The sequence below is a fragment of the Nycticebus coucang genome, chromosome 6 (assembly GCF_027406575.1).
Source record: "Nycticebus coucang isolate mNycCou1 chromosome 6, mNycCou1.pri, whole genome shotgun sequence".
Lineage (NCBI taxonomy): Eukaryota > Metazoa > Chordata > Mammalia > Primates > Lorisidae > Nycticebus > Nycticebus coucang.
Window position 1 is genome coordinate 19,043,344 of NC_069785.1, and position 72,089 is coordinate 19,115,432.

Sequence of the window (72,089 nt, forward strand, 5' to 3'; positions counted from 1 at the left end):
GACAATTGGTCACTGCCACTGCTTAGGTTTTTTTTTAGATGACCTTATTCCTTCCGGGACAACCCAGAGTTTGTAAATTGAGACAGAAAGTTACGGATAATCTAGAAATGTTAGAAATATCATTACTGTTATGAAAACAGTTTGAAGACAAATAGTCTAAATAAAGTCTTGGACCACCAATACAGTAAAATTCTAACATACCCAGTATATAGTAAAACCTCAAAGTGCCCTCTGCTGGCAGGTAGTGTTAACTACCACTAGCCTGTTACCAAAATAAGGCAGACTTCATTGGTAGATACTAAGTTTTAAGCTGATGATCGTACATAGGGAGTTATGTATTAACTATTTTGTTCTCCAAATAGCAAAGGGAAATTGTGGTCCATAAGTTAAAATAGCACAAAGTTACACAGAATTACTGCAAGAAAACTTGCAGTAAAAAAGACATTTTTACTGCAAGTTTTCAAGTATTTGATATTACAAGCAAAATAGATCTATACACTATTTGAAAATGAAATAGGGAGGGAGACAAGATGGCGGACTGAAGCCAGCTTTCAACAAAGGCTCCCGTCCAGAAGGAGAGTTAAGGGACAGGAATTTAGTAAGTATCCTGGTGGACTTGAGCCTCACCAAGAGAGAAGGCTGAAGAACGCACATCAACACCGCTGAGGCAAGTTGTGATCACAAGGACGCAAACAAAAGGTACAAAATCCACCACCAAGCGGACGGGAGTCCCCCTCCCCCATGAGACCGGCTCTGGAGCCCCACAATTTAACAAGCGGGCAGAAATTAAAGGCCCTCCCACTACACTCCACGGGAAAGACCTTCTAAAAACTGGACCTACCTCCCCTACTGGGGTGCCGTGGCGTTCTCCTGCCGGACATAGGGCTGAATAAAACTTTGGGAATCCTTTGCCGGCAACCCTGAATCCCCGGCGCTCCCCTCCCGCCCACTGAGGTCTGGAGGCCTGTCCCCCAGGACTTCGGATCCTTGGGTGATTTCTCAAGGGGAGTGGACAGTCCCCGAGTTGCGACTGGTAGCATTGACTCTGAGGCCCGCGAGTGAGGAGAGGGCACCGGGCTGAGGGGGAGTCACGCCTCGCGGCACTTCCCTGCGGTGCAGTGCACCAACTCTCCCCGGGCATACGGGGCCCAAGACTGAATAAGACTCTGGCCTCCCCGCTGAGAGCTGAGAACCCCTACTCTCACTCGGGGTCTGAGGGCCTATCCCCCAGGAGTTCGGCTCCTTGGGTGATTTCTCGAGGGGAGTGCACAGTGCCTGAGCTGCGTCAGGTCAGCGCTGACTCTGGGATACGTGAGCCAGGAGAGGGCACTCCGCTGAGGGGAAATCAAGCCTTGGCGGCACTTCCCTGCGGTGCAGTGCAGGAGCCCTCCCCGGGCACAAGACTGAATAAGACTCTGGCCTCCCCGCTGAGAGCTGAGAGCCCCTACTCTCACTCGGGGTCTGAGGGCCTATCCCTCCGGAGTTCGGCTCCTTGGGTGATTTCTCGAGGGGAGTGCACAGTGCCTGAGCTGCGTCAGGTCAGCGCTGACTCTGGGACACGTGAGCAAGGAGAGGGCACTCCACTGAGGGGAAATCAAGCCTTGGCGGCACTTCCCTGCGGTGCAGTGCAGGAGCCCTCCCCGGACCGTAGTATTGCGTGAAACTGAATGAAACTCTAGCTTCCCCCCGCCCCACTCCCAATCCGGGTCTGAGGGCCCATCCCCCAAGAGTTCTGATTCTTGGGGGATCTCTTAAGGGGTGTGGACCCAGCACAAACTGCAGCCGCTCAGTGCTGACTCTGGGGCGCGGGACAGAGGAGAAAAGGGTCGCCTGAGTGCCCACACCAGAGCAGCAGTTCCCTGGAGGTAGATCAACAGCCGTTTTTTCTTTAACGGCAGAACGCTCACTTCTGGATATTCTGAGGCCACACCCCCTGTCTCCCTGGGCAACCAGAGGAGGCCACCGGTGTCACGGCTCACAAACCCAGAAGCCTCCAGGGCGGGGCCGACCCAGAGAGGTGTTCAGACGCAATTCTCCAGCAGCAAAGACGTTTGAACTCAAAACAGCCCGTCTCCTGTAGGCGATGACAGGAACAGAGACAGAACCTCACAAAGTTGTCTGTTCTGTTCTGTTCTGTTAGCAGCATCCATCAGGGACGGGGCTAAGCCTGAGTGAACACCTCCTTCCCATCACCTGCATCAAACACTCAAAGATGTCAGGCCCCATCTCCTCCTGCTAGATAGCGGCAGTCTGCGGGGGCCTGGCAGACTTCCTCGCGATTCAGGCAGGTGCAAACCCCTGGAGTGTCTGTTCACTGCAGGCAACTGGGTTAGCCATCTGCAGAGATACCAGTGACTGGGTCCGACGGAGGGGCAAAGTGGGGAAGGAGACGTCAACCTTCCCAGACTGCTCTGTTTGCGGGGTGGCTCCTCCTGATTCCACGCTGCACTGGGGTGAGCTGTCTCAGAGGAGTCACCAGGCCCCTGTGATCCAGTTCCCAGAGACCTCTTGAACCCTTCCACCTGAGACAAGTGCCGATTGAGACAGTTGATTCGGACCTTTTGAACTGGGCTAATAGACTGAGGACTTTTCAGGTGGTGCCCTGGGTGTGCGATTGTAGGAAGGTTTGATTCTCCTTTTCCAACTGGGGCCAGAGGTGGGCAGGCGGGGTGACTTAATTGCTGATTTTTTCACACAGCTGAGACTTCAAGCCAGAGTAGAAGTTGCAATAGGATCGAACAGAAACCAGCTGAAAACAAGACAGAACCACTTTGCTCCACCACACCAGACAGGGCCCCAGTTTCTCAGGCCACAACACTGTACGGGCCCTCGATAAAACCCCAGGGGAAAAACCAAAGGGAGTAAACCATGGGGCGGAATCAGCGGAAAAACTCTGGTAACATAAATAACCAGAATAGATCAACCCCCCCAAGAAAAGATACGGCAGATGTGATTGAAGATCCCATTCATAAACAACTGGCTGAGATGTCAGAAGTCGAATTCAGAATTTGGTTTGTAGACAAGATTAATAAAATGGAATTAGGAATTCGAGGAGAAATTCAAAAGTTGTCTCAAGAATTTAACGAATTTAAAGACAAAACCACCAAAGACTTAGACACACTGAAACAAGAACTTACAGCCCTCAAAGATATGAAAAATACAGTAGAATCCCTCAGTAACAGAATGGAGCAAGCAGAAGAAAGGATTTCTGACATTGAAGATAAAGTCTTCGAACGCTCCCAATCTCTCAAAGAGGAAGAGAAATGGAGAGCAAAAACGGATCACTCACTCAGAGAGCTCTCAGATAATTCGAAAAAACATAACATAAGGGTTATAGGAATTTCGGAGGCTGATGATGTGGCAGCCAAGGGCACAGAGGCCCTTCTACATGAAATTATGAAAGAAAATTTTCCAGACATGCCTAGAGAATCTGAAATTCAGATAGCAGACAGCTTCAGAACCCCAGCACGATTCAACCCCAAAAAGCCATCTCCCAGACATATCATAATTAGCTTCACTAAAGTTAACATGAAAGAGAAGATTCTCAAAGCAGCCCGGCGAAAGAAAACTATAACGTACAAAGGTAAGAATATTAGAATAACTGCAGATCTCTCTGCTGAAACTTTTCAAGCAAGAAGAGGCTGGTCATCAACTTTTAATCTCCTAAAGCAAAAAAACTTTCAACCCAGGATCTTGTATCCAGCTAAACTGAGTTTCATCTATGATGGAGAAATTAAATACTTCAATGACATTCATATGTTGAAAAAATTTGCCATAAGTAAACCAGCTCTTCAGGATGTTCTCAGACCTATCCTCCACAATGACCAACCCAATCCTATACCACAAAAGTAAACTCACTCAGAAACTTCGGATCAAACTCCAACTTCCACACTGGCGAAAGGATTAAAAATGTCCACTGGACCTTTGAAAAACTCGATACCCAAAATTCCACCAGACTTATCCTTACTCTCCATCAATGTGAATGGCTTAAACTGTCCTCTAAAGAGGCATAGGTTAGCTGACTGGATACAAAAACTTAAGCCAGATATTTGTTGCATACAAGAGTCACATCTCAACTTAAAAGACAAATACAGACTCAGGGTGAAAGGATGGTCATCCATATTTCAGGCAAATGGTAATCAGAAAAAAGCAGGTGTTGCAATTTTATTTGCAGATACAGTAGGCTTTAAACCATCAAAAGTAAGGAAGGACAAGAATGGTCACTTCATATTTGTTAAGGGTAATACTCAATATGACGAGATCTCAATTATTAATATCTATGCACCCAACCAGAATGCACCTCAATTTATAAGAGAAACTCTAACAGACATGAGTAACTTGATTTCCTCCAGCTCCATAATCGTTGGAGATTTCAACACTCCCTTGGCAGTGTTGGATCGATCCTCCAGAAAGAAGCTGAGCAAAGAAATCTTAGATTTAAACCTAACCATCCAGTATTTAGATTTAGCAGACATCTACAGAACATTTCATCCCAACAAAATTGAATACACATACTTCTCATCAGCCCACGGAACTTACTCCAAAATTGATCACATTTTAGGTCACAAGTCTAACCTCAGTAAATTTAAAGGAATAGAAATTATTCCATGCATCTTCTCGGACCATCATGGAATAAAACTTGAATTGAGTAACAACAGGAATCTGCATACCCATACAAAAACATGGAAGTTAAATAACCTTATGCTGAATGATAGCTGGGTCAGAGATGAGATTAAGAAAGAAATCACCAATTTTTTGGAACAAAATGACAATGAAGACACAAGCTATCAGAACCTCTGGGACACTGCAAAGGCAGTTCTAAGAGGGAAATTTATAGCACTGCAAGCCTTCCTCAAGAGAACGGAAAGAGAGGAAGTTAACAACTTAATGGGACATCTCACGCAACTGGAAAAGGAAGAACATTCCAACCCCAAACCCAGTAGAAGAAAAGAAATAACCAAAATTAGAGCAGAATTAAATGAAATTGAAAACAAAAGAATAATACAACAGATCAATAAATCAAAAAGCTGGTTTTTTGAAAAGGTCAATAAAATAGATAAACCTCTGGCCAACCTAATCAGGAAAAAAAGAGTAAAATCTCTAATATCATCAATCAGAAACAACAAAGACAAAATAACCACAGACTCATCAGAAATCCAAAAAATCCTTAATGAATATTACAAGAAACTTTATTCTCAGAAATATGAAAATCTGAAGGAAATAGACCGGTACTTGGAAGCACGCCACCTTCCAAGACTTAACCAGAATCAAGTGGAAATGTTGAACAGACCCATAACAAGTTCAGAAATAGCATCAACTATACAAAACCTCCCTAAAAAGAAAAGCCCGGGACCAGATGGTTTCACATCAGAATTCTACCAAACCTTTAAAGAGGAATTAGTACCTATATTACTCAACCTGTTCCAAAATGTAGAAAAAGAAGGAAGACTACCCAACACGTTCTATGAAGCAAATATCACCCTGATCCCCAAACCAGGAAAAGACCCAACAAGAAAAGAAAATTATAGACCAATATCACTAATGAATATAGATGCAAAAATATTCAACAAGATCCTAACAAACAGAATCCAGCAACACATCAAACAAATTATACATCATGACCAAGTTGGTTTTATCCCAGGGTCTCAAGGCTGGTTCAATATACGTAAATCTATAAATGTAATTCAGCACATAAACAAATTAAAAAACAAAGACCATATGATTCTCTCAATTGATGCAGAAAAAGCTTTTGATAATATCCAGCATCCCTTCATGATCAGAACACTCAAGAAAATTGGTCTAGAAGGGACTTTTCTTAAACTGATAGAGGCTATCTACAGCAAACCCACAGCCAATATCATATTGAATGGAGTTAAATTGGAATCATTTCCACTCAGATCAGGAACCAGACAAGGCTGCCCATTGTCTCCATTGCTTTTCAACATTGTAATGGAAGTTTTAGCCACTGCAATTAGGGAAGAAAAGGCGATCAAGGGTATCCATATAGGGTCAGAAGAGATCAAACTCTCGCTCTTCGCAGATGATATGATTGTGTATCTGGAAAACACTAGGGACTCTACTACAAAACTCCTAGAAGTGATCAAGGAATACAGCAGCGTCTCAGGTTACAAAATCAACATTCATAAATCGGTAGCCTTTATATACACCAACAACAGTCAAATTGAAAAAGCAGTTAAGGACTCTATCCCATTCACAGTAGTGCCAAAGAAGATGAAATATTTGGGAATTTACCTAACAAAAGACGTGAAAGATCTCTATAAAGAGAACTATGAAACTCTAAGAAAAGAAATAGCTGAAAATGTTAACAAATGGAAAAACATACCATGCTCATGGCTAGGAAGAATCAACATTATCAAAATGTCCATACTACCCAAAGCAATATATACTTTCAACGCACTCCCTATTAAAGCTCCACTGTCATATTTTAAAGATCTTGAAAAAACATTACTTCGTTTTATATGGAATCAGAAAAAACCTCGAATAGCCAAGACATTACTCAGAAATAAAAACAAAACAGGAGGAATCACACTACCAGACCTCAGACTTTACTACAAATCAATAGTGATCAAAACAGCATGGTATTGGCACAAAAACAGAGAAGTAGATATCTGGAATAGAATAGAGAACCAAGAGATGAATCCAGCTACTTACCGCTATTTGATTTTTGACAAGCCAATTAAAAACATTCAGTGGGGAAAAGATTCCCTATTTAACAAATGGTGCTGGGTGAACTGGCTGGCAACCTGCAGAAGACTGAAATTAGACCCACACCTTTCACCATTAACTAAGATAGACTCTCATTGGATTAAAGATTTAAACTTAAGACATGAAACTATAAAAATACTAGAGGAGAATGCAGGGAAAACCCTTGAAGAAATTGGTCTGGGTGAGTATTTCATGAGGAGAACCCCCCGGGCAATTGAAGCAGCTTCAAAAATACACTACTGGGACTTGATCAAACTAAAAAGCTTCTGCACAGCTAAGAACACAGTAAGCAGAGCAAGCAGACAGCCCTCAGAATGGGAGAAAATATTTGCAGGGTATAACTCTGACAAAGGTTTAATAACCAGAATCCACAGAGAACTCAAACGCATCAGCAAGAAAAAAACAAGGGATCCCATCGCAGGCTGGGCGAGGGATTTGAAGAGAAACTTCTCTGAAGAAGACAGGCGCACGGCCTTCAGACATATGAAAAAATGCTCATCATCTTTAATCATCAGAGAAATGCAAATCAAAACTACTTTGAGATATCATCTAACTCCAATGAGACTAGCCTATATCACAAAATCTCAAGACCAGAGATGTTGGCGTGGATGCGGAGAAAAGGGAACACTTCTGCACTGCTGGTGGGAATGCAAATTAATACATTCCTTTTGGAGGGATATATGGAGAACACTCAGAGATCTAAAAATAGATCTGCCATTCAATCCTGTAATTCCTCTGCTGGGCATATACCCAGAAGACCAAAAATCACAACATAACAAAGATATTTGTACCAGAATGTTTATTGCAGCCCAATTCATAATTGCTAAGTCATGGAAAAAGCCGAAGTGCCCATCGATCCACGAATGGATTAATAAATTGTGGTATATGTATACCATGGAATACTATGCAGCCTTAAAGAAAGATGGAGACTTTACCTCTTTCATGTTTACATGGATGGAGCTGGAACATATTCTTCTTAGTAAAGTATCCCAAGAATGGAAGAAAAAATATCCAATGTACACAGCCCTACTATGAAACTAATTTGGGACTCTCACATGAAAGCTATAACCCAACTACAACTTAACAATAGGGGGAAGTGGGAAAGGGGGGGTGGGTAGAGGGAGAGGAATCGGTGGGATCACACCTGTGGTGCATATTACAGGGGTATTTGCGAAACTTGGTAAATGTAGAATATAAATGTTTTGGCACAGTAACTGAGATAACGCCGGAAAGGCTATGTTAACCACTGGGATAAAAATGTGTCAAATGGTTTATGAAGTGAGTGTATGATGCCCCATAATCATATCATTGTATACACTTATGATTTAATAAAAAAAATTAAAAAAAAAAAAAAAAAAAAAAAAAAAGAAAATGAAATAGACTGGTCAAAATAATTATTGTATTAAAAACAACTATTTTAGGGCTTGGCATGGTGAGGCCTTCTCTGGAAGCTGAGGCAGGAGGATCACTCAAACCCAGGATTTGATGACTCCACTGCCCTCCATCTTGGCCAGCAGAGTGAGACTCTGTCTCAGATTAATAAATAAATATAAAAGATAAAAAAAATTAAAAAAGTTTTGGAAATTTTTTATTATGCATAAGTATATTTCTGTAATAAACATATGTCATTATGTCTATACTTCTAACATTGCATCTTTCTTTGATCAAAAACAAACTCATGACTGTCCTCTTTCAGTCATTATGTAAAATTTCTACCTGCCTAAGAAAGATGACCATAAATGGAACGATAAATAAGTTCTGTAGGATTATTAAAATTAAATTTGCATTTGATGTGGTAAATAAAGTAGTTTATGGGTAGGCACAGTAGGTGGCTCACGCCTGTAATCTCAGCATTCTGGGAGGCCAAGGCCCGAGGATCCCTTGAGCTCAGAAGTTCAAGACCAACCTAAGTAAAGCAAGATCCCTTGTCTACGAAAAATAGAAAAACTAGCTAAGTGTTGCAGTGGGTGCCTGTAGTCTCAACTACTCAGCTAGCTGAGACAGGAGGATCGCTTGAGCCCAGGAGTTTGAGGTTGCTGTGAGCTAGGCTGAGGCCATGTCATCCTAGCCCAGGAGACAGAGCAAGACTCTGTCTGAAAAAAAATAAAATAAATAAATAAAGATAAGTAAATAAAGTAGTAGATTATTACTGCTGTATAAACTTGAGTTTAAAATAGAGTTAAATAAAATTAAGTGGAGGAATAAAATAACATCTTGAAAATTCAAATCACTCAAGTTAATAATTTCTAAACTGCATATTTACTCCTCTGTCAGCATAGTCATATGAAGATATTTAAAATATCAGTATCAGCTTGGTGCCTGTAGCACAGTGGTTACAGCACCAGCCACATACACCATGGCTGTCAGGTTCAAGCCCAGGCTGGGTCAGCTTAACAACAATGTCAACTGCAACAAAAAATAGCTGGCATTGTGGCTGGTGCCACAACTTGGGAGGTTGAGGCAAGAGAATGGTTTAAGCCCAAGAGTTTGAGGTTGCTGTGAGCTGTGACACCACAGCACTCTACCAAGGGCAATAAATTTAAAAGCTCTAGTAATCTTGTGCTTATACATTGAGGTCGCTAAAACCTCACTACGACTTTGGATATAACTCAGTGGACCAGTGACATTTACTCTCTATGAGAAGAAGCTAAATGAAGCTATGAAATGATCTAGATCTTTATATAAAAGATCAATGAAGTCATTCTTTTCTAATATTAACTAGTATTTATTAATTTGCTATTTGTAAACTTTCTATATTAAACTATCAGCTAAGCCACTTCTATTTAATAATATTTTAGAGATTGAACTGATTGTAAGAAGATGATTGGGTAAAAACACAACCATACAAAATTACATTTTAAGAATTTCCAGGATAAAATTGGTGATATGTGGGACAAAAGCCTCCAACATGGTTATTGATTTAATAGACAAGTATAAACTACAAACACTTGACCCTCCTCATCCATCGGTTCCACATGCACCTAGTTCAACCAAGCACAGATTGAAATATTCAGGAAAAGAAAGTGGATGGTTCTGTGTGTGCTATCATTATTCCCTAAACAATACAGCATGACAGCTATTGGACCTCCCACGGATGCTGCCAGATGACTGTATTTACTGCTACATCCCTTCAGAACACTTGGATCTGTATTAAAAGTTCTAATGTTTCCTTTTATTTAATTACATACTTTGTTTCTTTTTTTTGGTTTTTGGCTGGGGCTAGGTTTGAACCCGCCACCTCCGGCATATGGGACCGGCACCCTACTCCTTGAGCCACAGGCGCCGCCCTGTTTCTTTTTTTTTTATTTTAAAAAAGGAAGTTTATCGGTCTTTAAATGGCTCAAATTGCAAATAAACAAATCAGTTAGTGGCATCAGCCTAAGACATGTGATGCATCTTTGTCAGTTGGTTTCATAGCACCTCAGTACCCAGGAGAGGAAAGGTCTCAAAGCAAAGTCACAATGTTAGTGGTTAGGACCCCTGGTTAAATAAGACTGCAGTGAGTATACACAGAGACGGCTGGGCCCGGTGGCCAGCGCCACCCTGCTAACTTCTGCATCTGGCAAAGCCTATGAGAAATACAAAGTGGAAGATGTACATCTCAAACCCTTTAGGACAAATATTTTACATGAGAAGCTGGATGTAATATCTGAAGAGCTGAATTCCTAAAAAGCCTATTTTTCTTAACTTTACGTACACACCTGTTACCTGGAATGCCTGAACACATCTAAGACCTGTTGAAATTTGGACTGAGAAAAAAGAAAGAAAACTCTTGAATTAACTGCCCTAGCCTCACTCCAAAGAGGAAAAGAAAAATCTGACAGTGGCGTGTTTCCCACTGAAATCATGTTCTCAAATAGCGTGTGCTACAGTTTTTTCATGGGAACACCACATGGTGGTGACGTAGCCTAAGTCTTGGTCTGTGTGCCAAACATATTTTCTACACTATACCTGGGTTTGACTGCTTGATGTTAAGAAAATGTAGCTACAGTATTCTTTATTATGAACATAAGCAGACAACAAATACTCCTAACTGCTGTAAAGCCAAAATAACCTGATGAGTACAAACGCAGAAGTGAACCGGCGGTAAGACGAGCACGAGTGTTTTCCCAAAGTGTACTAGTGCACAACGCATTAGCTCTGCTGACATTTCTTCCTATGTCCTGCTCCCAGGAGATTAAAAACTTAACACAGTTACATGCTTATCACTGGCAGAAAAGGATTTCCAGGGACCAGCATCTTAGAGAAAAAAGACTGTTTACTCAAACATAACTGGGGCTGAATCCTCGCAGTCTAAAATTATCTTACAAGTATATGCCAGCCCTTCATTTTAAATGACTTTATAGTTTATTAGAAGCAATCAAGGAGCTCTGGAATCCTAGTTTCAAGAACAAGAGTATGGCACACATTTTAATTTGGACAGACTCCTAGCAAACAGTTATTTCTCAACTGAACCTACTATACAAAAGTTATACTCCATGCTAGGCATATATTCTCTTGCCAGTACACAAGGGGCAGCAGACCCCTGGCACCACTGAGAACACACCCAGAATGATGTAATTGGGCATTTTTCAGTTTCTAAATTAAGGCATATTCAAAAATTTCCATGTACAAGTTTACACCACTTTTCTAAGTTAATCACCAGGTAATTAATGCAGATTCACAGATGAATTACTCTCAGTTTAACTGTATGCAACAACATGCCAATAACTTTTTCTTCTATATTTTGCATAACAGTGGTTTAAAAAAGTGGTACAGTTTAACTATCATGTTCACAACTGTCAGTTTTCAAGGCAGTAGAAGACCAAAACATTTTAAAATGATTTATAATTTAAGTTTTATAATAACACCAGAGGAAGGAGCCTTTCCTCCCATTCCCCACCCCCATCTCATGTCTTTATTTAATAGATCAAGAAAGACTGCCTGAGACACACAAGCTCACAATGCTACATTCAGGACCGTGATACATGTAGGCAATTATGAAATAAGCTGAACTCTGTTTCTTGGTGAAGCCACATTGATTTCTTTTTTAAGTAAATTTGGCTTTCGGTGCAGTTCCAATTCATGCTTTTAGTGATACGTAACAATTTCCAAAATGTTAAAGTAATTTCAGTCAATTGAGCCTTCAATGGCAATGCTTATAAATTATATTTATTAGTATGGTCAAGATAAGAAAGGAGTTTGGGCTTTGATTATAAAATGCAGCATCTTTCTCTGATTCTCTTGGCTAAACTTTTCCTCTTCTTTTTCCCATTCTTTTCTTTGCTGTCGTCCATTTTCCTGGCTCGAATTTCCCTCATTAAATCAAAAAATATCTTGTCAACATTAGCTCGCGTTTTAGCAGATGTTTCCACATAGTTAACATTCTACTGGTCAGCTCTGTTTTTTGCCTCTTCTACAGAAACCTGCCTTTTATCTTCTAAATCTGATTTGTTACCAACCAGTAGAAATGGAACATTCTCATCTTCTTTTACTCTTAAAATCTGCTCCCTGAAGTCAGCTGTGGCTGCAAAGGACTCCATTTCTGTAATGGAGAAGACGCAGAGGAAGCCCTCCCCACTTCGGAAGTAGTTGTCTCTAATTGCACATAGTCCTCCTGCCCAACTGTATCTAAGATATCGATCTGAACTTCCTCCCCATCCAGGACCACCTTCCTCCGATAGCTGTCTGCTTTGGTAGGCCCGTAGTCCTCCACAAACTCATCATACATGAACTGCAGAGTCAGAGCAGACTTGCCCACACCACCACTGCCCACCATGATGACTTTGTGCAAGGCCAAAGAATTCTGACCCTTGGGCTTATTTGTGGCCATCTTTTGTCACAGAGTTTTCACCAAAGGATTAAGAAGAAGAATCCGCACAGCGCGAACGCGGCGCTCCGGGTTCCAGCCCGGGCTCATTCTGCGGTAGCTCGTCCCGGGGAGGAACTCGGGATGTGCAATCCCGGCAGCCCGACCTGGTGCTTGAGCCTCAGCCCACTCCATACTTTGTTTCTATAGTAACCCTAAGGCATGTAATCAGTTACAGTGTCCCTAAGCCTTTTACATGGTAAATTCTTTTCAGTTAATAAACAGTAATAAAAATATAATCCTTGTTTAGAACTCTATCTTTTTCCTGAATGTCTCTTAATTAGTATGCAAGAGGATTAACTACAACTGCAGCCTCGCTGTGCGATTTTGTATAATTAGAAAAAAAAAATACAAATTCTAACCTAAACACCTAAGTCTTGTAGGAATGTACTGCCACCTTCAGGTTTTAATCAAAATGCACTATAGCTGTTACATTTCCAGAAGACAGACAGCCTCTGTTACTATAGTAGAAATATTATTTCCTGGTTTGGGAAGCAATGTCCTATCTAATTTAGATTATAGTATAGTTGTCTTTCAAGAAATGTCATTTCACCTGTCTTTTATACATTATCCTTTCAATAATGTGTGATTAAAAGTGAAAGCTGGGCGGCATCTGTGGCTCACAGGGGTGGAGAGCCGGTCCCATATTCCGGAGGTGGCAGGTTCAAACCCAGCCCCGGCCAAAAAAAAAAAAAGAAAGTGAAAGCTGGCTTGGCGCCCGTAGCACAGTGGTTATGGTGCCAGCCACATGCACCAAGGGTGGCAGGTTCAAACCCAGCCCGGCCCGCTAAACAACTGCAACAAAAAAAAATAGCCGGGCATTGTGGCGGGCACCTGTAGTCCCAGCTACTTGGGAGGCTAAGGCAAGAGAATCGCTTAAGCCCAAGAGTTGGAGGTTGCTGTGAGCTGTGACACCACAACACTCTACTGAGGGGGACATAGTGAGACTCAATCTCAAAAAAAAAAAAGAAAAGAAAAGAAAGTGAAAGCCCACATGTGTTTTATCAGTCATTATAATTGTAATAATAAACTGAAAGTTCCCAGAACAGTATCCAGAACATACTTAAATATTATTATGTTAAGTCTAGTTAAAAAAAAAAAACAAAAAACACTTAAAGCAAAACTGTTTAAATGCTCTCCAGCCAAAGGCCACTAGAAACAAGTTTGGATTTTTGCTTAGTGCAGTGAGGAAGAAACCACATCATAGGGCACTGTGAGGACTTTGAAAGGACTCACAGGTGTGGGCTTGTATTAGGAGATTTTTGGTAGGGTCAAGGAAATGTGCTTTGCTCTGTAAGATAAGATGCTATAAGGAAATGGGGGCAATATATAATTGAGTGCTTTAATAAATCTCTTCATTATGAAATGAAGTTCATGCTATAATCGGTAAAGAAGCAGAAACTGTCCACATTAGCCAGAATAGGAGAATGTGTCGCATTTTTGTGGTTTGCAAATGTGAAATGATCTAGATCTTTATAAAAAAGATTTTAGACAAAATTGGGGTGGCATGAAGGAGGTCTTGTTTTTGGTCTACTTTGTCATGGTCATAGAGTGGTCTTGTTTGATGCTGATGTACCATGAGATTGTTTAAGTTCAACAGAACTCCAAGGCTTCTCTGTGAGTGCCCAACAGGTCCTAGTCGTCCGGTGCTGCTTTTCTTTCTCCCACATACATTTACAATTCCATGAATACCTTTATTTTTCATTCTGGATGTCTGAAAACAACATTGTAAACATTTCTTATGATTTTCAAGATGGAAACCAACAGACTATGTAGCCCTAAGTGTTCATCGGCAATATTACAATAGTTTGAAACCCAGGCTCAAAATAATTTAGAAAAAGGGGAATTTATTAGAAGACTCATATAACATGAGAAAAACTGGAGTGCAGAAGTATGGTGGGCAGGAAACTTAATTGCCTATCATTTCCAAATGTTACTGTCCCAGTTTCAAACATCACAGGGAGACAGATATTCTTTCCACAGTTATAGTTTGAAGATCCAGGGGAAGGGTTTTAATTATGGGAGCTTAGTTCAATGTCCAGCCAGCCCACTCCACTAGGACCAAGAGTGGTGGAGCATTAGAGAAAGGGGTATTCTCATTAGAACCACATGATCAGATAGGGAAGAAGAATTTTCTGGAAAAAGTAGAATTGAAGTTCTGGATAAGCAAAAGAATTGAAGTCCAGGAGGAAAAAAAAAATCAATTCTGGTTTTTAGAAACATAACATTTCCTACAAAAAAACAAAGCAAGAAACAAGAGAAGCGGCTAGATTATCACAATCATTCCAGTAAAATGGCTTCCACTAGGGCTGCATCAGCGGAAGTAAGGAGGCTGATTTCAGAGTTAGAATATATAGAAGTAGATACTGACATAGATGAGAGAAGTGAGGAGTCAAAAAATATAAACAGCCCTAACATGGGACTTATTGTTTAACCAAGTACTATTCTAAGTACTTAACATACATTCATTAAATCCTCACCACAAGCTTATGAAGTATTATTTTCATTTTCAGATGGGGAAATTGAGGCACAAAGAGAGTAAGTTGTCCAAGGTTATGCAGCTGATAAGTGGCAGAGTTCACACCCAGTTAGTCTGACTCCAGGAATCTGTTTAGTGACCTGCCACAACTTTTCCAGCATCTGAATTTGGGCAGGTGGGAACACAATGGGAATGCATTTCCACCTGGAGAAGGAATGTGAAGAGGAGATTGTATTTGAATTTGGACATATTAGAAATGTGAAGCATAATGGATAGAAATGGCCAGTGGGAAATCTGAAATATGTAACTAGGGTGAGGATAGAGATTTGGATTGGGTGTGATAGGACGTACGTGGTAGCTGAAGCCAATGAAGTCAGTAAAATCACCTCAAGGGAGCAGAATGAGGGCTTAGCATAAAACCTGCAGGACAACAGAGAGAAGGCAAAAGAATGATCTTGAATGATGACCTCAAAAATTCATTAACCCAGAGTTTCTGATGATTAAGAGAAATAGGCATTTCCACATACTGTTAGTGGGAGTGCAAATTGGTACCATTTACTTGCAGGGAAATTTGGCAAATAAAATACAAAATCCCCTTACTGTTTGGCCTAGAAATTCTAGTTGAAATTTATGCTACAAATATACTCTTTCTCAGGGTTAAAGATGTGTACACAAGTGTGTTCATCTCAGCCTTGTTTGAAAAGAAGGAAGAAAAGGAAAGAGGGAAGGAAGGAAACAACCTAAATATTCACCAGTATTTGCTGGTGTCCCATAACACAGAATTCTATGCTATTATTCTATAAAAATGAGGACCATGCGGTCACTGCAAAGAATAAGGTAGATCTCTAGAAGCTCGTTTGGAAATATCACCAACATATGTTACGACAAAAAAAGAAAGAAAAAGAGAAGACGACAAGTACATATAACATTCCTTTATTATAAATAATAGGCCTACTGTCCTCTTTTCTATTTAACAACGAACATCAGACTTAGAATCTTACAGAGTCTTTTCAAATCTCAGAATGGAGGTTGAAAAAGAGAAAATCCAGAGACCCAGGAGAGGTCACAGGAAACTTCTTGTAGGCAGTGGCAGGAGCAGAAGCCCCGCCTTCTTGGGTCTCCTCCCCTCTTGGCAGCCTTGCACAAAGTAGGCATGGGCCGTGCCTGGGCAGAGAGTTTCCTTGGGCTGATGCACAGGGGAGAGGGGAGAGGAGAGCTCTAAAGGAATGAAGGGGTGAGTGGATACACCCTTGGGCTCCCCTTTCTATGAGAAGCCTGACACACCCAGTAGAACCTTTGGGCCTGAGAGAGGGTATGGCTCAAGTGCATGCAGGAAAGACCAAACTGGCCCTTGTGTAGTGGATAATCTCTTATTATAAGTACATATATAAATATACTTATAAAATGTCTTTTGTTGTTTTTTTGTTTTTGTTTTTTTTGAGACAGAGTCTCAGTTGCCCAGGGGTTCAATGCCCTGGGGTCATAGCTCACAGCAACCTCAAACTCTTGGGCCCAAGTGATTCTCTTGCCTCAGCCTCCCAAGTACCTGGGACTACAGGTGCCCACCACAATGCTGGGCTATTTTTAGAGACAGGGTCTCGCTGTAGCTCAGGATGGTCTCGAACTCCTGAGCTCAAGCAATTCACCTGGCTAGCACTCCAGCACTTTGGAGGCCACCGCATGAGCCACAGTGCCCAGCCCCTAACATATAAGTTAACGTCACAGAGTATAAGATTGCAATTAAAAACTGCCAGGGTCAGGGCAGCGCCTGTGGCTCAGTGAGTAGGGCACCGGCCCCATATACCAAGAGTGGTGGGTTCAAACCCGGCCCAGCCAAACTGCAACAAAAAAAATAGCTGGGCATTGTGGTGGGTACCTGTAGTCCCAGCTACTCAGGAGGCTGAGGCAAGAGAATCGCCTAAGCCCAAGAGCTGGAGGTTGTTGTGAGCTGTGAGGCCATGGAACTCTACCGAGGGCGACAAAATGAGACTCTTGTCTCAAAAAAAAAAAAATAAAAAAATAAAAAAAACCTGCTAGAGTCAATGAATAATTTAAACAGTGCCTGAAGTCTAAAAAAAAAAAAAAGTTTCCCTTAATAAGTGCAATTACCCATAGATGTACTTAAACATAATACACTGAAATCATACATTTATCTTTATACAAGTGCAAGCACTTTACTATCTCTGCCATTAACAATGCCACTTTCAAAATCATTCAATGATAAATGAAATATGATATTTCTCTCAACATCCCTGTAACAGCAGATGTCATTTAGACTCTGTTTAAAGGTCTGGTTTTCTCAGCAGTTTAACATAATTTGTAACCTTTATTAGCAGAGATAAAATGCTACTATGTGTCCTGTTTTTGAACTAGGATTATGGCTCTTCCTTTTCAAGAGAATGCAAGGTTACTCATGTCAAACCTGTATCAGAAACAGGAAAATGGGAGGGGGGGAGGAAAGAAAAAATGGATTTAAGACTATTACTACATAACTTCTCTTGACTTGCCTTTAATAAAATGTGTCTTTAAAGAGAACACATTACCTTCAAATTTAGCTGCAAAGAAGTTTTAGCTTTCTACAGCTAAACATACACATATTTTTGCCAAATGTGGTGGCTCATGCTTGTAATACTAACACTTTGGAAGGATAAGGTGAGTGGATTGCTTGAGCTTGGAGTTCGAGATCCCGTCTCCACTAAAAATACAAAAACTAGCTGGGTTTTGTGATGGACACCTGTGGTCCCAGCTACTCAGGAGGCTGAGACGGGGGGTTAACTTGACCCCAAGAGTTAGAGGTTGCTGCGAGGTACGATGCCACAGCACTCTACCCAGGACACAGAGTGAGACTGTAAAGAGCAGACATAATCAGAATTCTTCAGTATATGTTCACTTTATTTAGAACATGAAAAATATTACACAAGGACTTTCAGTTTATATGTTAAACACACTTCCTGGCACATGGCAGGAAATTACAAGTGTTGTTAACTGGCTGACCACGTGCCAGGGACCACACTGGTCCAATATCCTAGCTAGAGTAATAAAGGTGCATGCTCTAGAAAAAACTTTGATGGGGGCCGGGGGTAAGGCCTTCACAGCACATGTTAACACAAAAGAGATCTTGTCAGCAGAGCACCAAGAAAAATCAAAAGTAAGATTACAGCAACATGTCCCGCACAATACCAGGAAAGGGGTACCCTCACCGAGGATCAGCAAATCCCCCAAGTATCACTGAAACAAAGAAATCTGATTACAATTTTGCTTTCACAGATTTTTCTAGAATGAAACAATGAGGAGTCAAGTCTTCTCGGTCGTAATTCCCAATGTAAATTATTAAATTGATACTTGGCTGTACATTTCAATCCGCTATAAATTGGTCAGTCTAATTTCCCCAGAGGTGTCACGTTGGGGCATGTATTAGTTTGCCAGGGCTGTCGTAACAAAATACCACAGATCAGTGGCTAAATAAATTTATTTTCTCACAGTTGTGGAGGATAGAAGCCCAAAATCAAGATGTGAGTATGTTTGGTTTCTCCTGAGGCCCATCTGTTACAGGTGGCAGCCCTCTCACTGCATCCTTAATAACCTTTCTTCTGTGCACACACAACTGGTGTCTGTGTTCAAATTTCCTCTTCTTATGCAGACACCAGTGAGATGGCATTAGGACCCATCCTCATTTTAACTTAAATCACCTCTTCAAAGGCCCTGTCTCCAGATACAGTCACATCATGAGGTACTAGGGACCAAGGCTTCAACGTATGAATTTGGGGTATAAGGGTTTACAATTCACCCCATAACAAGACACACAGATAAAGTTCAAGTTCCTACCTCTATGAAATAGAGGGCAAGACCCTGACCCACAGTGATCAGTAGGGAACTGCCCACTAAATCCTACCTGACACATCAGCCACAACTCCTGTATTTCATCATAAAGACAGTATAAGGAACGTTCATTTTTTCTAACCCCATTCTGAGCTTTCATGTTCTCTTCCCATTCTGAGTTTTTGTGTTCTTTTAAAAATATATTCCCTCATCTTTAGCAACTAAAATAGTTTGCATTCCAATTTAGCAAGAGCTGCATAAATCTTGACTAATGTATTCATTCAAACTACATCCATTTTCTTAAGAGAAGTTCGTTTTAGTTCAATTTTATTGTACGGGATTTACATGTACTGAGTCAAAAAATAAAGTCTTACAAATAACAGCCAAATTCTCTATTTTTTTTTTTGGAGACAGAGACTCACTATGTCACCCTCTGTAGAGTGCTGTGGCATCACAGCTCACAGCAACCTCAAATTCTTGGGCTTAAGCGATTCTCTTGCCTCAGTCTCCCAAGTAGCTGGGACTAACCTGCTACAAGGCCCAGCTATTTTGGGGTTGCAGTTGTCATTGTTGTTTAGCAGGCCCAGGCTGGGCTCAAACCCACCAGCTTCAGTGTACGTGGCCAGCACCCTACTCACTGAGCTATGGGCACTGAGCCTCCCTATGCTTTTTAAATAATTAACAATGAGGTATCCATGTTTCTGTACATGGAGATGAGGAACATCATGTACATCAGAACAATTCTAACATGAAGACTGCAGAGAAAAGTACTTAGTGCTCAGTTTGCCATTATGAACAATGAAAAAGGGGGAACAGAGTAAAAAGTATGTCATTAATGTTTGCTAATTATTATTAGTCAAATTGGATTAATAATTGGTTACTTTTTAAATGGGAAATAGCAAGAAAGGGTGGATTGAACATCAAAAACTGGCAGCTCAGCGAGGAGTGGTGGCTCACACCTGTTATCCTAGCACTCTGGGAGGCCAAGGTGGGTGGACTGCCTGCGCTTACAGGTTTGAGAGCAGCCTGAGCCAGAGCAAGACCTCATCTCTAAAAATAGCCGAGCACTGTGGCAGACACCTGTAGTCCCAGCAACTCTGGAGACTGAGGCAAGAGAATCTCTTGACCCCAAGAGGTAGTGGGTGGCTGTGAACTATGATGCCACCCAGCACTCTACTAAGGGCAACATATTAAGACTCTGTCCGAAAAAAAGAGAAAAAACAAATATAGTGGAAGAGTATACATGACATAAATATTAAAGTTTTGAAAGTAAATATACTAAATAGGTTTTAAAATAAAGATTTTCTGTTTTAGAATTTCTAAAGTTATACAGTACATTTTTATTAGAAGCATAACAGATATGCATTTATAGACTTTTTTTTTTCTTTTTACAGACAGGGTCTCACTGTCACCAGGCTGGAGTGCAGTGGTACAGTCATAGCTAACTACAGCCTCTAACTCCTGGGCTCAAAGGATGCACCTGCCTTGGCCTCCCAAAGGCACTAAATCTGACCTGTATAATTCAGCTGTCTTAAACATCTTAACATACTCCAATAGAAGCTGAATTGTGATTTAGAGAAACAGAAACATTTGTGCAGCACTCCGTATCTATTGATGTAAACTGACTCAAATACTTCTTTGAAGTGGACAAGTTAAAATACTTAAAGAACTAAACACACATAAGTAATTTAAGACACTACGAGTGACACTCAAACACATCTTTTTATTATATACTAAATTTAAAAATACAAATCTTATTAAAAATGCTTATCAAACATTGTATACATAAGTACTTCAAATACTATTGGGTTATGACATTATGTACATTTGCTAAGGTTAATTAGAAACAAAGTAGCATAACTTTGCTGATAATGAATTTCAAAAGTCAAATGTTTTAAAATTTGGCAACTGTGAAGTAGTGATCTGCACAGGATGTTTGCAGAGGTAAAATAGTAAGAAAACAAACGGAATCATGCAGATTTTCCTGCCCTAAGTGTTAACAAGTAGATTTCTTCCTCACCCTCTTAAGTCTTACTGTAACAGAAATTAAAGTGCACAAGACCACCAGGAATCCTTGATTTGGTTGTACCCTAAATACAGACTACAGCCAATTGTGCTGCCATATTAAGGGTTTCCATTCTTTGTAATGTTCCTGAGGTTTGGGAAATGAATTTTGAATGTGGCTAAGGGAGGCCAACATTTACTAAATTGCACCAAATGGCCTTAAAATATAGAAATACTGAAGATAATAATATTAATTGGGGAATAGATTTAAGGGAATGATCCCTGTCTAGTAATACTTTGCCCTAGGAATAAAATTAGAATAAGGATCTAGTTTTACCTCTGGAAAACGATTACTAAAAACCTTTTTCAAAAGATCGGACCTGTACAGCAAACACCACAATATTGTCAGTTACTGTTCACTGTTTATATACTGCATCATAAATACCAGGTATAAATCCCTGCCCTTTAAAGGGTCACAAGAAATACAGGTAGAAGCAGGTTATCTTAACACTTATTTTACTAATGAACATTAAGTATAATTTGTAAAAATAGGTCACCACCATACAATCAAGGAAGAGGAGAAGGAAGCTGCTATTCTACAAAAGTGCTCCTTTTAGCTTTCAAGCCCAATAGTTTAATTTTGAGTAAAACAAGATTATAAGATAAGGCCATCAGTTCTAAATAAGCTGATAATGCCATATCATATATACATACTCACATTCATATGTTTAAATTTCAGTTCTGATTTAACACTAATGTACTGGTACAAACCATTTATAGGAAAACATTTTATCATATTTACAAACACATGATGAATAACAAACATGGAAAATTTTTTAAATTGCAGATACATGTAAATGTAGTCATAGTTCACTAAAGATAAGAAAAATTTGCATTACTTCTTTGAAAACTGAAGAAAAGTGTTTAAAAAGAAATCCCTACTATATACAGCATACGTATTGGTCATCAGACCTGGAGGCAAATAAACATAACAATCATGATTAAACTTTTATTACTGTTTCTTTTAATAATATATCAGTATGAGATCTACTTAGAGTACTACCTACAAATACATATGCTCTCATAATTCATTGAGAATATTAAGTTATTGAATACATTTTTACTCTCATGACACATCACACTTGGTAACACTAATAAGGTAGATTTAGTTAACACTTAAATCATGATTATGAATGTTTAATTGAATATTTTCCTTTCTGTAGCTGTGAAATGTAAAGCTTAGATTTGCTTCCATCAGGCCTCTTAAACCAAACTTCATCATGGTTAATTGTTGTAATTACAGCACTAAAAGGGGGGGGAAAAAGAGTGAATGAGTGAATTACAATATGCCTTCTCAATTCATTTTAGATTACTAGCTATAAAACCAAACTAATGTGGACTAGAACAGTACATTCAGCATTCATTTTACCAGAATGTTGCACTATTAGCAAGGCTATAAAAAATACCACATTCAGGGCGGCGCCTGTGGCTCAGTTGGTGGGGCGCCGGCCCCATGTGCCGAGGGTGGCGGGTTCAAACCCAGCCCCGGCCAAACTGCAACCAAAAAATAGCCGGGCGTTGTGGCGGGCGCCTGTGGTCCCAGCTACTCGGGAGGCTGAGGCAAGAGAATCGCTTAAGCCCAGGAGTTGGAGGTTGCTGTGAGCTGTGTGAGGCCACGGCACTCTACCGAGGGCCATAAAGTGAGACTCTGTCTCTACAAAAAAAAAAAAAATAAATAAAAAAAAAAAAAAAAAAAAAAAATACCACATTCAAGCAATACTTGGTAAATCATCTTTTTTTCTTTTTGCAGTATTTTTTTTTTTTTTTGGCCGGGGCTGGGTTTGAACCTGCCACCTAGCCACAGGTGCCACCCAATAAATCATCTTTTTTAACAGAGTTGGTAAAATTCATCATTCCAACTCCATCCCCACTCCATCCCCCCAAAAGAGAGTGGAGGTAAAAACACTACTCGTGTGGTGTCACATACCCTACTCAGGTCAGCCTTGGCTGCAGGGAATCTTTCAAATACTAATCCTTAATTTCCAGTGTCGAACCATCTATGGTACAAAAAATTTTTTTATACTGCTAGTCTTTACTTGGAAATTTTTTAAAATAGATTTGTGTTTTATCCTTTTATGCTATTTCATCTTTCCTCTCTTTTTAAATCATATTTAGGGGTTTTTTTGTTTTTGTTTTTAGAGTGCAGATAGAGTGGTATAATCATAGCTCACAGCAACCTCAAACTCCTGGGTTCAAGCAATCCTCCTGCCTCGCCGCCACCCCACACTCTCTACTGCAGTAGCTGGGACTATAGATGCCTACCACAACGCCAGCTAATTTTTTCTGGTTTGGGTAGAGATGGGGTCATTCTTGCTCAGGCTGGTCAAGGGATCCTCCCCCTCAGCCTCCCAGAGTGTTAGAATTACAGACATAAGCTACCACAATGGGGCCCACTTTTATGTTAAGTGGTAGTAAAATATTTCAAAAGCAATAAAATGAAGAGAAGAATCCAGGAATACCATATGTAACTTAGTAATCAGCTCAAAGAAGTTCAATGAGAAAGTTACTGTACACAATATTCCTGGAATTCTAAAAGTTTAAAGATGAAGGTTATTACTCTAGGAATTAAATTTTTTTTTTTTTTTTTTTTTTTATTGTTGGGGTTCATTGAGGGTACAATAAGCCAGTTACACTGATTGCAATTGTTAGGTAAAGTCCCTCTTGCAATCATTAAATCTTAAACTACTGAAAGAACAAAAGGTGATTAACAAATTTTCATTTCTTTTTTCGTTATACCTCTCAGCATGAAAGGCAAACAATATTTTCAAAAGGCCACAACCAGATAAAATGTATAAGGTTATATAAATAATTATATAAACTTCATTTAAGCCTAGACAGATTATTGAGATTTTTATTTATTTATTTATTTTTAAGAGAGAGTCTCACTGTCACCCTTAGTAGAGTGCCATGGCGTCACAGCTCACAGCAACCCCCAACTCTTCTTGGGCTTAAGCAATTCTCTTGCCTCAGCCTTCCGAGTAGTTGGGACTACAGGCACCCGCCACAACGCCTGGCTATTTTTTGTTGCAGTTGCCAACAAAACCCTCAGTATATGGGGCCAGCGCCCTACCCACTGAGCCACAGACGCCGCCCAATTATTGAGACTTTTAAAAGATAGTTTTCAGTTTTCAAACTACATTTAATTACTATTACTCTTAAGGTTTTCATTAATTTTTCATTTCTTTCCTAGTAAAATTGATACAAATTCTTTTTATCTGAAATACTGTTACACACCCAAAAAAGTTAAGGATTACTAAATCCATCAAAAATTCATAACAGTCTGGTTTGAAGATCATTATTATCAAGATCACAACAATTTGCCTACTATAAGAATTAACAAAAAGGATCAGTTAACTGGCTAAATAATCTCAACATCTCTACTTGTGTTAATGTGTGTTCACGAACTTAATATGAAGACTGGTATATAAATATTAGCACTATTGTACACCCATAACCAAGTCATAAGTCAAGTGAAAAAAGGATCTACAGGCCACTAAGGATGTATTATGATTATGAATGTACTATGAAGGGAGCAAATATTTTATTGACAATAATGTTGTAATCTATAATACTAAGCAACATTATAATAATAAAGGTTCTTTTTACCTTGTAGGACACTCATCTTTTTTATCAATACATATTGTTTGTCCGCGTATATACCATTCACCATCATAATATAGTCTTCCCTCTTCAGATCTAGCACTGTGCAGATGTTTTTCCAGTTTCACGGGTGCTAAAGGGATCAGTTCAAAAACTGTTATATTAATAAGACATTGTCAGAAGAACACCAATCCATGAACACATATTAAAAAAACACTAAAAATACTTCTTAAATAACCTAAAGCCAAATAAAAATAAAATAATTTGATCTCTTACATGTTTCTATATAATTCGCTAAGTTTTTAAGATAACTACTGAAAAAAACTACATAATGAACAAGAAATAATCAGTTTAACGAGAAAGTGACAGAAGGAGAAGCAGGTACAGTGTCAATTTCTACTACTAATTTTAAGCAGTAGTAAAAAAACCAATTAGTGTTTGTGTGTGTGTGTATATATATATATATATATATTTTTTTTTTTTTTTTTTTGTAGAGACAGAGTCTCACTTTATGGCCCTCGGTAGAGTGCTGTGGCCTCACACAGCTCACAGCAACCTCCAACTCCTGGGCTTAAGCGATCCTCCTGCCTCAGCCTCCTGAGTAGCTGGGACCACAGGTGCCCGCCACAACGCCCGGCTATTTTTTGGTTGCAGTTTGGCCAGGACGGGTTTGAACCCGCCACCCTCGGTATATGGGGCCGGCACCCTACGGACTGAGCCACAGGTGCCGCCCTTTTTTTTTTTAAGACAGTCTCACTATGTCACCCCAGGTAGAACGCCGTGGTGTCACAGCTCACAGCAACCTCAAACTCTTGGGCTTAAGCGATTCTCTATAGGTTCCCAAGTAGCTGGGACTACAGGCACAGCGCCTGGCTGTATTTCTTGCTGCTGCTGTTGTTGTTCTCGTTGTTCAGCAGGCCCTGCATGGGTTCAAACCCTCCAGCCTCAGTGCAGGTGGCAGGTGCCCTAACCACTGAGCTACAGGCACCAAGCCAATCAATTAGTATATTGACACTGAAAATTATATATTTTGTATTTTCTCCCCTATAGCCATCTGATACTTTAAATGAAGCACAGTTTAACATATATTTCTTTTTTTTTTTTTTTTTGTAGAGACAGAGTCTCACTTTATGGCCCTCGGTAGAGTGCCGTGGCCTCACACAGCTCACAGCAACCTCCAACTCCTGGGCTTAAGAGATTCTCTTGCCTCAGCCTCCCGAGTAGCTGGGACTACAGGCTCCCGCCACAACGCCTGGCTATTTTTTTTTTGGTTGCAGTTTGGCCGGGGCCGGGTTTGAACCCGCCACCCTCGGTATATGGGGCCGGCGCCCTACTCACTGAGCCACAGGCGCCGCCCAGTTTAACATATATTTCAAGGTTCCCCAGGACTTTAATTCTAATGTTCTAAGTAGAACTTCCATTTCTAAATCCCAGAAATGGTTTGACGTTAGTCAGATAAACGCATGCAGGGGAAAAAAATTCTTCCCGAAAACATACTGTCAAAAGTACACCATGAAGTAGGCACTTCATAATTAAAATGTCACCTCCTGAGAGCGGTCTTCCCAAACCACCCTACCTACTCCTCAGTTAACTGTATCACAACTAGATAGTTCCTTCATAGCAGTTATCATTTGTAACTATCTCCTTAATTATTAGTTTAAATATCTATGATTCCACCTCCCCTAAAGAGGTTCCAGGAGGTCCATCTCTCTCCCTCTTGTATTCCCAGACCACACAATAGAGACAAAAAATGCCTGTTATGTAGAAAGAGTTCAATAAGTATTCACTCATTCATCTATTCAACAAATATTGTCTGAGTACTTCCTATAGACAAGCAATGGTGCTAGGAAAAAAAAAAAAACATGACTGAAAGAGATAGGGTTCTAGCCTTTGTGGAGCTTACAATTCATCAGGAGACAAACAAGTGAACAATAAACTAAAAAGTACAAATTGAGGTAAGTGCTATGAATACAACTAATAGGAGACAATACTGAAGATAACAAGGGTGGGAGACCCATTCCTATAGGTAACGAGAGTCTTTAAAGGAGTCTATGACTCAAAAATGTTAAGAAACACTCCCTAGAGATTAAGGCAGTTGCTCTGGCACTTAATTCCCAAGGGCAGAAATTTTGTATAATACTGCTGCAATTTCCTGATAAACTTTAAAGGAATTCATGGATTAAAAATAAAAATGTAAATTGATTTCTTACAGATTACTTTACCTATTAGAATATGACTAGAAATTCTTTTTCTAAGTATAGTAGAAGCTGACCACTCAAGGGACTGTAACAAACTGGGCAACATATGAAGGTGGAACTACGCCTATTGTACTAGTAACTTCGTAAATGTCCAGTCTATGAAAATTAGCCCAACTTAAGGAAGTGGTCAATGTAGGGAAGTAGTCAACTATGGAGGTTCTACTGTATTTAATAGATGTTTGCTTTTTTTTTTTTAATCTAGCCTCATTATCCTCAGAAGGATTAGGAAATCCCATCTCTAGTGAAAAGAAGGCAGAAACAGAGAAAGTTATCCTAGGCACTAATGTCTATCATGACTTTGACAGTGATTTTAAACTTTCAAAAAAATAAAGGAAGTATATGTAATTTGACATGAATTTTACTATGGCATATCAAAATGTGCAAATGTTAGTGGTAGGTAAATCCCTTTCATGAACTCCACTGTCAGCATTGTAATCTCTCTCCTCAGAAAATGCACACACATAAGAAATTCTGCATACAATTTCAGAGGACTCACGGACCCTTTGAAGCCAATCCATGAATTCTACACAGCTCCTCTATAGAATTACTGGACCCATATTAAATTCAGAGTAAATACTTTTTGAGTTACTAGTCCATTATTAGCAGTAGCAACTGTGGTAGAACATAAAAGAATTACACTGCATCCAGAAATTTTGAAACTTTTACATAGAACAAATGACTCCAGAAGAATTCCTTATAATTACAGACTGTTCATTGATAAAATTAAACCATTGATGGGGGAGCTCTGTAGTATTTAGTGATTTAACAACCCTGATTCAACAGGTCTCCACAGACAATACTTCTCAACTCAGATTAAATGACTTACGTTCTGTTTTCACTCTGTGTGGACCCAGTGTAGCCATAGCCTTAATTTTAAAAAAAGGAAAAAGAAAGTTGTCTGAATTCACACTGAAAATTTATTTTGATATCTACTTAATATGCACAACGCTACTAATCAGCGCAATAACAAATACAGCAAAATACTAGCTGCTCTAATAAATTTTTAATGTCTAAGACCATAAAGAATATACATAAAGAATAATAATTTCTCCTAGAGATAATCTTTAACCCTCAACTAAGTTTCTAAAAATAGAAAAATTTAATGAGAAGCTGACCACCCAAGGGATTATAACAAACTGGTCAACATGCAGAGGTGGTCAACATAAGAAACTAGGTCTACTGTACTGATATGTACATGTGGTGCATGTCCAGTCTATGAAAATTAGGCCAACTAAATCTTTAATTTTAATTCTTAAGATATTCTTACAGTCCACCATTATCTGTAATAGTATTAACTGCCTTAGGGAAAAAATGCTGTAAAAGCAAGGCATATTTATAATAATATTTTGATAAACTAATGAAAAACCATGGAATTTAAAAAGTAAACCATAAAAAAATACTTGTGTTTCATTGCTTTTTAATCATACCTTCCTTATTGTTGTCCAGTCTTCAAGAATATCAAGATCCTGTAGCATATAAACTATATATGGACGTTGAAAAGTCAAGGTCAATTTAGCTCTAATATCATGTTTTGAATTATATTTACAAAGTTCTAGTTTTCAGACAATAGAACAATAATTATTCCGACTTCAAATTATTCTTCAAGACATGTAGTAGCAGGATAAATAGATTTTAGTACTTCTAATACTTTTAATACTTCTAAGCACATACCCTTGATTCCAGGTATCATTCATTATAAGATATACCACCAACCTAACTACTGTTTTTAAGGTAAAGGGAAGAAAAAACAGGATATCATAAGGAATGCCCAGCTTGAGTGCATGCATTAATTCACACTCCAACTTCAGAAACACTAAAAAAAATTGTTAAAAGTATACATGAGAATTAAACAATCATGCTCTTGTGAATTATACAGCCATAATTTTCAAAACCAAATTTCTTCAGCCTTTCCTTCTCTCATCTAAACTATATCCTCTACTGTGGAGAGTGGGTTGTGAGAGGGCAGGGCCCTCACAGCCTGGGGAACATTCAGGGAATGAACCCCCAACTGCTTCTGCCCAGTTCCCAAAACAGCCATATTCCCTTCTTCATGCTCCCTCTGCCAAAAGTCATGTAGCTCTTTCTTTGTCTAGTTAACTATGTAGAGATAATTGTGATCTTTGCATTCTTACTTCTTGTCATACGCTAACGAAGTTAAGCAGAAACCACTAAGTCACACAGTTCCTCCTTTGTTTTGTTAACTATGCAGAAATCCTTTCCTGTGGCCTCTCCCTTCTTGTCATATGTTAATGAAGTTGAGTAGAAACCATTAACAAGATGATTTGTCTTTATTCAAGTCATTTAATCTTCTGATCATACTGCAAGACCAAGAGTATGTCTTTTGTTTATGCTATTTCTCCATTTTGTCTGTGCTCCTTCCCCCTGGACAACCCTGTACAGATACTACAAAATAAAGCTGATTTTGTGCTTTGGTGCTGGCTGCAGTCATCAGCTCTGTCAGACCTCCCGATACCATCCTTTGTCTCCGTGTCTTCTTTTATGCTGTATTTTTCTCAGTCCCCACCAATTCTACTCTGGTTTGCTCCCCTTCCCCGCATTGGTTTGCGACACTCTATTTTCAATTAGTTTTATAAATCATTTTTTGTTTATTACAGGGTCATGTAAACAAAGTTAATGTGTAAAAATAAAAGTTACAAAGTTATACATGATGCAAAAATGTACATCAAGGGAAAAAACCCAGAAAATTTGGAAAAGGATATCTGAAACAACAACAGGCTTTTTTTTATCAGGACTGAAAGGATCCTTCCTCTTTTTTCTTGACTGAAGCTCATCATTCCACAGCTCTGGCAGGTAAATAACAATTTAGTATTAGCTGATTTCTGGTGATCAAAGGAGGAAAAAAGACTGTAATCTTACAATGGCTATTTAGTTATATATAAAACTCTACAAAACTTCATCAGTAGCTATGTATTATACATTAGACTGCATATAATTTCATGAGTAGTTAAAGGTTCATAAATTTTCCTCTGTCTTTATTAAAGCAAAAATCAAGGTGGCACTTAAGGACTAAGAATTGGTAAGCATATGCCAGGTACTTTGTAAAATACACATTGCAAACATTATCTCACCTAATCTCCAACGATATCCCTTCAGTAGACAGTATTATTACTTCCCTTTGATAGACAAGGAGACTAATTTAGAAAAGTTAAGTAAATATCCACAGTCACCCCAGTAGTAGTTGAGAGGACACTGGCTTTAGAACTCAGCTTGTCTGACTCCACTATGCCTACTCTGTACCAAAGAAATAAAATTTATAACAGATAATACTATTCAAGAACTCTAAGATAACCTAGTAAACTTCCTATCCGAAGTAGAAAACCTCTCTATAATACCCCTGAAAAAGCCAACTGCATATTGGACTGATCTAATTATTAATAAGTTTCTCCTTTTTCTGAGACAAAAATCTACTTCCTATAACACCTAGCAATTTGCTGCAGCTAGTCTGATGCCAAAGAGAAAAGGGTATTATTCCTTCTTCTGTATGACAGTCTTTCAAGACTTAGAGGAAAAAGTATCTACTACAACTGTCTTCCAATACTATTCTTACAGTAGGTTCCTATCATCCTCCTATTTTATCCCTTCTCTTGTGCTCTATTTTTTACATCTTTCTAAAATGTGAGTTCAAATTAAAGTAATGATCACAATCATACCAAATCCTTTAGAAGCTTTCCCTTTTCCCTCTTGTTGGGACACTTCATTACTTCATTTATATAGTATTAGTATTACACTAAGATGTTATGAGACACTACAGGAAGCTGAAGGTCTCATGTCACTCAAGCATCATAATTACATCATTCCCCTTACCTGACGTAATATCAATGCTGTGCCTATCCTCTTCCAGCCTTCGTATCTTCTCCTCTAGTTCACTCTGTACTGTATCATACAATAAAAGCTTTTCACTCTGAAAAGAAGACAGATTATACTTAACAAGAAAGAAAAAATATTGGTATATCTTATACTAAGAATATCAATAAAGTACCATTAAAGTATATCAATACCATTAAAGTACTTTAATACATGGTGCTTTTGTTTGCTTTCTCACTTCAACTTAAAAATTTTAAAAGAGAAATAGCAAATATATTTTAAAAAACTAGAAAATATAGAAACTGAATATAGATTTAACTACATGCAATTTCATTCTGTATAAGAACATCTAAATTGGCTCAGTGCCCATAGCTCAGTGGTTAGGGCACTGGCCACATACAGCGGGGCTGGAGGGTTCAAACCTGGTCCAGACATGCTAAACAACAAAGACAACTACAACAAAAAAAATAGCCAGGCATTATGGCGAGCACCTGTAGTCCCAGCTACTCGGGAGGCTGAGGCAAGGAATCACTTTAGCCCAAGAGTTTGAGGTTGCTGTGAGCTGTGATTCTAGAGCACTCTACCAAGGGCGACAAAGTGAGACTCTGTCTCAAAAAAGAAAAAAAAGACCATAAACATTTGGCTGGCATGGTGGCTCACACCTGTAATCCTAGCACTCTGGGAGGCCAAGGTGGGAAGATCCCTTGAGCTCAGGAGTTCAAGACCAGCCTGAGCAAAAGTGAGACCCTAACTCTACTAAGAATACAAAAAAGTAGCCAGGCGTTGTGGCAGGAGCCTGTAATCCCAACTACTTGGGAGGCTGAGGCAGAAGGATCGCTTGGGCCCAGAAGTTTCAGGTTGCTGTGAGCTAGGCTGAGGCCATGGCACTCTAGCCTGGGGCAACAGAGTTAGATGCTGTCTCAAAAAAAACGGAGAAGAAAAAGAACATAAACATTTAACTAGTGTATTCTCTTTCCCTCCTATTGATAAATTTTCCCTAGGCCATGTAAAAATTCTAAAATAAACCCACCCTTTATGATTAAAAAAAAGCCACAATGAGACTGAAATGTTTGAAACTTTGAAGGCAAGTCTAAAGCAACTCTAAAGATGTGAAAGGTATACTTTAAAGTATACAGGTAGGCGGCACCCATAGGTCAGTGGTTAGGGTGCCAAACACATACACTGAGGCTAGTGGGGTTTAACCCAGACTGGGCCTGCTAAACAAACAAACAACAACAACAAAAAAATAGCCGGGCATTGTGGCAGGCACCTGTAGTGCCAGCTACTTGGGAGGCTGAGGCAAGAGAATCACTTAAGCCCAAGGAAGAGTTTGAGGTTGCTGTGAGGTGTGACACCATGGCACTCCAACGAGAGCGACAAAGTGAGACTCCATCTCAAGAAAACAAATCAAAAAAGAAAGTATACAGGTAGAAGCACTTTGCAGGGCACGGTGGCTCATGCCTATATCCTAGCAGTCTGAGAAGCCCCGGCAGGTTGCCTGAGCTCAGGAGTTCAAGACCAGCCTGAGAAAGAGCAAGACCCACCCCACCCCTGTCTCTAAAAAAAAATAGCTGGGCATTTTGTGGCAGGCGACTGTTTCAGCTATTCAGGAGGCAAAGGTAAGAGAATTGCTTGGCCCCAAAAGTTTGAAGTTGCTGTGAGCTATGACACCATAGCGCTCTACCAAGGGCAACACAGTGAGGCTCTGTCTCAAAAAAAAAAAAACAAGAAAAAGAAAAAGAAGAAGAAGAAGTAACTTGAATATATTCTCATTTGTATTCGTTTCGCTATTTTTATTTTTCTCTACCAAAGGCAACAAAGTGAGATGCTGCCTCAAAAAAATTAAAATTAAAATGTAAATTTAAAAATCCTCATATAGTTGAAAATTTATCACAGATCTCAAACTTATTTTGACTTTTCTTGAGTCCGTTAGGAAATATGCTTTTTATCTTGCTGAATACTCAGGCTTTGTGAAAAATCACTAAGGTGACACATGTTTGGCTTAATTAAAAAAAACAAAAACAGCCATTAGGAGGCTTTTAGCGATCTCTTGCAATCTCTGAAAAGAATGAGTACAGAGAAAACTAACTATAAATGAAGCAATTATAAATTCCAACATTTTTTAAGAAGTCCAAGAACAGAAGTTTTAAGCACAGTGTAAATCTTGGCTCAGTGAACAATATCTATAATGAAAACAAAAACTTGAATATAATAATTTTAGAAGAGTGGGATAGAGGAATCCTCAGCTTCCATAATAAAAAATCAATAGATAATATCTAAAACTGCTATCATTAAGAAAAAGAGGGTAAATTCCAGAAGCAATAGGTAAAAGAGTTAAATGGATAACTGCCACTGGGATACAGAATTTAAAGGATAGGGGACTACTGTTTTTCATTACAAGCCTGTGCCTTTAAAAACATATATATATACATTACCTGCTAAAAACAAAAATAATATTTAGAACCATAGCATGCTCATGAAATACAGTATGTTTGTGAAATGCTGCTTGAAAATAAGTTAGGATATAAAATAGTACATACACAATCATACCACCTATGTTTTAAAATATCTACAAACATACACACACTTATAACAATGATTACCTCTGGTCGGTGACTATGCTTGATTTGCTTGATTTTAGTTCCTTCTTTAGACTTACTTCTCAAGTTTTCTCAATAGATACTTACTAATGTTATCATCAACAATCAATAGATCAGAGCCTTGAATAGCTAGCTCTTACCTATCTTCTCAAGAACTGGAATCCAAATCCTGAAGGCCCCTTGCTACTACCTGCTGTTAGATCTTGATACTCATCTCAGGTCCTGTGGTGAGGGTTAGTGAACAAGTACAGTCTCTCTGGTCCTGGCTCCTCCTCTCTACCTGCCTGTCTGTTGCTAAACAAATGTTTATTTCAACAATTGGCAGGGTCTCTCCCTTCTTTCCACTTTCTTTACCTCTCAGAGGTATTTCTATATGAGTTAAATGTAAGAATAAGCAGATAAAAAGCTTTGAATAACAAAGTTCAGATTTGTTGGTAAACTGCATAAATGATGTTAAAAAATCAAAGAATTTCAATCCTGGTTCTGCTGTTCATTAACGTATGTCCCGGACCCTGGGCAAATTATTCAACTTTTTTTCTTTTGCCATGCAGAAACTTTTACTTATTATTTTTTTTATTGTTTGGGATTCATTGAGGGTACAAAGAATTAGGTTACGTTGATTGCACTTGTTAGATTAGTCCACCTTATAATTGTGTCCAGCTCCTAGGTGGTGTGCCATATACCGTGACTCCCCATCTGCCTCCCTCCTCCCCTCTTCCCACTTACTCATCCCCCCCCCCCTTATATAAGCTCATCTACTGCCTTCAAATTAGAATTGCGTACATTGGATTCTTGCTTCTCCATTCTTTGGATGCTTTACTAAGAAGAATGGGTTCCACCTCTATCCAGGTTAATACAAAAGTTGTAAAGTCAGGGCGGTGCCTGTGGCTCAGTCTGTAAGGTGCCGGCCCCATATACCGAGGGTGGCAGGTTCAAACCCGGCCCCAGCTGAAATGCAACAAAAAAATAGCTGGGCGTTGTGGCGGGTGCCTGTAATCCCAGCTACTCGGGAGGCTGAGGCAAGAGAATCGCTTAAGCCCAGGAGTTGGAGGTTGCTGTGAGCTGTGTGATGCCATGGCACTCTACCGAGGGCCATAAAGTAAAACTCTGTCTCTACAAAAAAAAAAAAAAAAAAAAAAAGTTGTAAAGTCTCCATCTTTTTAATGGCCGAATAGTATTCCATAATCTGCATATACCACAGTTTGTTAATCCATTCCTGGGTTGTGGAGCATTTAGGCTGTTTCCACATTTTGGTGATTGTAAACTCAGCTGCGATAAACAGCTAGTTTAGTGCAAATGTCCTTACGATAAAAGGATTTTTTTTCTTCCTGGTAGATGCCTAGTAATGGGATTGCAGGATCAAATGGGAGGTCTAATCTGAGTCCTTTGAGGATTCTCCATACTTCCTTCCAAAAAGGCCGTATTAGTTTGCAGTCCCACCAGCAGTATAAAAGTGTTCCCTTCTCTCCACATCCATGTCAGCATCTGCAATTTTGAGACTTTTTCATGTGGGCCATTCTCACTGGGGTTAGGTGATAGCTCAGGGTTGTTTTGATTTGCATTTCTCTGATGATTAGTGATGATGAGCAATTTTTGTGTATTTGTTAGCCATTTGTCTTCTTTAAAGAAGGTTCTATTCATGTCTCTTGCCTATGGGATGGTTGGCTCTTTTTTTGTTGATTAATTTGAGTTCTCTATAGATCCTAGTTATCAAGTTTTGTCTAATTCAGAATATGCAAGTATCTTTTCCCATTCTGAAGGTTGTCTGTTTGCTTTGGTAATTGTTTCCTGAGCTGCACAGAAGCTTTTCAGTTTAATTAAGTCCCATTTGTTTATTTATGTTATTGTTGCAATTGCCACAAAGTCTTTTTCATAAAATCTTTCCCCAGGATGGGATCTTCAAGCGTCTTCCCCACACTTTCCTTGAGGATTTTTATTGTTTCATGCTTTAGATTCATCTTGCATCAATCTTTTATTCATCTTGCATCAATTTTTGTAAGTAGTAAGAGGTGCAGGTCCAGGTTCTGTCATTTACATGTGCTTATCCAGTTCTCCCAGCACCATTTATTGAATAGGTATTCTCTTCTCCAGTGTATGTTCTTGTTTGGTATCAAAGATCAGGTGGCTGTAAGATGTTAGTTTCATCTCATCGTTTTCCATTCGGTTCCAAATGTCAATGTCTCTATTTTTGTGCCAATACCATGCTGTTTTGATCACTGTGGCCTTGTATTATAGCTGAAAGTCTGGTGGGATGATGCCCCTGGCTTTGTTTTTATTACTAAGAATTGCCTTGGCTATACAGGATTTCTTATGGTACCAAACAAAACAAAGAATTATTTTTTCCAATTCTTTTTTTGTTGTTGTTGTAGAGACAGAGTCTCACTGTACCGCCCTCGGGTAGAGTGCCGTGGCGTCACACGGCTCACAGCAACCTCTAACTCTTGGGCTTACGCCATTCTCTTGCCTCAGCCTTCCGAGCAGCTGGGACTATAGGCGCCCGCCACAACGTCCGGCTATTTTGTTGTTGTTGTTGTTGCAGTTTGGCCGGGGCTGGGTTTGAACCTGCCACCCTTGGCATATGGGGCCGGTGCCCTACTCACTGAACCACAGGCGCCGCCCCTCCAATTCTTGAAAGTATAATGATGGTATTTTAATGGGGATTGCAATGAATCTATAGATTGCTTTGGGTGTACAGACATTTTCACATTGATTCTTCTCAGCCAGGAGCATGGTATGTTTTTCCATTTGTTAATATCTTATGCAATTTCTTTTCTTAGGGTTTCATAATTTTCTTTGTAGAGTACTTCACCTCTTTTGTTAGGCATATTCCTAGGTATTTCATTTTCTTCTTTTTTTTTTGAAACTACCATCAAGGGAATTGCATCCTTGATTAGCTTCTTATCTTGGCTGTTATCCGCGTATACAAATTCTACTGATTTATGGACATTGATTCTGTATCTGTTGCTGTATTTTTTGATCATTTCCAGGAATCTTGTGGTTGAGTCTTTGGGGTTCTCTATGTATAAGATCATACCATCTTGTAAGTATCTCTAAGTATAAAATCATATCTTGATTTTGTGAATGGGTTAACAAAAACCAGTTAAGAGAAGTTGAGTGACAGGGTTCTCTAAGTATACGATCTTATCATCAGCAAAGAGCAAGACTTTGACCTCCTCTGCTCCCATTTGTATGCCCTTTATTTTCTTTTCTTGCCAGATTGTATTGGCTAGAACTTCCACCACTATGTTGAGTAGTGGCGAGAAGACAAACTTGTCTGGTTCTAAGTGGAAAAGCTTTCAGTTTTTTCCACTTAGAGAAAAAGATCTGGGTTTGCCGTAGAAGGCTCCATCAGATTAAGAAATGTGCCACCAATGCTTATATTCTTATGTGTTCTAATTAGAAAAGGGTGCTGAATTTTATTGAATTCTTTTTCTGCATCTATTGAAAGGATCATAAGGTCTTTGTGTTTTTTATTCTGTTGATATGATGAGTTTCATTTATTGACTTGCATATGTTCAACCAGTCTTAAATCCCTGGGATGAAACCTACTTGATTGTGATGAATGATTTTTTTTTTTTAATTTAAAGACTTTATTTTTTTATTTTTATTTTTATTTGGTTGCAGTTTTGGCCAGAGCTGGGTTTGAACCTGCCACCCTCGGCACATGTGGTCGGTGCCCTACTCTCACTGAGCCACAGGCGCCGCCCATGAATGATTTTTTTAATGTGTAGCTGTAGTTTACTGGCTAGGATTTTATTGAGAATTTTTGCATCTATATTCATTAGTAAAATTGGTCTGAAGTTCTCCTTTTTAGTTGGGTCTTTTCCTGGTTTTTGGTATCAAGGTGATGTTCGCTTTGTAGAACGTGTTGAGGAAGATTCCCTCCTTCTCAATTTTTTTGAGATAATTTCTGCAGTGCAGGTATAAGCTCTTCATTGAAGGTTTGACAGAATTCTAGTGTGAAGCCATCTGGATCAGGGCATTTTTTTTGTTGGGAGATTTTATTGTTTCTTTGGTCTCAATTCTTGAAATTACTCTGTTCAACAGATCTATTTCTTCTTGATTAAGTCTAGAGAAAGGGGCTCGGCGCCTGTGGCTCAGGCAGCTAAGGCGCCAGCCACATACATCTGAGCTAGCGGGTTTGAATCCAGCCCTGGCCCAACAAACAATGACGGCTGCAACCAAAAATATAGTTGGGTGTTGTGGCAGGCGCCTGTAGTCCCAGCTACTTGGGAGGCGGAGAAGGGAGAATCACTTGAGCCCAGGAGTTGGAGGTTGCTGTGAGCTGTGACGCCACAGCACTGTACCCAGGGCGACAGCTTGAGGCTCTTCTCAAAAAAAAAAAAAGTCTAGAGAAAGGGTGTGATTCCAGGTATTGATCCATTTCCTCTACATTGTCAAATTTCTGGACATAGAGTTTTTTGTAGTACTCAGAGATGATCTTTTGTATCTCTATGGCATCTGTTGTTATTTCCCTTTTATTGTTTCCATTAAGGTTGTTAGATATTTTACTTTTCTGTTTCTACCTAATTGAGCCAAAGGTTTATCAATTTTATTTATTTTCCAAAACCAACTTTTTGTTTCATTAATTTTCTGAATGATTCTTTTGTTTTCAATTTCATTAATCTCTGATTTAACTTTAGTTATTTCTTTTCTTCTGCTGGGCTTGGGATTAGATTGTTCCTCTTTTTACGATTCTATAAGATGGTTCATGAGATTGTTGATGCACTTTCTGTTTTTTTGAATGTAGGCATCTAATGGAATAAACGTTTCCCTTAAGACCTTCTCAGTATGGCTGCCTGGCCAACCACCAAACCTATGACAAAACCACTCCAACCAGAATTCAAATCTGGTTGCTGTATACTGTTCGAGTCCACCTACTCTTCCAAGCTTTCCACTCAACATGCAGCTTCTCCCAACAAAACTCTGGAAAGCCTTCCTCCCATCCCAGACCTCTGTGGTGGGAGCCAGCCAATCCCAGCAGGTCGCAATCACTTACCTAATTCATCAGATTTCTACCGTTCCAGATCATATGCTGTATCTAGCTCACCACCTCTTTACTGTTTTCCCTGAGCTGACTCTGGCTAAGGTCCCCACACCAGGTATGGCTGGGTTCTCTCTTTTTTCCCCCAGTCATTCTAGGAGAGCTCAGCTGAATGATCCTTCTAGTCCACCATCTTGCTCTGCCCCTGTTACTCAACTTCTCTTAACTGCTTTTTGTTAACACATTCACAAAATCAAGATAATTCCCATTCCATAATGTTGTTGAAAGGATTAAAATAAAGATAGTGGGGCGGCACCTGTGGCTCAGTGGGTAGGGCGCCAGCCCTATATACCGAGAGTAGAGGGTTCACACCCAGCCCCAGCCAAACTGCAAAACAAAAAAATAGCTGGCCATTGTGGTGGGTGCCTGTAGTCCCAGCTACTCAGGAGGCTGAGGCAAGAGAATCGCCTAAGCCCAGGAATTGGAGGTTGCTGTGAACTGTGATGTCACAGCACTCTACCAAGGGTGATAAAGTGAGACTCTGTCTCTAAAAAAAATAAATAAATAAAATAAGACAGTGAATATGTAACACTCTGTTAAATTCCCTTCCATCTTTTCTTTATTTCATCTGCATAGAATGCCTTTGCCAAGATGTGGAAGCAAACCAAGTGCCCATCAACCCATGAATGGATTAATAAACTGTGCTATATGTATACCATGGAATACTATTCAACCATAAAGAAAGATGGAGACTTTACATCTTTCATATCTGTGTGGAAGGAGTTAGAGAACATCCTCCTAAGTAAAGCATCATAAGAATAAAAGCAAGCATCCAAAGTACTCAACACTCAATATGAAACTAGTAAGTGAACAGCCACATGGGAGAAAAACATAATTAAATTCAAGAAGGCAGGAGAGAAGGAGGAACTCAAAAACATTTTCTGACCCAAAAACAATGAACAAGAAACTGGTAAAATGTGGATAAACCTAAAAAAGAAGTAACTCTATGAAAACAAAATACCGTCTCATTTCAAGGGTAAAAAGGCAAGATGGAACTAAAATACTGAATAACTATTAACTTATAATTAGGGAAGGAGTAACTGAAGGCAGAGGTTTCTCAGGTCCCTTAATAGTCAGAAGGAGGGCAGAGTTAATAATCAATTTTCAGATCCTACTAATATACAGATATACACACTGAAAATTTAAGGCAATCATTAAAATAACAGAAACGGAAAGTACAGTGGTAATCACTAAAATAACAGAAATAGGGAGTATAATTTTTTCATGTATTTTCAAAACTCAATAAATAACCTCCCAAAGAATGTTAGGAAAGAATAAAAAAGGACAAATCAAAACAACTAGAAAACTTGAAATATATGATAATCACTATAAATTTAACTGGATTAAATTTACCAATTAAAAGTCAGAGATAGAATGAATCTTTTTAAAACTCATCAAGATATGCATTATTTTAAAAAGTAATATACATAAAATATAAGGCCCAAAAAGAAGATGAAAAAAACTTTTATTAGGGAAATGCCAGGCCAAATAAAACTAGGCTGTTTCAATTATCAGTCAAAATAGACTCTCAGCCAAAAATCACTGTGACAGAGCAAGAAGAGCATTAACAAAGAATATTATCAAAATGTATTAGGATACAAAAGTTCTAAAACGTGCAAGTCTCATAATATAGCCTCAATATATACTTTCTCTACGTATAAATATAACAAAAACTGATAAAATACAAGATGGCTCAGCGCCCACAGCTCAGCAATTAGAGCTCCAGCCACATACACCCAGGCTGGCAGGTGTGAACCTAGCCTGGGTCTGCCAAACGACGACAGCTGCAACAACAAAAAAAAAAGCTGGGTGTTGTGGCAGGTGCCTATAGTCCCAGCTACTTGGGAGGCTAAGGCAAGAGAATAGCTGAATACCAAGAGTTTGAGGTTACTGTGAGCTGTGACACCACAGCACTCTACCGAGGGCAACATAGTAAGACTCTGTCTCAAAAAAAAAACAATTGAAATGAAAAGACATACAAGTTTATGGATTGGAAGATCTAATATTGTTAAAAAATTCATATTACACAAAGTTAAATAGATTCAACACAAGTCCCATCAAAATATCAGTGGCATTTTTTTTACAGAAACAGAGAAAACCATCTGAAAAGTCATAAGGAACCACAAAGGACTCCAAATAGCCAAAATAAACATAGGAGATAAGCTTCATGACACTGGTCTTGGAAATGATTTCTTTGATATGACTTAAAAGCATAGGCAACAAAAGCAAAAACAGACAAGTTAAACTACTAAAACTAAAAAAGCTTCTGCACAGCAAACAATGGAGTGAAAATCCAATCTATGAAATGAGAGAAAATATCTGCAAACCATATGTCTGATGAGGCAGTAATATTCAATATAGATAAGGAACTCTTCAATAACAAAAAAACATAATCAGATTTAAAAATGGGCAAAAGAATAGATTTTTCCAAAAACATATAAATGGATAACAGGTATATGAAAAGATGTTCAACAATACTAATAATCAGAGAAATGCAAATCAAAACCACAGTGATATATCACCCCACACCTCTTAGAAAGGCTATTATAAAAAAAGACAAGTGTTAGCAAGGATGTGCAGAAAAAGGAACCTGTTAACCACTAGTGGGAATGAAAATTAGTACAGCCATTATCAACAGTGGTTCTCAACCTTCCTAATATCACGGCCCTTTAATACAGTTCCTGTGGGTTCCAACACACAGGTTGAGAACTGCTGGTATAGAGGTTCCGCAAAAAATTAAAAATGCAACTCCACTTCTGGAAATATAACCAGAGAAAATGAAATCAGTGTGTTAAAGAGAAGACAGTATGGAGCTTCCTCAAAAGAAATACCATATGAGGGCGGCGCCTGTGGCTCAGTCGGTAAGGCGCCGGCCCCATATACCGAGGGTGGCGGGTTCAAACCCGGCCCCAGCCAAACTGCAACCAAAAAATAGCTGGGCGTTGTGGTGGGTGCCTGTAGTCCCAGCTACTCGGGAGGCTGAGGCAAGAGAATCGCTTAAGCCCAGGAGTTGGAGGTCGCTGTGAGCTGTGTGAGGCCACGGCACTCTACCGAGGGCCATAAAGTGAGACTCTGTCTCTATAAAAAAAAAAAAAAGAAATACCATATGATCTAGCAATCTTACTTCAGGGTATTTTATCCAAAATAATTGAAATTACGATCTTGGAGAGGTATTTGCACTCTCATATGCATTGCAGCAATAGTCACAATAGCCAAGGTGTGGAAACAACCTAAATGACCACAAATGAATGCATAAAGAATGTATGCTACATACATTCAATGGAATTCTTCTCAGCCTTTGAAAAAGAGGAAATCCTCTCATTTGCCACAACACAACGAACTCTAAGGACATTAAGTGATAATATGCCAGTCGCAGAAGACAAATACTGCACAACACCACTAATATGATGTGTATAAACTAATCAACCATAGAAGCAGAGAACAGAATGGTGGTTTCTAGAGGCTAGGGAGAAGGAGAAATGGGGAGCCACCATTCAATGGGCATAAAGTTTCAGTTGCACAAGATGATTAAGTTCTAGAGACCTGCTATACAAGGTTGTGCCTACAGTTAACAATACTACTGTATTGTACACTTAAAAATTTGTTACAAGGACAGATTTTATGATCAATGCTCTTACCACAAAAAATAAAAAAAAAGAAGAGGGCTCGGCACCCATAGCTCAGTGGTTAGGGCAACGGCCACATACACTGGGGCTAGCAGGTTCGAACCAAGCCCAGGCCTGCTAAACAACAATGACAACAACGACAACAAAATAGCCCGGCATTGTGGCGGGCGCCTATAGTCCCAGCTACTTGAGAGACTGAGGCAAGAGAATCTCTTAAGCCCAAGAGTTTGAGGTTGCTATGAGCTGTGATGCCACGGCACCCTACCAAGGATGACATAGTGAGACTGTCTCAAAAAAAAAAAAAAAGAAGAAGAAGAAGAGGAAGAGGAGGAGGACAAAGAAGAGGAAGAAAAGGAAATTCTACAGAAGATAAATTTCAGCACTCTGAGGCTGAGGCGGGTGGACTGCTTAAGCGTTCGAGACCAGCCTAAGAAAGAGTGAAACCCTGTCTCTAAAAATAGCCGGACATTGTGGTAGATGCCTGTAGTCCCAGTTACCCAGGAGGCTGAGGCAAGGGGATCCCTTAAGAGTTTCAGGTTCCTGTGAGCTATGATACCACGGAACAATAATGAAGGTGACAAAGTAAGACTCTGTCTCAAAAAATAAATAAACCCTCTGGTGGGTTCGAACCCGGCCCGAGCCTGCTAAACAACAATGACAACTGCAACAAAAAAATAGCTGGGCATTGTGGTGGACGCCTGTAGTCCCAGCTACTAGGAAGCCTGAGGCAAGAGAATTGCTTAAGCCCAAGAGTTTGAGGTTCCTGTGATTTGTGATGCCACAGCACTCTACCAGGGGCAACATAGTGAGACTCTGTCTCAAAGAAAAAATATGAATAAATAAAATAAATAAATAAATGTTAAAAGCAAAATTTCAACTTTTAAAGGAAAATATATCTTTTTACTTCAAAATGGGGAAGACACAAAAAGCACATCCCATAAAGAAAGATGAAAAATTCAACTACATTAAAATGCAAAACTTCTATGCTTCAAGTCCTCAAAAAGAGTAAAAAGATCTCACCACCTGGATAAAAATATGTGCGAAGCATATAACCAGCAAGCATATAACCGTTTGTATCCAGAATATATAAAGAATTTCCATAGTCAATGAGGAAAAGACTAAGAGCCAACACAAAGGTGAAAAAATACAAAGAAGCACTTCTTAGGAAAGAAAATCCAAGCAGTTAATAAACACCAAAAAGGTATTCAAATTCAGTTATAATCTAGAAAATGAAACAAGCTCCATCATTTTTATACCTAACTACTCTTAGTATAAGTTGTATTAAAATGACACAGAACCATTAGAAAACTTATCCTCTCTTTCCACCAGTAAGTTTATCATCTTATCAAGGTTTTATGGAAAGTTATCTGAATATTAGCAATATGTTTTTAAAATGCTATTCAAAATAGAACAGGCTCTGTGAAGCTAGTGAATGATGCCCCATGATTATATCAATGTACACAGCTATGATTTAATAAAAAATATATATATAAAAAAAAATAGAACAGGCTGGGTGCATTGGCTCACACACTCTGGAAGGCTGAGGCAGGAAGATCACTTGAGCTCAGGAGTTCGATACCAGCCTGAGCAACAGCAAGACCTTGTCTCTACCAAAAACAGAAAAATTAGCCAGGCAAGGTGGTAGGACCCTATAGTACCAGCTACTCAGGAGGCTAAGGCAAGAGGATCACTTGAACCTGGCGTTTGAGGTTTCTGTGAGCTAGTCTGATGATAAGGCACTCTAGCCTAGGATAACAGAGTGAGACTCTGTCTCATGAGAAAACAAAACCAAAATATATATTAAAATAGACCCATTTTTTTCCCCAAGTAGAGAATTCTGCCCTAAGATGTGAAAATAGGTCTAGACAGTCAGGAGCTAACATACATTTTGTGATTCTAAACATCTACACCATACTAATTATACTAATATTTTCAATAATACCAGCTGACATAATCACTAAAAAGTTCTTGCAAAGTAACAGTTGTAAAACTTTAAAATCATGTTTTTTTCCTATGGTCCTTTGTGTTCTATTTCCAATATGGTACATCTGTATTTTTTTTTAAATCACATACAAATGATGAGCTAAAGTATTATTTAATTTTGTTTCATTTGTTTTATTTACTTTTTAAACTACTAACACTCAGAAAAGGCTTGAAGAGATGAAATTATCTTAAAAGTTATGCAAAACAACAGTACCTCACAATGTTGGCGAGAAGCTTGAATTTCACATTCATACTTGTTCTTTACAGATTCTAAGCAGAGCTCTCTATAGATTCCTGAAACCAAACACAATTACTCTGATTATGTTAGCAGTAAGTTTCATTTATCACCTTCCTACAGGAATTCTGTTCTAACTGTATTTTTTAAGATGAATCAAGAAGAAATTGGGCGGCGCCTGTGGCTCAGTCGGTAGGGCGCCGGCCCCATATACCGAGGGTGGCGGGTTCAAACCCGGCCCCGGCCAAACTGCAACCAAAAGATAGCCAGGCGTTGTGGCGGGCGCCTGTGGTCTCAGCTACTCGGGAGGCTGAGGCAAGAGAATCGCTTAAGCCCAGGAGTTGGAGGCTGCTGTGAGCTATGTGAGGCCACGGCACTCTACCCAGGGCCATAAAGTGAGACTCTGTCTCTACAAAAAAAAAGGAAGAAGAAATTGACAAGTGAGTCTAACTTTATCTTTAAAAACTAAAAAGACTCATTTAAAAATACATATATCCGGGGCGGCGCCTGTGGCTCAGTTGGTAAGGCGCCAGCCCATTTACCGAGGGTGGCGGGTTCAAACCCGGTCCTGGCCAAACTGCAACCAAAAAATAGCTGGGCGTTGTGGCGGGCGCCTGTAGTCCCAGCTACTCGGGAGGCTGAGGCAAGAGAATCGCCTAAGCCCAGGAGTTGGAGGTTGCTGTGAGCTGTGTGAGGCCACGGCACTCTACCGAGGGCCATAAAGTGAGACTCTGTCTCTACAAAAAAAAAAATAATAATACATATATTCAAAATGACTAGAAAACGAAAGATGAAGAGCTAGGAACTACATTGCTAATTTTTTTTGTTACCCTATTCTTTCCAAATGTTTGATAGAGAATGATCAAAATGTAAATAAAATTCTTTTCCTATGAAAAATGATCTTAGGTTTCTCAGAATAGAAATGGAGAGGCAATAAACGCTGGTTGCATCAATCACATATACTCAAAGTAACAGCTGGATACTATACCCCATCAAAACCACCACTTTTAAACTATTATATATTTTCAGAGTCCAAAGCTTCCAAGAGGATTAAATATACAAATTGATACAACATAATCAATGATGTGTGGAGTATTCCTGACAGATTTTTAGCTGGTGGACAGATGCCTAAGACAGTTTAACTCAGAGGTAACAAGACAATAGTATAAAATAAACAACACGGCCATGCAAATACACCACTACAAAATGGCAAGCAAAGAGTTCTCTATGTATATAGTAAAGGCAAAGGACAGGTATCTGAAAGTATGCCATTAGCAACACATTCACACACACCACTCTTTGCAAAATCAAAAAATAAAAGAGGCCATAGAACAGTAAAGAATTTACTCAAATAATATTTCCTGATCATCTATTCAACCTAAAAGAACATCAAGGAAAATCAAGAACATTTTTACTTTTAAGGGTATGCTTAGTCAATGTGCAAAGACAGCAAGCATCACGTTATCTACATACCTAATATTAAGCATTCAAGAATAAAATTAGTTTACGGTGGGTTTAGTACAAAAAGAACTTACTACCAAAAATGCCTTAGGAACAATTAGTGTCTCATAAAAAAAAAAAAAAAAAAAAATTAGCATCCCAACTACTTAAAGTTCCCCTAATTATGAGTGCTAGGACATAATATTCAGGCCAGATCCCAGTTACAAACAGAAGACTGAAGTTTAGCCATACATATACGATACATTTTCATTTATTCGTCTCTACAAATGAGTAATCAAACTAATCAAAATAAGAAAGAATCATTAAATTGTCTGGTTAAAGGCTAATTCCCTGTTTTATAATATCCTGACCAAACATTTGTAAAATGTTTTTCTAAATTAAAAAAAAAAAAAAAAACAGGCTCGGCGCCTGTAGCTCAAGAGGCTAAGGCGCCAGCCACATACACCAGAGCTGGCAGGTTCGAATCCAGCCCAGGCCTGCCAAACGACAATGACAACTACAACCAAAAAATAGCCGGGCATTGTGGCAGGCACCTGTAGTCTCAGCTACTTGGGAGGATGAGGCAAGAGAATTGCTTAAGCCCAGGAATTGGAGGTTGCTATGAGCTGTAATGTCATGGCATTCTACTCAGGGTGAGAGCTTGAGACTCTGTCTCAAATAAAAAAAAAAAAAAAATTTTACTCTTACAGGTGAAAAATACCAAAAGTACTTAAATTAATCCTTAATTTATCTCAGGGAATTAAACTGTGATAGTAAGGATACTATCTCTTAATGAAAGTATGGTTTCTAATTGTTTCACCAAATGTGGCAGTATTTTCTTACCAACATGGTAAGCAACTTGAGGACTTTTTTTCTTAATCCCCCACAGCAGCAGAGAAAAACAAGCATTTAACAATTAACTGTAGGCTATCTGGTCAATGTAAATATATTTGTAATTCCATCAACAACAGACACTTGACAAATGCTTTTTAAAGCTACTGAAGAGTTTACATACTATATATGGAAAAGATATTTCACTTTCCTACCTGCTACCTTTGTACGAATTTGCATATTTTCCTGTAAAGTTGCCAGTGGTTCCAAATATTCTGGTGCTTTTCCAGCTATCACTTCTTGTAGTTTTGCATCCACTTGACTTAATCGTTCTTTATAAAGTCTTAATAAAGCAAAAATTAAAATGTTAATTTAAAAATCCCAACCAAGGTTAACAATTTGCCATTTCTCTACATTATTTCTTCCCAATGTCATTCTCATTCTAATAACATATCAAATGTATTTTTGCCTTAAACTCAAGTGGAACACTCACTTACATTATTTGACTTTATGTATATAATCACAAAATAGGTATCTATCAAATATTTATCAGTATCACTCTTTAATGGTTGATCACAATACAAAAATACAACTTAAACTACTTTTTGGTACTCTCAAGTTTTGTTTTTGTCTTACTACAGAATAAATCAATTTGAAAAGAAAAAGTCATTTAAACACTGAGTTAAAAGAAACAAAGAAATATTTTGAATAGACATAGACATTACTGGTTGTCAAAAAATAAATAATTCCCTGGCTTCTCTCTACCTTTCCTGAAAAAAAGTATTACAGTGTTCAGCCTACTCAATTTTTTTTTGCTTTTTTTTGAGACAGTCTCAAGCTGTCGCCCTGGGTAGAGTCCCGTGGTATCACAGCCCACAGAAACCTCAAACTCTTGGGCTTAAGCGATTCTCTTTCCTTGGCCTCCCAAGTAGCTGGGACTACAGGCGCCCGCCACAACGCCCAGCTATTTTTTGGTTGTAGTTATCATTGTTGTTTAGCTGGCCCAGGCTGGGTTCAAACCCACCAGCCTCGGTGCATGTGGCCAGCACAGAAACCACTGTGCTATGAGCGCCAAGCCAGCCTACTCAATTTTAAAAAGAACCAAGAGAAGTACAGGGATTGACCTGGCATGACAAGGTCACTTCAACTTCAAATGAATAAGTTATAAAAAATAAACTGCTCAACAGAGGAGGAAATGAAAAAGGGGGCAGGGGGCTTCTGCTGCCCCTATTTATGAGTCCTCTGACAAATACTTAATTTGTCAGCTGTCACACCAATACCTTCAGTTTCATTATCAGAGTCAAAACAATTCATAGTTTTATTTTGGCAATAATCTTGTGGGACAGAACTAATTATTTTTTAATAGGAAAATCTTTATACAGGTTGAATATCCCTAACCCAAAACACCTGGGACCAGAAGTACTTTGAATTTCACATTTTTTAAGATTTTGGAACATTTACATTATACTTACCAGTTGACCATCCCTAATATGAAAATCTGAAATACTTTCATGGCCATTTCCTTTGAGCATCATGTTGGTGCTCAAAACGTTTCAGATTTTGGAGCATAAGACTTCAGATTTTGGGGCTCAGCTCAGTGTGTGAAACCTATAATTCCAGCACTCTGGTAGGATGAGGCCGAAGGATTGCTTTTGAGCTTGAGAGTTGGAGACCAGCCTGAGCAAGAGCAAGAACCCATTTCTACTAAAAATAGAAAAATTAGTCCAGCGCAGTGGCTCCTGCATATAATCTTAGCACTCTGTGAGGCCCAGGCAAAAGGATCGCTTGAGTTCAAGGATCAGAGACCAGCCTAGGCAAAAAGAGAGGCCTGTCTCTAATAAAAATAGAAAAACTGGGCGGCGCCTGTGGCTCAGTGAGTAGGGCGCCAACCCCATATGCCGAGGGTGGCGGGTTCAAACCCAGCCCCGGCCAAACTGCAACCAAAAAATAGCCGGGCTGTGGCGGGCGCCTGTAGTCCCAGCTGCTCGGGAGGCTGAGGCAAGAGAATCGCGTAAGCCCAAGAGTTAAGAGGTTGCTGTGAGCCGTGTGACGCCACGGCACTCTACCCGAGGGCGGTATAGTGAGACTCTGTCTCTACAAAAAAAAAAAAATGAATAAATAAAAATAGAATGATTAGCCAGGGAAGTCATGGTGAGTGCCTGTAGTCCCCACTACTTGGGAAGCTGAAGCAGGAGGATCACCTGAGCCCCGATGTTTGAGGTTGCTGTGAGCTAGACTGATGCCAAAGCATTCTAGCCTGAGTAACAGACTTTGCCCTTCCCCCCCCCAAAAAAATAAAAATTAAGATTTTTGGATCTGGGGTGCTGAACCTGTATTGCCATCCTTTATGAACAACATTTCTAATTTTATGGCATGTTAAGGGTATCCTAAAAAGTTCAAAGCAGATTAACAATTTAAGATCATTTTATAAATTATTTTTTCCCGCTCATTACTTTTAACATAACCAAAGAAAATGTCAGAATATGTTAAAAGGATGGTATGTTGTGGCTCGGCACCTATAGCTCAGTGGCTAAGGTGCTAGCCACATACATCAAAACTGGTGGGTTCAAACCCAGCCTTGCCTGCCAAACAACAACAACTGCAAAAAAAAAAAAATAGCTGGGCATTGTGGCCGGCACCTGCAGTCCCAGCTACTCAGGAGGCTGAGGCAAGAAAATCACTTAAGCCCAAGAGTTTGAGGTTGCGGTGAGCTGTAATGCCACAGCACCCTACCTAGGGTGACATAGTGAGACTCTGTCTCAAAAAGAAAAAAAAAAAAAAAAAAAGGATGGTATGTTGTAACTTCCAAAAGAAAGCAATAAGTTTGTAGGTGTTAGTATAACTAGCAGTTGTCTTTTGAAAACATATGGTACCTAGCTGGGCTTTGTGGCAGGCCCCTGTAGTCCAGAGGCTGAGGCATAAGGATTGCTCAAACCCATGTGAGAGGTTGTTATGAAGGATGACACCATGGCACTCTACCCAGGGAGACAGAGTCAGATTCTGTAAGAAAAGAAAACAGAAAGAAAAAGAAAAAGAAAAGAAAGAAAACCTATGGTACCTAGCTTTCATAAAATTTTGTTCTTCCCTCTTGAAAATATAAGCCAGTGCAACCAATATTAATTGCCTATAATTGATCATTATAATTAGCATAAGAGATTTATATGATGATTCTTAAGGGGCAAAGCAAGCTTGGGTATTAATGCAATAAATGGCCTTTTTATTCTAACAAAAAAGGAAAAAAATTATATGAGTTAACTGCCAAAATAATACATTATTGTATTTGAATTAAATTTGTCTAAAACTCAAGATATGATGATAAATAAATGTATGAAGACAGAAAAGTACAACACAGTATTTATATTTTTTTAAATTATAACCCAATTTTAAGAAAAATGCTAAAAATCTGACACAAAGGGTAACTACACCTGAAAAACATCAAATACAAACATATGAAATATTGATAAGGTATCCTGAATTTGTGAATCAGCATCTTATATGAAGAAGATATATGAATTAACAATATTCAAATTAACTAACCTTTGAAAAGAAGGGATTCTTCAAAATCAGTATAATTTCTAAAGTCTTGGAATTCAAGTATAAATTCATCAAAAGCAAGATCATGCATCTCTTAGGCACAATTACAATACTATTTACAGAGCAGATCCTCACTTAAGGGTTATTGGATGTTGAATATTAAAATGAATGGAAACTTAGCCAGGCGTTGTGGCGGGCGCCTGTAGTCCCAGCTACTCGGGAGGCTGAGGCAAGAGAATTGCCTAAGCCCAGGAGTTGGAGGTTGCTGTGAGCTGTGTGAGGCCACAGCACTCTACTGAGGGCCATAAAGTGAGACTCTGTCTCTACCAAAAAAAAAAAAAAAAAACATGAATGGAAACTTGGGGCTGGGCACAGTGGGTCACGCCTATAATCCCAGCACTCTAGGAGGCCAAAGTGGGTGGACTGCCTGAGCTCACAGGTCCAGACCAGCCTGAGCAAGATCAAGACCCCATCTCTAAAAATAGCCCATTATTATGGCAGACGCCTGTAGTCCCAGCTACTCGGAGGCTGAGACAAAAGAATTGCTTGAGCTCGGGCGGCGCCTGTGGCTCAGTGAGTAGGGCGCCGGTCCCATATGCCGGAGGTGGTGGGTTCAAACCCAGACCCGGCCAAAAAAAAAAAAAAACGAATTGCTTGAGCTCAAAAGTTTGAGGTTACTATGAGCTATAACGCCATGGCACTCTACTGAGGACAACAAAGTGAGACTATGTCTAAAAAAATAAAATAAAATATAAAATGAATGGAAACTTAGATGGTATAAATTTTCTCTACCTTTTGAAGAAGGTGAAAGAACTCACCTTCTACCACTATAGATACTGCAAATGGTGGGTTTTCTGCCTTACGAAAGGAGTGCTATTGTGCCCTGTGATGCCAAAACAGAAGAAGCAGGATAATCACATTATTATTATTATTATTTCCCACCTCTTCTAAAGAGGAATTGAGATAGCTTACAGAGATACACAATATAACGGGATAAAAATAACAAGGCAACTGGGGCAAGAGGAAAAAAATGATCATAAATCTGGCACAAGGATTAACTTTTTTCTGTAACATATTTCTGAAAACTAAATCCCATTTGTGGATTACTTACGTTAAAATATAAAAATACGGGCTGGATGGGGTGGCTCACATGGTACTCTGGGAGGCTGAGGCAGGTGGATTACCTGAGTTTAGATGTTCCAGATGAGCCTAGGCAAGAGCAAGACCCCATTTCTACTAAAAATAGAAAAACTAGACAGGAGTTGTGGCACGCACCTATAGTCCCAAGTACTGGGGAGGCTCAGGCAGGACAATTGCTTGAGCCCACCAGTTTGAGGCTGCTATTAGCTATGATGCCACAGCACTCTACTCAGGGTGACAGAGTAAGACTCTGTCTCAAAAAAATACATAGGGCTCAGAGCCAGTCACATACACCAAGGCTGGCAAGTTCAAACCCAGCCTGAGCCAGCTAAACAACAATGAAAACTACAACAAAAAAAAAAATAGCCAGGCATTGTGGCATGTGCTGTAATCCCAGCTACTTGGGAGTCTGAGGCAAGAGAATGGCTTCAGCCCAGGAGTCCGAGGTTGCTATGAGTTGTGACGCCAGGGCAACATAGTGAGACTCTGTCTCAAAAAAAAAAATAAAAATAAAAAAAAAATACATAAATAAATAAAAATTTTATATGGACACACATACATAATACAAATTTGCTTTCTCTTTTCCAGAATGATCCTGGGCAAACTCTCCATGTTGGCCAAATAATGGATTCTTTGAGGATCCAAATTAATTTTAACTTAATTAGTAATGTTGGTTGAGCACAGTGGCACATGCCTGTAATCCTACCACTCTGGGAGGCCAACACAGGCAGATCATTTGAGCTCAGGGGTTACAGACCAGCCTGAGCAAAAGCAATAGCCTGCCTCTCAAAATAGCTGGGCATTGGCATCACCCATAGCTCAATGGGCAGGGCGCTGGCCACATATGCTGAGGCTGGCGCATTCGAACCTGGTCCAGGTCAACTAAAAAAGAACAATGACAACTGCAACAACAACCACTCAACAGAAATAGCTGGGCATTGTGGCCGGTGCCAGTAGTCCCAGCTACTCAGGAAGCTGAGGCAGGAGGATTGTTTGAACTCAGGAGTTTAAAGTTGCTTATGAGGTAGGCTGATGCCATTGCACCCTATCCTAGACAACAGAGTAAGACTCTTGTCTATAAAAATAAATGAAACATAAAGACAATCCCTCGCACTCTTTCTTTCCAACGAAAGCAGGGCAGAATGGCTCCCACAAAGAAGAGCGGCAGGGCGGCGCCTGTGGCTCAGTGAGTAGGGCACCGGCCCCATATACCAAGGGTGGCAGGTTCAAACCCGGCCCTGGCCAAACTGCAACAACAAAAAAATAGCCAGGTGTTGTGACGGGCACCTGTAATTCCAGCTACTCGGCAGGCTGAGACAAGAGAATCACCTAAGCCCAAGAGCTGGAGGTTGCTGTGAGCTGTGATGCCATAATACTCTACCAAGGGCAAAAAAGTGAGACTCTATCTCAAAAAAAAAAAAAGAAGAGTGGCAGAAAAAGAAGAGCCATTCTGCCTTCAATGAAGTGGTGATTTGAGAATACACCATCAACATTCACAAGCACATCTATGGAGTACGCTTTAAGAAGCCTGCCCCTCTGGCATTCAAAGAGATCCAGAAATTTGCCATGAAATAATGGAGACTCCAGATGTGCAAATTGATACCAGGCTCAACAAAGCTTTCTGGGCCAAAGGCATAAAGAATGTCCCATATTGTATCCATGTGTAGTTGTCCAGAAAATGTAATTATGAAGATTTACCAAACAAGTTCTATACTTTGGTTACCTATGTACCTATTAACACTTGCAAAAATTTACAGTCAACATGGATGAGAACTAACTAGAGATTGTCAGATACATCAAATAAATTATAAAACAATAAATAAATAAATAAAGTAATGTAAATCTTTAGAATTAGAAAATTATACCATTTGTTTTTCAGAGCCAAAAAACCACAGCATCTATTAGGCACCCCACCACACAGGAGGCAAATGGCTAAGAATTTTACATACTACTCACTCAATCCTCTCAGCAGTAATAAGGAAGCTATTATTCCTTTTTAATCAGTTAAGAAAACCTGGATTCAGGCTCAGTGCCCATAGCTCAGTGAGTAGGGCACCAGCCACATACACCAAAAGTGGCAGGTTTAAGCCTGACCCAGGCCTGCTAAACAATGACAACTGCAACCAAAAAAAAATGACCAGGCATTGTGTGGTCCCAGCTACTCCGGGAGGCAAGAGAATCACTTGAGCCCAAGAGTTTGAGGTTGCTGTGAGCTGTAACACCACAGTACTCTACAGAGGGCAACGTAGTGAGACTTGTCTCAGATAAAAAAAAAAAAAAGAAAACCTGGATTCAGAGCCTGCGTTCTTTCTATTCCACCACATTTCTTCAAAAGTAAAGTGACTTTACTAGAGGGAACACAGTAACACCAGGAGGCAAAAAGCCTGGCTTAGTTTATCACTTCCTAATAAACTATGGGCAAATCAATTAGCCTCTCTGAGTACCAGTTTTCTCACAGGTAAATGGAGATAAGACTATCTTCCAATCTTACAGTGTTGCTGCAGGAAGCAAACTAAATCACATACATGAAAACATATAAAGTGGGGCGGTGCCTGTGGCTCAGTCAGTAAGGCGCCGGCCCCATATACCGAGGGTGGCGGGTTCAAACCCGGCCCCGGCCAAACTGCAACCAAAAAATAGCCGGGCGTTGTGGTGGGCGCCTGTAGTCCCAGCTACTCGGGAGGCTGAGGCAGGAGAATCGCTTAAGCCCAGGAGTTGGAGGTTGCTGTGAGCTGTGTGAGGCCACAGCACTCTACCGAGGGCCGTAAAGTGAGACTCTGTCTCTACAAAAAAAAAAAGAAAACATATAAAGTGCATACTATCTAATGTGAACTATAAAAAAAAAATCACTTTGTCAGACATAAAATCTTTGGTAAATGTTCTGTTTTATTCTCAAATTTTTTAAATGGTATTTTTATACAATTATTTAACAAAAGAATGAATGAAGCAGATTAGGGCACAGCAACTCAGGGAAAACATTTTAATCACCAACATCCACATATAAATATTATGCCAATCCCCACCCCTATCCCCAAAGAAACCTGCCTCAAAACCCTCAGTTTGGTAAATGAGGTCTTCAGCAAACAATAGTTGAAGCCTCTTTCAGATCAGTCTCATAAAATACAAAAGGCAAAAAAACAGTTGAGCCTGAAAGTAATTTTTCTTGTGCTAGTATACAAGACACAGTTGAGATTCAGTGACAATGACCTGCTAAAGTCACTACTTACTGATCTTTGAGATCGGTAAATTGTTTTTCAAGATTGGACATTTCATCTAAACATTCCATTCTTCTTCTTTCACAATCTTCATCATCCATTTCTGTTAACAAAAAGGCAAAGATAAAATTAAGTTTATGTCTCAAATATATCTGAATGTTAATTCAAACTGAAAAAAAATGAAAATATGAATTTAAATGTGCAAGGCCTATATTAAGCCTTAAAGAGAAAATAAACATTTATCCAAAATAATTTCTACTCTAGAGTTAATCTAAATACAGATGACAGTTAAAACCAAAGAGTTCTTTTGATCCTCTTTTATCCATTTTCAAATCATTTTAAAAGACTGACTATAACCTATAACTAGCCAACTTTTTGTTTGTTTTCTACCAACTCACCAGAATTTAGTGCCAAAAATAATTGTGTCCTTTAAAGGTTAATATTGCTAAAAACACTTTTGGAATTCTGAAAGCAGAATTCTGGTTTCAGAATTCTTCACATGGCTGATATGCCAGTCAAATAAAAAAGGAAACTATGTCAATTACTTTTATCACAAAAAATCTTGGGTTTGCCCCTCATATCTTCCCATTGCTCCCTCTCCCCAAATTACTGTCATTTTGTGAGAAAGAGGCAAATGAGGAGGAAAAACAAGCAAATTTTTTAGGAATGCAACTCTTATTAATTACCAGGTCTGTCCTATATTCCACATCTTCTATTTTTACATCACATATATTCAACACATCAAAGTAACCGAAGCACAAAATGATCTGCATCGTGATCTTCATCAAATAAAGGTCAAACTATGAGAAAGAGTTAAATTATGTTTGATTATTTTCAGATAGCAAGGAAGGAATAGATGATTCATTTTTTTTCTTTTAACTTTCTAAAACAGACTTAAAATATTTCTGGCTCTTGACAACTTACTCCTTAGCTACTTAAATCTTGATCCCTCAAGATAATTTGCTCCCTCCCACGTTCTCTGGACAGTAGAGATTTTTCTGTAGTCTTCGGATCTACTCAGTACCAAGGTTTGATAAGAATAAAACTGTAGAAGTTTGACGTGCAAGACATATACTAGAATAGAAATGATTTTATTTTATTTTTTTTAGAGACAGAGTCTCACTTTGTCGCCCTCAGTAGAGTACAATGGCGTCACAGCTCACAGCAACCTCCAGCTCTTGGGCTCAAGCGATTCTCTTGCCTCAGCCTCCACAGTAGCTGGGACTACAGGCACCCGCCACAAGCCTGGCTATTTTTTGTTGCAGTTTGGACAGGGCAGGGTTCAAACCCACCACCCTCAGTATATACTCACTATGCCACAGGCGCTGCCCTAGAAATGATTTTATAAGGAGCATAATATATTCTAAAAATTTCTTTGCACTTAAAAAATGTGACTTGAAGTTCGAATTATTATTACATTCTTCACATTAAGTTGTCCAATATTTTCTGGAATGAAATAAAAACAAATTAAAAATCACAAGTCAACATAAATATTACAGGGGGAGAATTTTAACAAATAGATATAATTTTGAGATCCTAGCTCCCATCAAAAAACAACACTTGAAGATGAAATACTTTACAGATTAGGATATATTCACATGCAGTCTAGATGTTCTTTTTGCTCTATGTTCCCTCCCCATTTCTGAAATCTCATCTACTTTTTTGGCTAGATTTATGAGTTCCAAATTCTTCTTCCCATCCCAGACAGGTTCCATTGCCACATTTCCATCTGTCGACTGGGCATTCTTACTTAAATATACCACCATGGACTCAAACCAACAGGCCTAAAATACTCTACCTTCTACTTTCATCTCAAGTATTTTATGTCTCTATTTCTGTTGATGTTACCATTTTCCTAGTATTTTCTCTTACCTTCACTCCTAAACTTGCATTCATCAATCCTGTTTTGTGCTTTCTTTGAAACCTTTCCACATCTATACCTTTATTTTCCTTTCCTAGCTCAAGTCCTCTCCCACCCAAACTGGTTTTCTCACTCCTTTGAATAAGGCTTAAGCTGTGGCCTTTGCACTTTTTCTTACATTCCTTCTTACAAAAACACCGACAGCCCCAGTCCAAATTCTGCTCATTCTTCAAGATAATTAAGGTAATCACAACTGCTTCAACTAGCCTTTGCGGACCACTCAGCTCTGAAAAGATTTCCTCTTCCTCTGAATTCCTCCTACAGCATTGTTTAGTTAAGCATTCATTTAGCAATTTAATCAAGTGGTGACTTATGACAGTTCTTTAACTGAGGACAAATATTAACTATTTATTTATACCTCATACTGAGTAGTGCCCAGTGCAGCACAAAGAAGTCACTCATAAATATTTATTTTTGGATGACTGATTTATTGATTGAAATGACATACTTCAGTGGACATTTGTTTTGACAGGGAAACACGAAAAGATATCTGGCGATACTAGGTTATCATCAACCTGTCATCAATGCTTCCTTTACATGGCCAAAATCAGGCCAAGGCAAATAAGTTTCATTCCCATCACACGGCTAGAAGGTAATCACAAATTCCACTCCCTTTTTAAACAATCATTCCTAAAAGTCTGCAAAATCTGTAGCTTTAATCTGCCCTCCCCCCACCCAAAAAAGAAAAAAAAATCTGTAACAGCCCAAAGTTGGAAAGGTAACAGGGAAGAAAAGACTAGAGAATTTCAACGCTGCCAAAAGGGAGCCGATTTATAAGCAAATGAAGACCCTAACCGGTGCGGCGGCTCACGCCTGTAACCCTAGCACTTGGGAGGCTCAGGCGGGTGGATTGCCCTGAGCTCACGGGTCCCAGACCAACCTGAGCAAGAGTGAGACCTCTGTCTCAAAAAAATAGCCAGCGTTGTGGCGGGCGCCTGTAGCCCCAGCTACTCGGGAGGCTGAGGCAAGAGAATCGCTTAAGCCCGAGAGTTTGAGGTTGCTGTTAGCTGTTAACACCATGGCACTCTACCAAGGGCGACAAAGTGAGACTCTTTCTCAAAAAAAAAAAAAAAAAAGAAAAGAAAAAGCATATGAAGATCCTGATGTTGGTCCCTTCCTCCCGGTTTTGAAAACTTCGCGGACAGCTCCGAAGTTAGCCCTCGAAAGAGCACTGACGTGAAGTGCCGACTGACAAGCTGACTTGGAAGCTGAGGTTAATTAGTTCCAAGCCACCAAGGATCAATACGAACATACCCTGGACCCCGACAACACACCCACGCTAAGGTGAGGGTTACAAGGTGAAAATATGGAAAGAGGTCGGTGGTCTAGGGAAAAGAGGCATTTCCTAGATCTCCTAGACAAGCGGTGGGGCGTTCCCCGCCTGAGTCAGTATCCCCCGGACACTGCGGGTAGGTCCCAAAGGCTGGCCCCCTCGGGAGCAGGATCGTGTCGCGTCCCGGAGCCAGGCGAGCCCAGGCCCGCGCCCGCCCCGCCGCGCCGACCCGGACCGGTCTGGAGCCAGGCAGCGCCGTGCGACCGGTGCGGGCGCAGCTGAGGGCCGGGAGCCAGTCTCCGCCCCTTCTCTCTTTCCCCGCCCCGCTCTCCCAGCAGGACGTGGCTGCCTGGGGAGCGGAGAGCGGCCTGTCGCGCACGCGGCGCGGGGACTCAGGGTCCCAGCCCCTCTGAGTCGCGCACCTGAGCTATCTCCATCCTCCGAGACCGAGGAGCTCTCTGTGTCCTCGTCCTCAGAGCTGCTCCCCTCATTTTCGGCGTAGTCCACCTCCATCTCATCGTGATGGTTGGTCTCCTTCTTATCCCCTCGGGAATGGACTGGCATTTTCCAGCCGCGCCGTCGCTTCCCACTCCCGGCGCCCAGCCCGGCCACCGCCGCTTCAATGAAGGGCGCGCGGAACGCCCCGACCCACCCGGCGGCCCAGCTCGTTCACCCCCTTGGCTCCTCCCCGCCCCCCAGCCGAAGCCTCACAACCTAACCCGCAGGATCAGCGCTGGGAGCTCTACCATTGGCGGAGGCTGTCCACCGAGCCTGGGGGCGGGGCTTGCCTTGCTCTGCCACGGTTGGTTGCTGGTAAGGACGGCGCGGCCTTCCGGTGTGTGCCGGGACTTGTGGTCCTTAGTGTGCAGACCTGCGGAGAGGGCTGCCGGATTCCACTCCTCAGCACCCTTGATCACTTCTTCCTTCTGGACTTCAAGTCCCACAAGGCAAGAAACCTAACACGCTCGATCGCAGTTTATAAAATAAACAGAAACAGATTGTGCGAATTTGATCTGTGTTTATCATTTTCCCGCCAAGTGATTGTTTGACCTCCCTGGCTATCCAAGATGTTACTGTCAGAGATGAAAAAGTCGTTTGCCTGAAAGGGTCTTTGCCTGCTCTTTGAGCCTGCGGAACTGGAAAACTGTCTCTTTTACATAAGTGCCTTCATTACCACTAATAAACTGTAATACTAAATTATTAACTGTAGACGATAACTTGCACTTTCTATGTTGCACAAAAATTTTAAATTGTTCTTGAAATTTATAATAAATAATATAGAAGAGAAGAAAGTTAGATCTTGTCATTTTAACCTATTTGTAAATAAATATTTGTTGCATTTTTTTATTAAAATTGAATGTAGTTGGAATGACATTGGTCTTGATTTAATTTCAGTTTTCAGTGAAAAATACATACTTAATGAGATGTATTTCCTCAAAGATGGGGTACATAGACAAGAAAGATTTAATAAGTATAATAATTGAAATAGTTTATATTAATTGACTACTTAGACTCTGTGTGTCAATTATCTTGATAAGCTCATTAAGTGGGTTATATTGACTTTAATTCTCAGTTTAATAGCCCTTAGGTAGATGCCATTATTGTATCCATTTTACAGTTAAGGAAACTTCATCTGCAGACAAATGTTAAAACCATATATTTTTTAAATTATTTTACCCATTTATAAACACGTGGCTTCTTGAAGTGGCTATTTGCTGTTGAAAGATAGTTCATAGACTATTGCAGACTGTACAGCAGTGCTTTCTTAAACCAAAGGTCCAAAGACATTTGTTGGAGGATGCTAAGAGTATCCAGGCATAACCGCATTAAAATTAGATTTGTAATTTAATTACAGAAAACATTTCAAGAGCTATCCATCTCCTAGACTAAAATCCAAATTGGGCAGAATGTGGAGGCTCATGCTTTATCCTAGGAATTGTATGGACAAAGCAGGAGGATCACTTGAGTCCAGAAGTCAGGAGATGGAGAACAGCCTGTGTCTACAAAAAAAAATAAAATAAAAATTAACCAGACATGGTCTTGCTACTTGAGAGGGTGAGGTGGGAGGATCACCTGAGTTCAGGAATTCAAGGCTGCAGTGAGCTATGATCATGTCACTGCACTTCAGCCTGGGCAACATAGACCCTATCTCAAAAAATTAAAATTACGGAACTTTATTTAGTGTCAGCCTACTTTTCCCCTTCTCACTATACAGTATTCTTCAAAACTGAACTCTTTTATAGTTGCTAAACACACAAGATGTTTCTCATTTCAGTGTCTTTGCACATTCTATTCCCTTTGCAACCCCCTTCCTCTCTTTTTCTTTTCAAGTCCACTTTGTGAGCCGGACATTGTGGTGGGCACCTGTTAAGTCCCAGCTACTCTGGAGGCTGAGGCAAGAGAATCGCCTAAGCCCAGGAGTTCGAGGTTGCTGTGAACTGTGACACCACAGCACTCTACCGAGGACAATAAAGTGAGACGCTATCTCTAAAAAAAAAAAGAGTCCACTTTGTGACAATACACATTACCACCAAACCTCCACCATTCAGTACTTTGCAACATCGTACTTGTTCCTAACCAATGTATGCATTTCACCTATTGGATTATGAGTTCCTTGAGAGCAGATGGCTTGCGTCTGAGACTCATATTTATTTAAAGGCATGCAGTAATCAGCCAGGTAAAGATAAAAGACGGAAATTTTATATGAGTGGTATGGCCTAAGGGAGGCATCTGCTTTCACTTGCAGCCAAATGTTACTACCTGAGAATTCTGACCTAAAGATGTCTGAACCTACCAATTTTTTCTTTTTTTTTTTTTGTAGAGACAGAGTCTCACTTTATGGCCCTCGGTAGAGTGCCATGGCCTCACACAGCTCACAGCAACCTCCAACTCCTGGGCTTAAGCGATTCTCTTGCCTCAGCCTCCCGAGTAGCTGGGACTACAGGCGCCTGCCACAACGCCCTGCTGTTTTTTGGTTGCAGTTCAGCGGGGCCAGGTTTGAACCTGCCACCCTCGGTATATGGGGCCGGCGCCTTACCGAATGAGCCACAGGCGCCGCCCCGAACCTTCCAATTTTTAAGAGACACTGTAAATTTGGATCTCTATGTGAAATGCCCTGACTTGTAAACATCATCTCACGTAGTGTTTTTTGTTTTAATTTGTTTTGTTTAGTGTTTCTTAAACTCCAGATCAAACAAAAACAACTGTGGGTAAAACTCTGGCCTCTGTTAATCTTTGTTGTATCAGCAGCTAGCAGTGTATGTGCCAGACAGTAACAACAGCTTAGATTTCTGGTCCCTCTATGTACTAAGAGTACACTAAGCACTGTTCAGTGCTTTCAGTGTGTTAATTCATTTAATCCTCATAATAAGCCTATGAGGTAGATGCTATTATGCCCTCCATTTTATAGATAAGAAAACTGAGGCACAGAGCCAAGGCCCCACAGCTAATAGTACCAGAGCTAAGATTTGAACTTGAGGTTTCTGACATCAGAGCCTGCACACAAACACTGGCATATAGTGACCCTCAGTGCTTTCTGTTTCTGCTGTTCAAAGAACAGAAGGCTGCTGGAGAAGAGGCATGGGTTCTAGCCCTGGTTCTTATAGTATTCAGATGATAAAATTTGTCAAACCACATAATCTCTGGTCAGTTTTAAACCGAGCAGTTTGCATTATATTATCTTTAAGTTCTCTTCCAGCTCTAAAATTCCAGTCATCATTAGATTTGTGTTTAAGGTAGACAGACTAATAGGAAGTTATGCAGTTAGAAATGCATGATGGGGGGGTGGCGCCTGTGGCTCAAAGGGGAAGGGCGCTGGCCCCATATGCTGGAGGTGGTGGGTTTTCAAACCCAGCCCCAGCCAAAAACCGCAAAAAAAAAAGGCTGAGGCAAGAGGATTACTTGAACCCAAGAGTTGAGGTTGCTGTGCTATGACACTACAGCACTTTACCCAGGGCACAGAGTGAGACTCTGTCTAAAAAAAAAAAAAAAAAATTAAAAAAAAAAAGAAATGCATAGGGCGGCGCCTGTGGCTCAAGGAGTAGGGCGCCGGTCCCATATGCCGGAGGTGATGCATTCAAACCTAGCCCCGGCCAGAAAACAAACAAAAAAAGTGCATGATGGTATTTTGCCTAAGGCAAGAGTTTCTCTTGCCTCTCCCCAAACTGATTTTATTTTTTTTTTTTTTTATTTTTTTTTTTTTTGTAGAGACAGAGTGTCACATTATGCCCTTCGGGTAGAGTGCCATGGCATCACACAGCTCACAGCAACTTCCAACTCCTGGGCTTAAGCGATTCTCTTGCCTCAGCCTCCCGAGTAGCTGGGACGATAGGAGCCCGCCACCATGCCCAGCTATTTTTTGGTTGCAGTTCAGCCGGGGCCGGGTTTGAACCCGCCACCCTCGGTATGTGGGGCCGGCGCCTTACCGACTGAGCCACAGGCGCCGCCCCCCCAAACTGATTTCAGAAATGGGCATGTTAAAGTCTTTTAGTGGCTGACAAAGTTCTCTTTTTGCTGTAGGTGGTGGTTATAGGATGTGCGACTTATAATAATTACATATAAATCATTCTCTAAATAATATTTTATTTTGTATCTGTGCTGTATTTCATGATAAATTGGAATAAAACACACACATTATATTGTTCACTAAAAAAAAAAAAAAAGAAAGAAATGATATATAGGTGGCTCATGCCTGTAATACTAGCGCTCTGGGAGGCCAACATGGGAGGATCACTTGAGCTCAGGAGTTTGAGACTTGCTGAGCAAGAACTAGAACAGTAAGACCCTGTCTCTACTAACAATAGAAAAATTAGCCAGGCATTATGGTGAATGCCTGTAGTCCCAACTATTTGGGAGGCTAAATCAGGAGGATCACTTGAGCTCAAGCATTTGAGGTTGTTGAACAGTTTGATGAGAATATTTTAGATTGTATATGAAACCAGCACATGTACCCCTTGATTGCACAAATGTACACAGCTATGATTTAACAATTAAAAAAAAAAAAAAAAGAGGGCGGCGCCTGTGGCTCAGTGAGTAGGGCGCCAGTCCCATATGCCGAGGGTGGCGGGTTCAAACCCAGCCCCGGCCAAACTGCAACCAAAAAATAGCCGGGCGTTGTGGCGGGCGCCTGTAGTCCCAGCTGCTCGGGAGGCTGAGGCAAGAGAATCGCGTAAGCCCAAGAGTTAAGAGGTTGCTGTGAGCCGTGTGATGCCACGGCACTCTACCCGAGGGCGGTACAGTGAGACTCTGTCTCTACAAAAAAAAAAAAGAGTTTGGGCGGCGCCTGTGGCTTAGTCGGTAGGGCACCGGCCCCATATACCGAGGGTGGAGGGTTCAAACCCAGCCCCGGCCAAACTGCAACCAAAAAATAGCCGGGCGTTGTGGCGGGCACCTGTAGTCCCAGCTACTCGGGAGGCTGAGGCAAGAGAATCACTTAAGCCCAGGAGTTAGAGGTTGCTGTGAGCTGTGTGAGGCCACGGCACTCTACTGAGGGCCATAGTGTGAGACTCTGTCTCTACAAAAAAAAATAAAAAAATAAAAAAAAAGAGTTTGAGGCTGGAGTGAGCTATGATGATGCCATTGCACTCTAGCCAGGGAAACAGAAGACTCTGTCTCAAAAAAAAAAAAAAAAGATGTTTAGGAAATGTGAGAGGAACCATAAGGGGGTTAAGTTAATAAGCCTAGACAAGAATATTGTCAATGTAGAAAATATAAATTAATATAAAGAAAACTGTGAAAGCAAAATGAAGCTTCTTCAGTCAAGGCAATTAAAGAGGTAGTTATGATGCCTTGCATTTATGTAATACTTTATATTTTACATGTACACATATAAACATTAGATAAATCTCACTTCTTATCAATCCATTCATATACATCTTTATTGAGACCTCTCTGAAATTCATGGTCAGTCATTAGCAAAATCTTTTTTTATTTTAATTTTTTTTTTTTGCAGTTTTTGGCCAGGGCCAAGTTTGAACCCGCCACCTCTGGTATATGGGGCCGGTGCCCTACTCCTTTGAGCCACAGGTACCACCCCCTTTTATTTTTATTTTTTTTAATTTCAGGTTAATATCAGGTTATAATGTTTGTGTTTGCTAGGTAAGGTCCCTGTTGTAGTTATGTCCCACACCTAGGAGGTATGCCATTTACTCTTTTTTTTTTTTTTGCAATTTTCTTTTTGTGTGTGTGTGTGTGTGTTTGTTTGTTTGTTTGTTTGTTTGTTTTGGCCGGGGCTGGGTTTGAACCCGCCACCTCTGGCATATGGGACCAGCGCCCTACTCCTTGAGCCACAGGCGCCGCCCATTTACTCTTACATTGTGCCTATTAGTTGGGAACATACCAATCCTCCTCCCTCCTCCTCTCTCTTTCTTCCCTCCCCACTTTCTTCCTCCCCTCAGATTGAATTAATTTGAGTTTTTCTCTTGTGTGGGCATGAATTAATTCATCTACTGGCTTCATATTAGTATCGAGTACATTGGATACTTGCTTTTCCATTTTTGTGATACTTCGCTAAGAAGAATGTGTTTCAACTCTATCCAGGTAAAGACAAAAGAAGTGAAGTGTCCATCTTTTTATGGGTGAATAGTATTCAATAGTATACATGTACCACAGTTTATTAATCCATTAATGGTTTGATGGGCACTTGAAGCAATTGTAAATTGAGCTGCAATAAACAATCTAGTGCATATTTCCTTATGATAAAATGATTTTTTTTCTTCTAGGTAGATGCCTATTAATGGGATTTCAGAATCAAATGGGAGGCCTATGTTGAGTTCTTTGAGGATTCTCCATACTCCTTTCCAAAGAGGCTATATTAGTTTGCAATCCCACCAACAGTGTAAAAGTGTTCCCCATCAGCAAAATCTCTTACAAAGGAAACATGGCTGTCCCTTAGGGCCCTGCTTCTTTTGTACCCTTCCTCCTACTAAGCCTTGTCATGGAGTAGGTGTGTGCCTTGTCCTCCTTGTTCTTTCCAGATGATCTCCCTCCCCACCTCCTAAAACCTCTGACTTTGTCAGCAGGTTATCTGAGTACCATAGTCTCTGCTGTGACTGTCATCTACATGCCCATTATTTTTTGAAGATTTTAGCTCCTAGCTCAGTGTCATTCTCTCCACTGGGATGCCGGTCATAATTCTTGATAGGTAATTTCATACCACTCTATTTATCACCCCCTTTCCCACTGGGGTTTATTCTGCTACAACGTAGATAGATAATAATTTTGGTATTTCCTTCTACTTTTCCTCTCATATCTTCTTTGGGGGATATTTTTCTTCTTCTTTCTTTCTTTTTTTTTGAGACAGAGTCTAACCCTGTCACCACAGAGTGCCATGGTGTCATCGCTCAAAGGAACATCAAACTCTTGGGCTCAAGTGATCCTCTTGCCTCAGCCTCCTAAGTAGCTGGGATTACAGGCGTCCCAGCTATATGGGAGGCTGAGGCAAGAAGATCACTTCTGCCCAAGAGTTTGAAGTTGCTGTGAGCTATGACACCATACTCTACCCAGGGCAACAAAGTGAAACTGTCTCAAAAAAAAAAAAAAAAAAAAGCAAACTTAATTCCAAGCTCCACCACAGGATGGGGCTGCATCATCAGCTACACAGCCCACAAGTCTTGCCACTGCTGATTGACATAGGCCAGACGCTAGAAGCTGGAACAATTGGTGGCGCCTGTGGCTCAGTGAGTAGGGTGCTGGCCCCATATACCAAGGGTGGCGGGTTCAAACCCAGCCCCGGCTGAATTGCAACTAAAAAATAGCCGGGCGTTGTGGTGGGTTCCTGTAGTCCCAGCTGCTGGGGAACCTGAGGCAGGAGAGTCTTGAAAGCCAAAGAGCTGGAGGTTGCTGTGAGTCCTGTGACATCGTGGCACTCTACCAAGGGTGGTAAAGTGAGACTCTGTCTCTACAAAAAAAAAAAAAAATGAAGGTAGATCAGAGGCTAGTACTCCAATGAGGGTAAAAGTTTTGATCATTCAAACGAAAGGGGCTTTAGGGATATCCACTGACGACTAAATGAGACCAATTTAAAGTATACCAATTATAAGAGACTATGATTTCAATTGCTTAAAAATGAACAACCTAAAACCTAAAGGTATTTGAAAAAGCCTGTTTACTGGTGTGTGTAGGACCCATCCTTATAATATTTCTCTATTTGCAGAAATTATTTCTGGGGACCGGGCATGGTGGCTCAAGCCTTTGTAATCCTAGTGGAGGCCAAGGTGGGTGGGTTGTCTGAGCTCAGGAGTTCCAAAATCTGAGCAAGACCCCATCACTACTAAAAATAGAAAAACTAGCCGGGTACTGTGATGGGTGCCTGTAGTCTCTGCTTAAAAAAAATTTTGCATGGGCTCGGCGCCTGAAACTCAAACAGCTAAGGCACCAACCACATACACCAGAGCTGGCAGGTTCAAATCCAGGCTGGGCCTGCCAAACAACAAATGATAATTACAACCAAAAAATAGCCAGGCATTGTGGCAGGCTCCTGTAGTCCCAGCTACTTGGGAGGCTGAGGCAAGAGAATCGCTTAAGCCTAAGAATTGGAGGTTGCTGTGAGCTGTGATGCCACAGCACTGTAACCAAGGTGACAGCTTGAGGCTCTGTCTTAAAAAAAAAGAAAAACCCAAAGGGCGGTGCCTGTGGCTCAAAGGAGTGGGGCCCCGGCCCCATATACCGGAGGTGGTAGGTTCAAACTTGGCCCCGGTCAAAAACTGAAAAAAAAAAAAATTGCATTGTTCTTCAAAGAATTTTTTCTATAGTTAGTAGGGTGGATAAGTTTTTTTTTTGGTCTCCCCTATATTCATCCCCTTTTTGAAGTATTTCCCTGACTTTCCTTTCAAGAACAGCCTCTGTTCAGTCCATGTGGTTCAGGTGACCAGTCAGAAAATTATATTCTTCTGGTTGAGGGATGACCATGTAAACCAATCTGGGCCATGATGGGCATTTTGAAAACCTGGAACTATCAGGAAGGAGTTACATGAACCAATAAACTCTTCTTTATTGAAGCTGTTTTGACTGGTTCATTGTTACTTTGAGCTGAAAGAATCCTGACTTATACAGATAGCTAGGTATTTCTTTAAAATGTGTATTTTTTTTTTTTTGAACAGTCTCACTTTGTTGCTCTGAGTAGAGTGCCATAGCATCATAACTCACAGCAACCTCACTCAAACTCTTGGGCTCAACCAATCCTCTTGCCTCAAGCAATCGTCTTGCTTCAGCCTCCCAAGTAACTGGGACTATAGGTACCTGCCACAACACCTGGCTAATTTTTCTATTTTTAGTAGAGATGGGATCATGCTCTTGGTCAGGTCTATATTGAACTCCTGAGCTCACACGATCCACCTGCCTCGGCCTCCCAAAGTGCAAGGATTTCAGATATGAGGCACCTGGCCTACCCTAAAATTTGCATATTTTTTGAATGGAAGCAATGAATAAAATATCATAAAATATCCTATCACAATTTCTTATCTATTCTTGTTAAAAATCCCCCTCTCATGGGCTGGTCATGGTGGCTCATGCCTGTAATCCTAGCACTCTGGGAGGCCAAGGCAGGAGGATTGCTTGAGCTCAGGAGTTTGAGACCAGCCTGAGCAAGAGCAAGACCCTGTGTCTAAAAATAACCAGATCTTGTGGTAGGCACCCGTAGTCCTAGCTACTCGGGAGACTGAGGAAAGAGGACAGCTTGAGCCCAAGAGTTTGAGGTTCCTCTGAGTAATGATGCCATGTAAGATTTTGTCTCAAAAATATAAAAAATAGGGTGGTGCCGCCTGTGGCTCAGTGAGTAGGGCACCGGCCCCATATACCGAGGGTGGCAGGTTCAAACTTGGCCCCGGCCAAACTGCAACGGAAAATAGCCAGGCATTGTGATGGCCACCTGTGGTCCCAGCTACTGGGGAGGCTGAGGCAACAGAATAGCCTAAGCCCAAGAGCTGGAGGTTGCTATGAGCTGTTATGCCAGGGCACTCTACCGAGGGCAACAAAGTGAAACTCTGTCTCCTAAAGAAAAAAAAGTATATATATACACACACACACACACACACACATACACACATATAATAAAAAGAGTTATTCATTTGTAAACTGCTCATTTCTTTGGGGGGGGCATTGTCCCCATAAACTTTTCTTAAAGCATGAATGATTTCACCACTCTTGGCTATTTTTTGGTTGTAATTGTCATTGTTGTTTGGCAGGCCCAGGCTGGATTTGAACTGCCAGCTCTGATGTATGTGGTTGGCGCCTTAGCTGCTTGAGTTATAGGCACCAAGCCAATGCATAATGTTAAAATACACATTTTAGGGCGGCGCCTGTGGCTCAGTCGGTAAGGCGCCGGCCCCATATACGGAGGGTTCAAACCAGGCCCCGGCCAAACTGCAACCAAAAAATAGCTGGGCGTTGTGGCAGGCTCCTGTAGTCCCAGCTGCTCAAGAGGCTGAGGCAGGAGAATCGCTTAAGCCTGGGAGTTGGAGGTTGCTGTGAGCTGTGTGAAGCCACGGCACTCTACCGAGGGCCATAAAGTGAGACTCTGTCTCTACAAAAAAAAAAAAAAAAATACACATTTTAACTTCCTGCTTTGCCATAACGTGATGAGTTTTTTGTTTTTTTTTTGAGACAGAGTCTCACTATGTCACCCTCAGAAGAGTGCTGTGGCTTCACAGCTCACAGCAACCTCAAATTCTTGGGCTTAAGTGATTCTCTTGCCTCAGCCTCCCAAGTAGCTGGGACTACAGGCGCCCGCCACAATGCCTGGCTATTTTTTGGTTGCAGTTGTCTTTGTTGTTTAGCAGGCCGCAAGCCTTGGTGTCTGTGGCCAGCGCCCTATTAACTGAGCTATGGGCACGGAGCCGTGATGTTTGTTCTTGCTTCAATTTTAGCAGAATTCATTGCTAAATTCGTTCTCTGATAAGGGCCTTTCCCTCTCTCCCTCCCTCCCTTCCTTTTTTCCTTCCTTCTTTCCTTCCCTTTCTTTTCGTCCTTTCACTCTGTTACCTGGGCTACAGTGCCACAACCTCAGGCCTAGTTCATGGCAACTTCAAATTCCTAAGCTCAAGAAATCCTCCTACTTCAGTCTCCTGAGTAGCTGGGACTACAAGCACCCACCACAGCACCTGGCTAATTTTTCTGTTTTAGTAAAGACGAAGTCTCACTCTTGCTCATACTGATCTCCCAGCACTCTCAAACTCCTGAGCTCAAGCAATCCACCCACTTCGACCTCCCAGAGTGCTAGGATTACATGTGAGAGCCACCAGGTCTGGCTGATGGGGTTCTATTGAAACTGATATATTTTCTTCCTTAGTGCCTCAAACTAGATTCTGTTCAGATAGGTTATAACAGGTTAGTTTGAGTTTATTTTGGTGCAAAAAAAAGTCTATGTAATACATGCATAGGTTTTATAATACATATTTTTCATAAACGTTTTGAAGACTCCCGATATTTCTTCTGATTTCTTAAGAGGTCAAATAACAAGTTATTTTAGGCCAGTCATGGTGGCTCACACCTGTAATCCTAGCACTCTGGGAGGCTGAGGCAGGCAGATCCCTTGCGCTAAGGAGTTCAAGACCAGCCTGAACAAGAGTGAGAACCTGTCTTCACTGAAAATAGAAAAACTATCTGGACCTTGTGGCAGGCACCTGTAGTTCCATCTACTTGGGAGGTTGAGGCACGAGGATCATTTGAGCCCAAGAGTTTGAGGTTTGGCTGGGCTCTCACCTCAGTGAGCTCACATGGCTCATGCCTATAATCCTACCACTCTGGGACACCAAGGTGGGTGGATCAACTGAACTCATGAGTTCTAGACCAGCCTGAGACAGAGTGAGAGAACCCATGTCTAAAAATAGCCAGGCGTTGTGGCGGGCGCCTGTAGGTACCTGTAGCCCCAGATACTTGGGAGGCTGAGGCAAGAGAATTGCTTGAGTCCAAGAGTTTGCAGTTGCAGTCTCAAAAAAAAAGTTAAAGAAAAAAATCCAAGTTTGGTGATGTGGAACTTTAACATAGTTGACTCCATTTTGATTTTTAGTCTGGTCTGCTGGGGCCTAGTGCAAGAGCTTAGTCCAAAATAATGGCCTCCTATAGTTTTTATTTAACATCAGCTACTGTTGAATATCTATATACGTAAAAAATATATTATATATGTATATGAAAACCAGGTAGTTACTTGTGTTTTAGCAAGGAAAACCTGTCAAATAAATCAGATGACTAAATTATATGTTGCACTGTTCAATATGAATTTTATGGCTGTGGGGCAGAGTTTCTGTGTGTAAATTAGTATGTAAACTCCATATTTATTGTATTCCTATTAGTGTTTGAAAATAAGTCTGTCCTTTTCGTGTAAGGCTGTATTGTAACTTTACACTTCAGACAGCTTTTCTGTGTTATGAAATGTTTCAGTAAAATATTGTTTACTGAAAAAAATTAACATCTACTGTTGTAGTTTTTAAGAGATCCATTGGGGAGCAAAAGAGACATAGCATATGCCTTCACAGAGCTTAGAGAAAAGCAGAAAGATAAATATTAAATAGCGATATAAGCTGATGTGTGCTTTCTTTTTTTTTTGAGACAGAGTCTCACAATGTGGCCCTTGGTAGAGTGCTGTGGCATCACAGCAACGTCCAACTCTTGGGCAACGTCCAACTCTTGGGCTCAAGTGATTCTCTTGCCTCAGCCTCCACAGTAGCTGGGACTACAGGTGCCCTCCAAAACACCAGGCTATTTCTGCTGTTGCTGTTTTTGTTGTAGTTGGCATTGTTGTTTGGCAGGCCTGGCCAGGTTTGAATCTACCTGCCTCAGTGCATGTGGCCTACACCCTAACCACTGAGCTACCAGCACTGAGTCGATGTGTGCTTTCTGATAGTGATATGAGAGTATAGAGAGTATAACCCAGAGACTTGATTTAGATTGGGAGTGTCAGGGAAGGCCTCTCTAAAGAAGTAATATTTCAACTAAGATCTAAGAAACGGGTAGGAGTCAGCCAGTCAGCCTAGATGTAAGTAAGAGAGGGAACATTATAAGCTGAGAGAAAGACATTTGTGAAGGTCCTGAAGTAGGAAAGAGTTTGGCATATTCATGTTTGAGGAATTAAGACACCACTCTAGATTTTTGTTTGTTTTTTTCACTTTGTTGCCCTCAGTAGAGTGCCATGGTGTCATAGCTTACAGCAACCTCAAACTCTTAGGCTCAAGCAATCCTCTTGTGTCAGTTTTTCATTTTTTAGTTGAGACAGGGTCTCATTTTTGCTCAGGCTGGTCTCAAATCCATGAGCTCAAGCGATCCACCCGCCTCAGCCTCCTAGAGTACTAGGATTACAGGTGTGAGCCAACTACACCCAGCCTAGACTTTTTACTTGTTTTTGAGATGAGGTCTTCCTATATTGCCCAGACTGGTCTCAAACTCCTGACCTCAAGTGATGATCCAGCCTCAGACTCCTGAGCAGGTGGGACTACAGACATGCCCAGCTTTGTAGATGGTCATTAACATTCAAAAGTAAAAGGGGACAGGTGATATTGTTGACATAACCAAAGGCATGGGAGATTCTGGTAAAGAAAATTTCTTTTTTAAGATGCTAAATACAATGGGTTGCTATTGGGAAGCTTGTAAAAAAAGATGATAAGGGCTCGATGCCTGTGGCTCAAGCGGCAAAGGCGCCAGCCATATACACCTGAGGTGGCGGGTTCGAATCCAGCACGGGCCGCCAAACCACAATGACGGCTGCAACCAAAAAATAGTCAGGCATTGTGGAGGGCACCTGTAGTCCCAGCTACTTGGGAGGCAGAGACAGGAGAATCACCTGAGCCCAGGAGTTGGAAGTTGCTGTGAGCTGTGATGCTGCGGTGCTCTAGCCAGGGCAACAGCTTGAGGCTCTGTCTCAAAGAAAAAAATATGATAAGATTAGATCATTGAAAAAATTACATTGATTTAAGATTAGATCGGACTGGTTGCTTAGGGGAAAATAGATTGGAGAGGAACAAGATGTTGAGATAAGATATTAGTATATTGATAGCTTGGATGGGGTAGAGGCTGTGTGGTAAAATGAAACAGACAAATTTGAGATATTTGGGAGGTAAAAATTGATAAAAGGTAGTAATTGATTAAATTTGGAGCATGAGATAGAAGATATAGGATATAGTTTCCTTGTCATTATATTTGACTCATTTCCTTATGCTACTAGATAATGTCAGCAGCCTTTGCTTCATTACATCTCCTTAACATACTTTGCTTAAGAAGTTCTACACTGGGCGGCGCCTGTGGCTCAGTTGGTGGGGCGCTGGCCCCATATACCGAGGGTGGCCGGTTCAAACCCGGCCCCGGCTGAACTGCAAACCAAAAAATAGCTGGGCGTTGTGGCGGGCGCCTGTAGTCCCAGCTACTCGGGAGGCTGAGGCAGGAGAATCACTTAAGCCCAGGAGTTGGAGGTTGCTGTGAGCTGTGTGATGCCATGGCACTCTACCGAGGGTGATAAAGTGAGACTGTCTCTACAAAAAAAAAAAAAAAAAAAGAAGTTCTACACTAGGTGGAGCGCGGTGGCTCACACCTGTAATCCTAGCATTCTGGAAGGCTCAGGCAAGTGAATTGCCTGAGCTCACGAGTTTGAGACCAGCTTGAGCCAGAGGGAAACCTTGTCTCTAAAAATAGCCAGGCATTGTG

The 72,089-nt window shown here is 40.4% G+C and overlaps 1 protein-coding gene and 1 pseudogene across 7 annotated transcripts; both read right to left on the bottom strand.

Moving 5' to 3' along the window:
- Positions 1 to 10,828: 10,828 nt before the first annotated feature.
- LOC128589039 (ras-related protein Ral-A-like) lies at positions 10,829 to 12,684 on the bottom strand (annotated as a pseudogene). Its single transcript, XR_008380835.1, has one exon. The product of XR_008380835.1 is annotated as a ras-related protein Ral-A-like (transcript).
- A 7,893-nt stretch (positions 12,685 to 20,577) lies between these two features.
- On the bottom strand, positions 20,578 to 58,680 carry BRMS1L (BRMS1 like transcriptional repressor). 6 transcript variants are annotated; one of them, XM_053595105.1, is made up of 11 exons: positions 57,884 to 58,012; positions 54,954 to 55,067; positions 54,280 to 54,370; positions 46,594 to 46,721; positions 44,087 to 44,166; positions 30,620 to 30,716; positions 29,515 to 29,598; positions 28,222 to 28,286; positions 27,621 to 27,660; positions 24,543 to 24,690; positions 20,578 to 22,181 (listed from the first exon to the last, which is right to left on the bottom strand). In XM_053595105.1, the coding sequence occupies exons 3-11, from the start codon at positions 54,366 to 54,368 to the stop codon at positions 22,064 to 22,066; spliced, it is 849 nt and encodes a 282-aa protein (XP_053451080.1). In that variant the 5' UTR covers positions 54,369 to 54,370; positions 54,954 to 55,067; positions 57,884 to 58,012; the 3' UTR covers positions 20,578 to 22,063. The 6 variants fall into 6 exon arrangements, with proteins under 6 accessions (XP_053451080.1, XP_053451079.1, XP_053451082.1 ...); XM_053595104.1 differs by lacking the exon at positions 57,884 to 58,012 and adding an exon at positions 55,580 to 57,872; XM_053595107.1 differs by lacking the exons at positions 54,954 to 55,067; positions 57,884 to 58,012 and adding exons at positions 49,252 to 49,378; positions 50,731 to 50,795 and having other exon boundaries at positions 54,280 to 54,367.
- Between the last annotated feature and the right edge of the window lie 13,409 nt (positions 58,681 to 72,089).

What these genes read in the sequence shown, in the direction of transcription:
- BRMS1L (XM_053595101.1), bottom strand. Translation starts at nt 58,025, where the DNA reads ATGCCAGTCCATTCCCGAGGGGATAAGAAGGAGACCAACCATCACGAT. An exon ending in AAAGCCTGTTGTTGTTTCAG is followed by an intron (nt 28,287 to 29,514) that starts ATATCCTTTTCC and finishes TGACTTTTCAAC; the next exon opens with GTCCATATATAGTTTATATG. An exon ending in ACACAGAGTGAAAACAGAAC is followed by an intron (nt 24,691 to 27,620) that starts GTAAGTCATTTA and finishes TTAATATAACAG; the next exon opens with TTTTTGAACTGATCCCTTTA.